This window comes from Glycine soja, chromosome 20 (genome assembly GCF_004193775.1).
Source record: "Glycine soja cultivar W05 chromosome 20, ASM419377v2, whole genome shotgun sequence".
Taxonomy (NCBI): domain Eukaryota; kingdom Viridiplantae; phylum Streptophyta; class Magnoliopsida; order Fabales; family Fabaceae; genus Glycine; species Glycine soja.
Window position 1 is genome coordinate 12,391,379 of NC_041021.1, and position 72,089 is coordinate 12,463,467.

Here is a 72,089-nt window from a genome sequence, read left to right on the forward strand (position 1 = left end):
TTTCCTCTCAAATCTATTTCCCCTTATTCCTTTCCTAAAATCATCTCTTTTCTCGCATACACTCAAACTTGTGTCAGTAAAACAATGATCCGGGACACATTAACCGTTGGATCGTCGTGAAATTTGAGTGTGTAGTTAGCAACTTATTTTCTCATACAACTACCATTGAGATTTTTGGGATAATGTCTATGGCTGAATAAATGTCCCTCGTACTGAGCTTTCTCTTTTCCAGTAGATACCCAAAACCTGTGCTAGTAAAACTATGATCCCAGACTCTTCAACCGTTGGATCGTCGTGAACTTTGAGCACATGGTTAGAAGCTTATTTTTTCACACAACCACCATTGTAATGGTCCGGATAATGTCTGCGGTTGAAGAAATACCCCTTGCATTAAGCTTTTTCTTTTCCCATAGACACCAAAAACCTGTGCCAGTAAAACTATGATCCCGGACTCGTCAACCGTTGGATTGTCGTGAAATTTGGACACCACCTTTGGAACCCATTTTCATGAATTGACACGGTTGGGATTTGTGAAATAATGTTTTTTCTGGGATAAATTAGTCTCTCACTTTGATAGTAAAATGGAGGCTACAATCTCTTCCTATTCTCTATAACGCTTGAAAATCCTAACAGAACAATCAAAGGAAAAACTTGAGGAGTCTCATGGAACTGATGGAGATGCCACTATCACTATCAAACTAAACCCGTAAGCCCGCTTAGAGGTAAGGGATGAGCTTATCGCAATTGGGGTTAGAATGAACATGTGTAGGGGTCATTTGAGGATCAAATTGGGGTTTATTTTGGGATGTTTATTGTATTATAATTCTTCCTGTATGATTATGTGGAATTGTTTAAGGGGTTTTACTCCCCATGTTGTGAGAAGAATTTTTGTATAATTTGTTTGTGTTTTCGATAAGACTAGCATGATAAATAGTTATATTGGGATCATGAAATTGTGATTGAAATTGGGTATAATTGAAAATTTGAATATGTGATGAATTATGAGATAACATGTTGCTTTGAGATTATAACATTTTTATTGAGATTGAGTATAAGTGAAAAGTTGAACATGTATTAATTTACGAGATACACATAAACATGTGATGATGGATTATGACATTGTGAGATGTTAAAATTGTGGACATGAGATTTGGTGTTGAATAAGTGAGTGGTTAACACTTGACACGACAATACTTGTGTTGTGAGCTGTGAATTATACAATAACTTGACTGATATTTATCTTGAGAAAAGTGTTTATGTGCAGTGTTAAAGAGAAGATGTAGGAACCTAAAGTGTTAAATTGTAGCACAATATGTTAAACATGTTTGAAACACGAGTGCGAGGTCGTGGTTATTGTATAATTCACAAGCAATGTCTGCATGCAAAAATTGTTTTGGGGGTTGGACCTGAATCAAGAAGGTGAAGCCCTAACGGAATCTTTAGAGTCTTGGCCTTGGGGGTAAAACACTCGATTTGAGTGCCCCTTTAATCCTTTATGCAATTCATGGCATACCATGCTAGCTCTAAAGCCAATCAAAACTCAATGCAAAAATAAGAAATTTTGGTTGGCAAGAGCTACTCCATGGAAAATTGTCAGTGGAAGCAAGAGTTACACCCTTACAATCAATATGAAAAAGAAAAACTTCTAATATGGATGATGTGTTTATGCAATTCATGGAATACCATGCTATCTCTAAAGCCAATCAAAACTTAATTCAAAATCTGGAGATTCAGGTTGGCAAGAGTTACTCCATGGAAAAATTGTCAATGGGAGCAAGAGTTACAACCCTACAATCAATATGAAGTAGAAAGAATTTCTAATCTTAATAATTTGTTGATGCAACTCAAGGAATCATCTGAATCTACTCAACAAGCGGTTAGAAATCTGGAAATTCAATTTGGTAAGCTAGAAAAATAAGTGACTAAATTTTTTGTCACAAGGGAAGAAAACTTTGTAGAGGTTGAAGCTCGTGAGGAAAGTCTTGTAGAAGAGCATGATTCAAGAGAAAAAGATGAAGAAAAAAGTGAGGAGAAAGCACAACAATGGGAGAAGTGCTCACAAGTAGAAATTCAACAAGAAAGTATTCTCCAAGTCAATACCCCTCCTCATTAACTGATTGTCAAGGAAGAAAGGAATGGACAACATGATAAATCATTAATTGCCATTCTCTCCTTGACCACCAGCACTTCCCTAGCAATGATATGGAAGGTGTTGGATCGAGTGGCCTCAGAATAATTAAGAAGGGGGGGGGGTTGAATTAATTATTCCTAAAACTTTACCAATTAAAATTTTACTCTTTTAAGGCTTTTACTAAATTGTTAAGAGAAAGAGGAGTAGAAGAGAATCTTAACAGAAAGTAAAAACGGAAATTAAATGCATAGCGGAAAGTAAAAGAGTAGGGAAGAAGGAAACAAACACACAAAGATTTTTATACTGGTTCAGCACAAACCCGTGCCTACCTCTAGTCCCCAAGCGACCTGCGGTCCTTGAGATTTCTTTCAACCTTGTAAAAATCCTTTTACAAGCAAAGATCCACAAGGGATGTACCCTCCCTTGTTCTCTTTGAACCTAGTGGATGTACCCTTCACTAGAACTGATCCACAAGAGATGTACCCTCTCTTGTTCTCAGTCAAACCCAAGTAGATGTACCCTCTACTTGTACCACAAAGGATGTACCCTCCAATGTGTTAAGACAAAGATCTCAGGTTGTTACACCTTTGATACTTTGTGAATGGGGATACAATAGAATTCTCAGGCGGTTAAACCTTTGAACGCTTTTGTATTAGGGAATGGGAAGAATCAAAAGAATTCTCAGACTGTGTCGTTTTGAATTCTTTGATAAGGGAGAAGGTAGACACAAAAGAATTCAGGCGGTTAGTCCTTCCTTCTTTTGGAAAAGAGAGAAGAGAGACACAAAAAGAATTCAGGCGGTTAGTCCTTGGCGAATTATTTTTGGCAAAGGGAGAAGAGAATGAAAAGGATGAATAGCACAAGTTTTCAAGGTTTAGAAAACCAGAAAACTTCAGAAAGCTTTTGGTACAAAGAAGAAGAAGAAGAAGTTCAAAGAGATTTCAAGAGATTCAAGGCTTGTAAAGGATTGTAAGAGATTGTTAGAAAGATTGGAAAATGATTGATTTAAAATTCAAAACAAAGCCTTGCTTTTATAGACTCTTCATGTCTGGTCAAGAAGACCATTCAGAAGAGTTATAACTTTTAGAAAAACTTAAAACCCATTTGAAAAAGTCAAAACTTTTTTGAAGAGTTACATCTTTAGATTTTTCAGAAACAAACACTGGTAATCGATTACCAAATAAGTGTAATCGATTACACAAAGCTTTTGAGTGAAAGGATGTGACTCTTCACATTTAAATTTGAATTTCAACGTTCAAGGGCACTGGTAATCGATTACCAAAAACATTGTAATCGATTACAGCCTTTTGAAAATAATTGGAACGTTGTAAATTCAGTTTGAAAACTTTTTCAAACTCATTTTGCTACTGGTAATCGATTACAGCAATATGGTAATCGATTACCAGAGAGTAAAAACTCTTTGGTAAAGATTTTGTCAAAAACTCATGTGCTATTCAAAGTTTTGAAAAAAAAATTAATACTTATTTTGATTGAGTCTTTTCTTCATTCTTGAATCTTGATCTTGATTCTTGAGATCTTGAATCTTGATTCTAGGCTTTCTTCTTGAGTCTTGAATTCTTCTTGATTCTTGAACTCTTGAATTGTTCTTTGATTCAGTTGAGTTGTTCTTTGATCTTTGAGCTTTTTGTTCATCACCTTTGTCATCATCTTTTGTTGTCATCATTGTTATCATCAAAACACCTTTGAATCACATTCATCATGAAGCCTTGCTTCTACAGAAGGTGTTTCTTGGATACATGAGTTTCATGGAGTCTCTAGCTAAGAGGCAAAAATGCAAGGAAGATGTGTTTTATGTGACTTTCATGCCACCTTGAAGGCATTGGACTCGTCAAGCTAATGACATTAAAGAAGCCCTTACATGGAGGAAACCCAAGATTTCTTACCTTATCTCTCTTTTAGTTAATTGCATTGTATGCTTTTTTTAGGATAGTTGTGTTATTTCTTTTCTTTATTTTTGATTTTGTGCAGTTTAATTTCAGTAGTTTAATTTTAGTCATTGAATAAAAATTGCATGATAGAGACATAGGAAATTAGTAAATGGCTACGACTTGTTCTGAATGTGATGAATGAGATATATTGTGTACTGATGAGATGATTGTGAAAATTTTGATTCTTGTGAGCAGGTGTTATTGTGAGTGATGAAGTATGAATAAAAAAAGCACAAGAGTGAAGAGGTTAGCACGTCTGAACAGAAATCATGGTATGGTAAGTCGAGCACTTCATAAATGTCAGGTGAGATGTGTGAACTTGTAACTATGAGAGAATGATTGTTCTTAATTTCCTGATTTTGCATGATTCTTAGATTGTTTGAGTATATACATAAGGTGGAAATGATCAAGGCCTTGTTTAATTTTCTTAGCCACTGAGCCAAATAGCCAACCAGTTACTAGAATTAATCCCTTTCACCCTAACTAGTAGCCAAACTAGGACATTGTTCTAGGATTCCTTGAATTAACCTTAACCCTTGTTAGAGATGACTCGAGTAAGTTTAAGCTTCCGATGAGATCCCTACAGGAAGTAAACCCTAAGTTCATAGAGAAGTCAATCACCGTAAACCGTTGAGTGTTATCTTAGAAGAGCAATCCTTGTAGGGGTAGTGAAGTACCCAGAGTAGGCTTTCAGTTTAGAGGAATGCTTATGTAAGAGGCAAAGTAGCGACCTATGTTTTCTCGACAGCTCAATACTCAGGAAAGAATTTATTGTACGCATGATCCAAATTTGGTAGCCATGATATTCGCTTTCACATTTTGGAGGCATTATCGTTAGTCTGGTACGTCGTGAGAATCTTAGGAATTAAATCTGAGGTAGAATAGATGGGTAGAATTCTTAAGAATCTTGCTGTGAGTTTATTTTCAATCGTTAGAGCTAGCTTAGTAATTGGAGCTTGAGTAGGAAACCCTTGATATGACCAATTTCCTAGTTTTAGAGTTGGACATCATAAACAACAATCGAACCATCAACTTCAAGTGCAAAGTTATATAGTGGCGTGAGTATAATTGTGTCAAGATTACCTTAAGTTTGAACAAGTTTACAAAAGTGAAGAGTGGTCTGTTTTGCTTATCCAGTTAGCACCCAATTAGTATCAGGTAGGGAACCTTATAGTGGAACCGTTACAATCTCTTGAACCTAAGTGAGAGTTATGAGTCAAGTATACCAAAGTGAGGAAGATCATGTTGAGGGAAGAGGCTTAGACCCGAGGGTAGGTAAATCATGTATTCTCGAGAGTCACATGTGGATTGGGATTGGTAGAGCGTGGGAATCTTGAAACTCATATCTCTTTTCTTGAATTGTCCCATGTTAAAAAAAAGTAGACCATGTGGTCAATCGTGTTTCCTTATGTCTGTTTGATCATTTTAGATTGTAATCAGTGTCTCATATGATATTACCCAACTCCAAATAGTATGTCATTCACATTCGATTATCGTTGAGATGTTACTTTTGTGAGAAAACTTAACTTATGAAATACCATCATTGATGAAACGAGGATCGTCATATTTAGTTGCTAAGTGCAGAGCAGCCTTGTGGTCAAAGTCACTGTAAGGAGCTTCAACTGGGCACACAGCTTGGTATTGGGAACCAGATGTGTAATATCTTTCTTCTCAGTCTTTCGGTAAAGTTTTGGGGATAAAACTTCTTTTAAGGGGGTGGAATTGTAACACCCCATTTTTCGTAAAATAAATTAAAAAAGATTTTTATTTAAAAATAAATAGTTTTAGAAAAATAATGAGGTTTTTATAATTAAATAAATAAGGAGAAATAACATTATTAATTAAAATAATGGTTTGAAGGAAAATAAAAAAATATTTATTTATTCATTTGATAGGAAATAAAATAGAGTTCATTTTTATAAAATAAATAAAGAAAAATAGAGTAAATAAAAAGCTTAGAGTAACCTAGCTATAAATAAAGACGCAATAGGTTGCTCTTTACATTTACGACATGTCTTTGTGCTTTCTTTTCCTCTCAAATCCATTTTTCATTCTTCCTTTCCCAAAACCCTCTCTTTTTCTCTTATACACTCATACCTATCTTAGTAAAATGATGATCCCGAACTTATTAACCGTTTGATCGTTGTGAAATTTGATGGTGTGGTTATTAACTTATTTTTTCACACAACCACCATTGGGATTTTGGGGTTAATGTCTATGGTGGAAGAAATATCCCTGGCACTGAGATTTCTCTTTTCCCGCAGACACCCAAAACCTATCCAAGTAAAACTACGATCCCAAACTCGTCAACCATTGGATCGTCGTGAATTTGGACACCGCCTTCAAAATCAATATTTGCACAATCTCAAAGTAGGGATTTGTGAAATAATTTTTTTACAGAGAGAAATTAGTCTCGCATGTTGATAGTAAAATGAAGGCTACAATCTCTTCCCCTTCACTGTAACGCATGTAAATCCTAGCAGAACAATCAGAGGAAAAACTTCAGGAGTCTTAAGGAACCGCTGGAGATGCTGCTATCACTATTGGACAACACTTATGAGCCTACTTAGTGGTAAGGGATGAGTTTATTGCAATTGAGGTTAGAATGAACATGTGTAGGGGTCCTTAGAGGATCAAATTGGGGTTTATTTTGGGATGTTTATTATATTGTAATTCTTCCTGTATGATTATGTGAAATTGTTTGAGGGGTTTTACTCCCCATGTTATGAGAAGCATTTTTGTATAATTTGTTTGTGTTTTGGATAAAATTAGCTTGATAAATAGTTATATTGAGATCATGTAATTGTGATTGAAATTGGGTATAAGTGATAAATTGAATATGTGATAAATTATGGGATAACATGTTGCTTTGAGATTATAACATTGTTATTGAGATTGAGTATAAGTACAAAGTTGAACATGTGTTAATTTATGAGATACACGTAAACATGTGATGGTGGATTGTGACATTGTGAGATGCTAAAATTGAGGACATGAAATTTGGTTGCGAATAAGTGAGTGGTTAACACTTGACGTGGCAATACTTGTGTTGTGAGCTGTGAATTATACAATAACCTGATTGATGTTTATCTTGAGAAAAGTGTTTATGCGCAGTGTTAAAGGCAAGATGTAAGATTCCTAGTTAGGAACCTAAAGTGTTAAATTGTAGCACAATATGTTAAACATGATTGAAACAAGAGTGTGAGGTTATGGGTATTGTATAATTCACGAGCAGTGTTTGCGTGCAAAAATTGTTTTGGGGGTTGGACCCGAATCAGGAAGGTAAGGCCCTAATGGATTATTCAGAGTTTAGGCCTTGGGGGTAAAAACACTCGGTTTGAGTGCTTCTTTAATCCTATGTTGATCCCATATGGTTAGAGCATTCTCGCAAAATAGAGTGACCCTTACTGGTCGGTCACCTTATGATTTTACTTAGTGAGAGTGACTTGACATACCCATTGTGTGGTGTATCTTGTTATGTACTCCTAAGTGCCCTGGTGTGGTTTTTCACTGACATGGTACCACATTGCATATAGGCTTGAGTCTTATTATAATTGTTGCATAATGTCTGTTAATTGTTTATTATGAAATTGATTAATGTTATTACGTCTTGACTCGAGTGTGTGATTCATGCGTAATGTGATTGATGATTGGAAAATAAATTTTAAATGATAAAGTGGTGAAGTGACGTAGATTGTATTAAGTTGAGCTATATTATAAATATTTCTATAATTTATTTTGATTGTGTCTTTGTTTATTTATACTTTTTTAGAAATGTGATAACTCACTCCCTGTGTGTTATTTGTTTTTGGATCCTGTGATGATCTCGAACCTTGTGTTCGTGGGAGTAAATGACTAGGTGGATGACTTTAATGAACCTCATGCTAGAGGACGTTGGGACACAATGCTCTAATAGGATGTGACATTGGGGATAAGTTTTTATTTTAATTGCATGATGTTATTTTATTTTACCTGACTAATTCAACAAAATTTCTTTTGTAAACTTTGATGGCCTTGTTCTAAGTCGATTATGCTTTTAATAAGTTCTATTTGGTAATAGTGAAGTGAATATGAATCTTTTACCCACATGAATTGTTTATCTATATTTTTATGTTTTATTTATTTATAAGTATGTCGAGGTAGAGAGTGTCACAGTGCACCCTCATTTCCACCATGAGCTGCTCCTTCAGTGCCATCCTCTGTCGCTCCTTTAGTGCCACCTTCAATTACATTGAGTGGTCCAGACTAAACTCCAGCAACTGCACCCTTAACTACACCTTCAGCAGCTCCTCTAGGTACCTCATTTTCTTCTTCAGGTACTACTAGAGGTGGCAATGTACACCTCCTTGTGTTATGACTTGTTGCCCAACATCTGCTGCATTTATATGGAGTTAGGTCCCTTCTTAGCCTGGTCTTGTTAGGGTCCTCATTAGGCTTTCTCCTTCTCAATTGGGGTTTATTCTACCATCACCTCACCTTTCTAATTTTTCAATTTGTCTCTAAAGGTTGCAAACCTATTCATGAGATACATTCTAATCCACTCGCACATGGTTATGATAGGCTTATCCCTAGTTACTAGTATTGTAATGTTAAAGGACTCACTAAGGTTGTTCATCAACATATCACACTATGGGTAATGCGAGAAAGCATACTTACACCATGCTTTCCTCTTAAGGTTATACAACCAATGATATGCAACTTCATTGATGTCCTTAATCTAGTGCATTTTGTGTTTCCACAACTGTTCATACGTAGCTTTAGTAGCCCCCATCATCAGATCTTTGAGCATTACCCACCATCAAATTTTTTTCTTAAAATCGTTGTAAAGATGTCGCAAGCAAAAATTGTGCTCTATTTGTGTTAGAAATTCCAAAAGAACTTGTTACAATCCCTATACATAAAGTAACTCATCAAAATAATCCAAAAAATATCATAAACATATTAATGTACAATCCAAAAATTAGTTTTTTACCTCTTGTTGATCACTAATGAACACCCATTTGTTGGTTTCAACATTAACAATATCCTTGAACAACAAATTCAGAAACCATCTCCATGTTTCCTTGGTCTTTATTTCTACAACATCAAAGGAATAGACATGTACTGGTCATTCAGATATCTGCCAATAGCAGTCAAGAGTTGTCCTCCAAACTTTATTTTCAGATGACATCTATCTACACCAATCAATGGTCTACATGTCTTTTTGAAAGAAGTGTTTGGACCTTCTAAGCACATGTATAAACTACCAAATCTTGGTAGCACTTCAATGGATGATCTCTTCACTCAAATCAAGCATGAATTGTTTGGGCATCTATCCTTTAGTTTAGTTGCATGTGACCAGAGTTGGGAATACTGTTAGACAAAATCACCATCAACAACCTATTTTGCTAGTTGTTTGGCCCTCCATGCCCTGGACAATGAAATTCCAGTTGAATAGTTAGCCCTTATGTCACCAATTATATTCTTTATAGACATGTTAGCATGTGCTGCCTTCATCTTCCTGACTAAGATTTTTGCCACCCAGGTAGACTTATCACTTGTATTATTGAAAACCCTCCCACATGTGTGTTTAGGATGTAAGGTATTAAGCCTATATGTATCAGTCTGACCTACCTTACTGACATATACTAGATAGTCAGTGCAGTGCTTGCACATTGCTCTTGCTCATCTCTTATCATTGAAACCAAACATCATTTCTCTCTCATATAACACATTGTATTCCAATATGGCTTCTTTGAACTCTTTTAGAGAAGTAAACTCCAATCCTAACTTCCATTTAAATTCCTTACAAAGCAACTCGCTGTTGAATCTTTCATAATTTTTCTTGAATACTTCTTCATTTGAATCATGACTGCGCAACTATTCACTAACATACCTATATTCAATATCATTTTTAGGAAAATTAGGTGCCACAAAAAAACTACCATTGACATTAAAAAAATTATGTTCAGCCCTATTACCCTTACCAACAGGCTTCTTACCTCCACCACTAGCCTTATTACCCTACCAATAGGCTTTTTTCCCCTACTAGTAGCCTTCTTACCTCCACCAATAGCCTTCTTACCATCAACAACCTTGTCCACCAGCCTAAAATGTGCATCACTCCGCACTTCACTTGGTAGGTTTAAGTTTTTCTCTTGGCTGAAGTAATCAATAGATACTTCATCTAATTCGACACGTACACGTTGCCTATTAGCTATGTCATCATCTTTATGAACAAAAGCATTGTCACAAGCATCATCACTTGAATTACACACCTTTTTTAAAGTCAGATTCTTTATTCGTTTATTTTTCATTCTTCCAAATTCTGGAATAGGTAAATCAAAACCATCATCCAATCCAATTTTCCTTTCCTCCTTAGAGTCATATAACTGTACATCCTTCAATGACTCATCACCACTTTCTTAAGAATCACTAGAACAATTGTCATCCATAACCCCCTCATTATCACCAACACATTCCACATACAACTCCACCTCATAACTGTTAGCAATGACATAACTAGACGACTCCAATGCATGACTGTCCATAGTCATCTCCTTATACTCACCATCACCTCCTTTCCATCATAGCCTCATTGGTTAATCACCATATCCAAAGTCTTCTTTTAAAATTCCAATTGCTTCAAAGAATGACTACTTGTCAACTTCTATATCAATGACACTTCCAAAATTACTAGTCCCAACATATTGCATCATAAGGTCTCTTTGAAAGAAACCCCAATGATGCAATTTTAATTTGAAACTCTTGCCTGTAACACATATAGAAACAATGTTATAACTTCAAATAGTTTAAGGGCAAAAGGAGAAGAACATTATAACTTTAAAATAAAATGAAAATCATACATTTGAACCCAATTAGTGGAAAGAAAAATATTTTACAACTTATTTAACCCATGGAAAACTTCTATCAAATAGCATATTTCCTCTATCACACATTGCTAGAGGCTAATTCAATCTCATATTTCCTCCATCACACGTAGCTAAAGGCTAATTCGATCCCACCCATCATGTTCTAAAATGGGTTCATAAGTTCTGGAATTTCCAGTGAACCTTCCAGCATCAAATTTTTTCTAAAACCACATTGGAAACCATTCTATTGGCTTTCAGCAAGTTTAGTAACAAGGTTTTTTCTCATTTCACAAATACATGATGAATTCTGTAAATTGTACCCACTTTTATCATTAACTACTCTCAATTTATTGTCCACCATTAATCAAGCCCTAATTGAACACTAATTAACCCTAATTGGACCCAATTAAACCATAATCCAACCCTAAACAAAACCAAAAATCATTCAATACTCGAACCTTCATAAAACCCAAAAAAACCCAAATAATAATTTAAAAATTTTCAACTTCACAAAATAAGGACCATTGCAACGTGGTAATAAGAGACAATGCATGGGACCACTAAGAAAGGGAAAGCAAATAAACAAAATGAAAAAATCATAGTACCTGCTACAATTTGAAGATGACTCCCCACTCATTTTTGAAGATAACAGGGACCACTAAGAAAGGGAATGCGACAACACGTAGACGTCAATGAAGAAAGCCACTACCTCAATAACACTCACAATCAACCATTGAAGAAAGCCACTACCATTGCCGAGAAGATGAAGTCACGTTTGCGAAGAATCAATGTTTTCCAAAGACAATTCAATCTTTTAAATTTTTTTAATTATTAATGTATATAATAATATGAATTTTTAAAAAGAAAATTAATAAATAATGACATGGTCACCTTTGTCTACGTGTTTAGTGATAAAGCGTGATGACATAACACTCCGTCTGTCACGTTATCACGTAACAAAAGGAGACAAACAACAGATAGTAAGTTAAGACATAAATTTTTTTCGAGTACTTAGTTGAAAAAAAATGAATATTAGGTAGTAATATGAAAACGATTTATTTCTCTGACATGAAAAACTTAATTAAACCTTTAAAAAATTAACAACTACGTCAATATCTACATCATCACTTAATTGAGAAATTCTAATGATAAGGATTACAAACAAAATTTTTAATATATTAAAAAATTAACACAATTTTTTTTATTAGAGTCCCAAAATAAAATTCGCTAATTTATCAAGTATCTTAAATATATTTAAACCAAAATTAAAATATTCAATGTATCACTATTTTTTTTTATCTAATTCACCATCTTCCAAAAGTTTTTTTTTTAATTTCTTGGTAATGCTTTTGATTTGCTTAGATTTTTTTTTTGTATGCTCTGTAAAGATTAATTTAATAAAAATATTTAATATCATGTAAATTTTCTCATATTTAAATAACCTGTGCAAAACACGAGTATGATTTTCTATTTTTCTTTTTACTGCGAGTATGATAACTATTGGTAGTTATAAAAGTGGGCTAGTCAACAAGGAGTTTAGTCAAATATTAGAAGTGCAAAATGAGAAAGAACTTTTTAAGGAAAAGCAAAAACCAAAACTAAAAGGTTTAGATATATTTGGTACGAAACACAGACTAGATGAGTACGGAGATGTACATATATATAAAAAAAATTAAAAATATTTTGATTGATCAGGGGCCCCACAAGCCACCTTTCTGTATGGAAATTTTTTCATAAATTGTCAATTTGTCGAAGATATATTGACCCTTATTATGTGCGAAACTTTTTTATCGTAAGGAATCTCCAAAGTCTAAACAAATTTGAAGATTATCTTTTAGAAATGCTTGAGTCTCAAGCAATGCTCATTTGTTTGAGTTAGGGCAAAAACATGAGTAGAAATTGAACGTTTTTTCATCAAATGGGACTAAAGAAAGATTAACACGGCCGGCAAGTCTCTCACATAGATATATTAATGCAATTAATACTGTGATTAGCACAAAGAACACGATAATGTTGTTGAAGAATTCACATGTTCATCAATCTTTAAGCGCTAAAGTGCATCTTTACCCCTATATATACATGGGGAAGATGCTCATAATTGCCATAATAATTTTTGGTTTTTGTGTGTTTCAGTGTAACAACCCACAAACTCAAGACACATAAGCTACGTTAATTTTCGTATGTGGTGCGTGCCTCAGTGCTTGAAACCTGGAATGGCAACAAGCAGTGGTAAAACCAACACAAAATCTCAGAATGTGAACGTGAATGTGAAAGCTATTGTGACTATTGAACAAAGTAATGGTGGACTTCTGCTGAATCTCATTAATTCAGCGGTTGATGGGATCAAAGAGTTGGCTGGAAAAACACTTGTTTTGGAGCTTGTGAGTGATGAGCTTGATCCAAGTAAGTTCAATTTCTTTAGGTTATTTTGTTATGTTTTTTAAAATGTCTTTAAATTTTTTCAAGAAGAAAGTATTTATTTTATTAAAAAAATATATTTTTTAATATTAATATGTTTAAAGTATTTCTTAACATATATCCTAAAAAAATGTTTATTTATTTATAATATGATTTTATCAAATATCGGCACGTATAATAATTTTCCCACAATAATGTGATGTGCTACTGTTGTCCCTCGACGGAACAACCACCAGTTTATCGGTCAGATAACGAATTAAATAATTTATTTATTTATTTTTTTAACAAAGAGACAGCCTAAAGCTTAGAGTAGAACTCATCATCCCAATTATGTTAACACCATGAGAACTAAAAACCAGCCTAAGTATGATTAAAGAAACAGAAAAAACAATCACAGAGGACATAAAGATAAAACAGTCAAGAAAAACATAAATTGGATAAATCAAAATTTATTATTATGATATAATATACATACAACAATTTATAAATAATTTTTGTGTGTATTTTTCTCTATATCATTATGACATGTAATAAATAATGTGTAGAAGAGAAGTAGACACAAAATAACTATTGTATGAATATTATTGAGCAAATAATATTTCTTTCAAAATTATATATATAAAAAAATGAGTGTTCATGTAGATAATTTAAATTGATCTACCATCCCAATCTATTTAAGACTATTATTTAAATAGTGTATTTTGACTTTTAAAGTAATTGGTCAAATTCTTGAAATAATGTGCCGAGATAGTTATATGATAATGTAATATTTTTTTAGTAATTAATTCTACAAAATCAGATAGTATATTTTTTTTATCAACAAATGAATTGTATATTTATCTTAGAAAAATAAACTTTACAATTCTCTATCACGTGCTTTTACTTTCCTTACCCTTTGTTTTCTATGAATGAAGAAACAAACTTAGAGAGAAAAACAATAAAAGGTAATGCACGCAAGACCGAGGAAAAAGAGAATGAGGTGCTTTATGAGGCCACATTTGAGTTAGCAGCAGAGTTCGGGAAAGTGGGTGCTGTTTTGGTTGAGAATGAACAACACAATGAGATATTTTTAAAAAGCATAGTCTTTGATGGCTTCCCTGATGGCCCTGTGCACCTCACCTGTGATTCATGGGTTCAGCCCATGCATGATAATCCTGTGAAGAGAGTCTTCTTCACCGATAAGGTTAGTATAATAAAATGTCATTTTAAGTTTTTTTTTAAAAAAATTAGTTTTATGGGAAAAATATTCACTTTTTGCTGATAAGGCTTGCTTGGTTTAAGTTTCTAGTAATTCTTTCGGTATCCCTATTGTCCTTGATAAATTTGGCAGTAGACAAGTTAGCCCCCTGAAAATTGCACAAACACTATCCTTGAAGGGGCAATGTTAGAATTTAAATTTTTTTAAAGAGGACTTAAGACTTGTTTTTATTCTCAATATTTTAATTTTTGACAAATTTTATCCCAGCAAATTAATTTGACATATTTTACTCTCAATTTTTAAGAAATTTGTGAATTTTATTCTATGTAATTATACTCCTAACATAATTACACTTTTTACTCAAATTTTCTATTTTTTGATAAATTTTACGCTCAATTTTTTTATTTTTTTTTTATAAATTTTACTCCCAACTTTTTATTTACTTTGGCAAATTTCACCTCCAATTTTGATGCTTATTAATGAAAAATGGCTAGAGTAATATTTACAAGTTTCTTTAAAAATTGGAGATAAAATGTGTCAAATTTTAAAAAGTTGAAATAAATTTACTAAAAATTAAAAAGTTGAAAATAAAAAAATGCATATAAAATATTTAATAAACGTTGACGCTATAGTGTTATTGTGGCTAACAAACCTATGCATATGGAATAGTCATACTTGTGTTCACAAACACCAAGTGGATTGAGAAGGTTGAGGGAAGAGGAATTGAAGCTACTAAGAGGGAATGGAGAAGGAGAACGCAAGAGCTCGGATAGAATATATGATTATGGTGTGTACAATGATCTTGGGGATCCTGGTTCTAACATTGACCTCAAAAGGCCTATTCTAGGTGGCTCCAAACAATATCCATATCCAAGACGATGTCGTACCGGTCGAGAACATTCTGATTCAGGTCATTTTTGCTCATGTGACTCCTTTCATTTGTTCATAAAACTCAATATTTTGAAAGTTTAATTTTTATGTATATTATGAGTTAAAAGTTAATAAATTTATTATGTATTTACGTTATTTATATTATTTATATATAATTGAATGAAAATGTAAAAAAACACTTTACATTCATATACTATTTTCTCATCTTTTTAATATAAAAAAAACACACTGGAGATGTTTTTGTGTTCAACTGTAGTTGGTGATGCTTCTAAGATGATAAGAATGTGCTAGTTGTAAGAGGTTTAGATAGTTTATAGAAAGTACTTGGAAGTTCAAATTTGGGAGTTGTGACTCGCTGTAAAAACAAAGGGAAATGAGATATTTCAATTCGTGAAGATAGGTGTGAAAAATATTGACGCGTTTATCAATTTGTTTGGAACAATAAAATTTTAAGAACAGCTGAATATAGGAGAGTAGATATCAGATAAAATAATATCGTATAGTTTACATTCTTTGATTTTTGTTTAATTATTTTGTACTTTACTCTGCAAGCTAATTAGTTATATTTCCCCAAGTTAATTAGTTTTTAACTAAGACTGGATTTAATCTGAATTTAACCAATTCATAGCTTTAATCAATTGATTGTTCATTTTTTTATACTACTTATTGTGGTGGAAAGACTGAAAGTTTTGAACATGCAAAGTTAACACGGTTTTTTTTTTTTTTTTAACTTTTGTCCATTTTTTGTTGTTTTACAGACCCATCATATGAGAAGAGAAGTTCAAGTTTCTATGTTCCTCGTGATGAGACATTTTCTGAAGTAAAACAGTCACAGTTTACTAAGACCACAATATCCTCAGGAGTGAGTGCAGTTTTAGAATCCTTGGATGCAATTCTCACTGACCAAAATCTTGGATTCAGAAGCTTCGAAGACATAGACACGATCTACAAAGAAGGATTTAAGTTATCACCTCTTAAAGAAAATGGCCTAAATTTCCTCCAAAGAGTCATTCCCAGGTTGATCAAGGCTGCTAATGATAGCCAAAACCTTTTGCGCTTTGATACACCAGAGACAGTTAAAAGTAAGTACATTTAGATCCTTTGTTTGGGTAAACATTTTCGGAAACACTTACAGAAAAAAATAAGAATTTAAAATGAAAAATATTTCTTTACAAGTTGAAATAAGTTTATTGGTGAGTTTGTTTAAATTTTTTAAAAAATAACTTTAAAATAAGCGTTCTTTATATAAACGCTTATATATAGAATTCACTTTTTTAAATAAACAAAAAAAATTATTTTCTTAAAAATAATTCAAATAAACACACTAAAAAACATAAAGCTACTTATTCTTTTAAAATAAACATTTATTTCGACAAATAAATTTAAATATATTGACTTATGTATAGTTTGCAGGACCTAAATACAAACTGGTCTATCACTTTTATTGGAAACTCTGGTTAATATAGTGAGCTAAAGCTCAAATGGTTGAAATAATTTACCTAACACTACAAGATACCACAAAATGTAAACTAATTTTTCTAGCTCTGCATGATTTTGAGTTTTCGAAATGCAGGGGACAGATTCTTTTGGTTTTCAGATGAGGAATTTGCTAGGGAGACTTTAGCAGGGGTAAACCCATATAGTATCCAATTAGTCAAGGCAAGATTATCTATCATAAATAATTTGTTTAATATTTTAATCATGTTATCTATGCTCAACTCAAGGATCTCGATGATGTTTTCTTCTTGGTATATTCATGATGTAGGAATGGCCTCTAAGAAGTAAACTTGAATCCCAAATCTATGGTCCACCAGAATCAGCTATCACCAGAGAAGTCATCCAACCACATATAATTGGTTATGGCACCATTGAAGAGGTATCAAACAAAATATATATATATATATATATATATATAGATATATATATATATATATATATATATCACTTTGTTAAATTTAGAATATGTTATGCTTAAAAGTTGTATACCTTGAACACTTGTAGGCCATTAAAGAGAAGAAGTTGTACATGTTAGACTATCATGATCTATTGCTACCATATGTAAGCAAAGTGAGAGAGATTAAAGACACCACACTATATGGATCACGGACACTATTCTTCCTTACTGAACAAGGAACATTGAAGCCACTAGCTATTGAGCTCACTAGGCCACCTATGGATGGCAAGCCACAATGGAAGCAAGTCTTCACTCCTGCTTCTCATTCAACCAATCTTTGGCTTTGGAGGCTTGCCAAAGCTCATGTTCTTGCCCATGATGCTGGTGTTCATGAACTTATAAATCATTGGTGAGTATCATCATAGAGAAAAATGATTATGCATTGATATTGTAAAAAGTTTTTACACAATCATCTAATCATAATTCATATCATCAATGGTAAGTTTGTCAACTTTTAAAATAATTATTTTAAAGTAATTCAAACAATAATTTGTGATTGAATGACGGTGTAAAATTATTTTACATTGTTAGTGCATAGACACTAAACTCATCACCATATCATTTTCTTCTATCTTGTAGCTTGAGATATGTTGACTCTATCAATTGGAGTGAAAAGTTCAGAGTCTTAAGTGATGCTAACTTGCTATGTGTAAATTATCAATTTTCGTAGGTTAAGAACTCATGCTGTGATGGAACCCTTTGTCGTTGCAACAAATAGGCAACTTAGTTCCATGCATCCAATCTACAAATTACTGCATCCACATTTGAGATACACTTTGGCTATCAATTCACTTGCCCGTGAAATTCTTATCAATGCAAATGGGATCATTGAAAAATCATTCTCACCTAATAAATATTCAATGGAGTTAAGCTCCGTGGCATATGATCAACTTTGGCAATTTGATTTGCAAGCTCTTCCCAATGATCTTATTTATAGGTACATTATGTTATCTCTGCTTATTAGATTTTTCCCAATTCTCTCTTCTATCTTAGAACTGAACCATGAATTTTGACAAGGTACCGGAGCGAATACCTCCCAACTTAAGGAGAGAATTTTATTGCTGCTTCATTTTCTTTTTATTAATGTATTGATAATGAGAATGGTAATTTCAATGTGACCACTCTAACTTTATATATAGGCTCCAATTAACTATATCTCCAATAATTTTCTTGTGTTTGTCATTTTAGAACCACATCTAGCATTCATTTACTTGTATTAATTGCTATTGTTTCAGAGGAATGGCTGTGGTAGATCCAAATGCACCACATGGCCTAAAGCTAACAATTGAAGACTACCCTTTTGCCAATGATGGTCTTCTCATATGGGATAGCATCAAACAGTGGGTGACTGACTATGTCAACCATTACTATCCAACCCCAAGCATCATAGAATCTGACCAAGAGCTCCAAGCATGGTGGACAGAAATCAGAACAGTAGGTCATGGAGACAAATCTGAAGAACCATGGTGGCCAAATCTCAAAACACCAAAAGACCTAATTGACACCATCACCACTATAGCTTGGACGGCGTCAGCTCATCATGCAGCTGTTAACTTTACCCAATATACTTATGGAGGCTATTTTCCTAATCGACCGAACATTGTTAGAACCAAAATACCCACAGAAGACCCTTCTAAGGAAGAGTGGGAAACTTTTCTAAACAACCCTGAGCAAACTCTTTTGGAGTGTTTCCCATCACAAATCCAAGCAACTACAATGATGGTAGTTTTTAACATACTATCATATCATTCCCCAGATGAAGAGTATATTGGGCAATACTTGAAGCCATCATGGACTGAGGATCCAACTGTAAAGGCAGCCTATGAAAAGTTCAATGGGAGACTGAAGGAAATTGAAGGCATTATAGACTCAAGGAATGCAGATTGTAATATGAAAAATAGACATGGTGTTGGCGTGGTGCCTTATGAGCAGATGAAGCCATTTTCAGGACCTGGAATCACTGGAAAAGGAATTCCATATAGTGTATCCATTTAAAGACTAGTACTTTTTAAGTGTTTTCATATGTATTTTACTCTTTTGCAATATTTGGTACGTTCTTCAATAAAAGCCACTTTGATATTAGTTTTTATTTGCCACATTTTTTAGTGAGCAAGAATCGTATTGTTTGTATTATAGTTTGGAATAAAAATTTTATATATTATCACTTAGGTTGCTTCTATGGAACATGCATGTTCTCACTAGGGGGTTCATGACCCCCCCCCCCCCATCGGGATCAATAATGTTATGCCATTTCATCTTGTATAATTTCTCCTCATCAATCTCTTTGACCTAGAGCATGTAACACCCTAATTTTGAGTCTACAAATAATCAATATTTACGGTATCTTTAAATTTCTTGTATTTTTTTAAATCTTACTTTTATTTAATTGCTTAAATATTATAAATTAAGAAAACATAGCTTGGAATTTTACAGTATTTTTAAATCTTTTTATTAATTAATTGTGAAAGTTGGTATCACATAGGAAATAAAACATACATAGGTGAAGAAACAAAAGGCAAAGTAATGGTGTGATGTTGAAGATGATGGCGAGTTAGATGCTAATCAATTTTAATATGCTTATGCACTTATGAGAGACTAAAATATGACAAATCACACTAGAAGGGGAGTTGAATAATGTGTTAGTCAAAATTTAAAACCTATTCAAAATGGAAGATGTTATAATAAACAAGTTTATAAAAACCTTCATCCAATGACAAAAGGTGGATTGTCGTCCAGTGAGTTGGAAGACTTCTCTTTCAGGGAAAACCCTTGTGTGTAAAATGTGACAACAATGGACAATGAAATACTATAGTAAGCTAATGAAGAATAGTAAAAATCCTTCATTTTATACTGGTTCACTTAACCTAAGCTACGTCCAGTTCTCCTTTACCAACCAGTAAAGGGTTCCACTAATCAACCTTGATTATAACAAGTATTCTTCTTTGCCACTTCTAGCTTACAAGTATTCTCAAGGCCACTCCTGGCACACCTGATGCAATCCTATCCCCCAAGGGCATTGTATAAAAGACTCCAAGAAGATTGGGCCAGAGATGCAGGAGATAGGGTTCTCATGGGCCTTAGGGTAGATTTTGGACCCATGGATTAAGTATAAGCCCACTTATCTTTGTAAATATTAGAATAGGTTTTCCTTCTTTTGGATCTTTATTTTGGCCATTTTAGGTTTGTACGGTACCCTACAAATTAACGGTACAAGTTAAGGGTACCCTAGTAGTATAGGGTTTTAGCCTTGTATTTCAGGACATTTTGAGTAGTCTTCGTAGTAGGGATTTTTTTTTTTTGTATTTTCATGTATTTTGGCATGGAGGTGAGCATAGCTAATGGAGGGGTGTGAGTAGCCCCCCCTCTAGCTTCTCAAGGAAGCTTTCTTCCTCTAGCTTCCCAAGGAAGTTACCTTCCTTGCTTCTCAAGGAAGCTTTCCATTGTATTTTCATATATTTTGTCATGGGGGTGAGTTTAGCTATTGAAGGGGTGTGAGTAGCCCCCCTCTAGCTTCTCAAGGAAGCTTTCTTCCTCTAACTTTCCAAGGAAGCTACCTTCCTAGCTTCTCAAGGAAGCTTCCCATGTGATAGGCTATAAATAGAAACAAGTGTAACACTTGTCATAACTTTGATGAATGAGAAACTTGTGAGACTCACATCAAAATTCAACTTTTCTCCCCTAATCTCATTTAATTCCTAGCCCCCCCTCTCTCTCATTCTCTTTCTCCATTGAATCTTCCTCTCTAAGCTTCTTATCCAAGGTAATCTCTTGGTGGTGAAGCTTCTCCTTCCATGGCTTATTCTCTAGTGGATGACACCTCCTCTCACCTCTTCTCCTTTATCTTCCACTACAACTCCATGGCTGAAAATCACCATTGAAGGACCTTATTGAAGCTCAAAGATCCAACCTCCATAGAAGCTTCTCAAGCAAGCTTCCATCAAGTGGTATCAGATCACAAGAGCTTCAAGTAGGTGCTCCTTAAACCTCCATTAGTTTTCAGCTTTACCTTTTCTTCCATTGTTGTTTCTTCATTTTTTTCTCCATGTATCTCCTCACATTTGTTGTGCTAAATGTTGTTAACATGATTTTTTAGAATTTACACCGATTAAACTTGCTATAGAAGCTAGATTTGATTTTCTATGGTTCAAATTCCTTGTTCTTGTTCTTGAATCATGAATTGTGTTGAGTTTAGATTCCTTTGAGTTTTGTATTGCCATTTTTTTTTGCTGAAACCTAAACCATAAAATACTTACAAAAACATTAAAGTAGAAGAAAACCTCAAAAATCTAGAGTGACATGTTCACCTATTATAGTTTTGTCATAGAAGTCATGCCTAGTCATGAAACTTGTCACATAAGACTCCTTATGTTTTGTTGAATTTTATTTTTCTTGATTCTTTATCTAACTCATTTGTTCATAAGTGTATGAAATTTTTTTAGCCTATTATTTGATTCGAGTCAAATCTTGCATGTTAATTAGTCCTTAACATGTCCATGCATAATTCTTAGAGACTCTTTGATTGTGAACCTTTTCTTGAACTTTTAGGTTTCCTTATGATTGTGTCTATTGTAAATTTGAGTTTTGGTGATTGAATTGCTGGCTGAAATTTTGAGCCTAAGTGAATGTTAAACTCCTAAAACTGTGGTAAACAGGCCTAGTGAGTTTAACATACATAGGAAAGTTGAAAGTAAACCTAAGGCAATCAATATACCATGCTTAAAAATTCAAAGTCTAAAATCACTGGTGTTGACAACTTGAACATACAAACTAGTAAAAATTACTGGGAATTGGTTACTGCGAATTTTGAGCTGAAATTCTTACTGAATTTTTTAGACATCTGGACAAAAATTAGAAAAAACTAACCAAGTGATTTAGATAAATGGAAAAAATAAGAAAAATCATACAAGTTGAAAGGAAAATCAGTGTTGAGGAAAAATAAAAATAAAAAGTGAAAGGGAAGTGTGCTTGTTGTTTTGGCTCAAAATTTGTTTTATAATTAGTGCATATTTTAGAACAATCTTAGTTCTGAAATTTCAATTGAAAAAGTAGTGTGAAAACAAATGTCAAAACTAGAGGTTTCTCGAGACTTTTTTGTTTTTGTTTTTTTACTCTACTCTAGAGCCCTTCTAGGTTTCTCTTTGAGTCCTAGCTTGCTCTTATGTGCTTTTCATTACTTTAATTGTTGAAAATCCTTGAAAATTTTTCTTGTTAAAAACTCTATTGGTTTAGCTTTCATTTCATTTTTTGGTCTTTGGTTATTGCTTGTCTCTTTGTTTCTTTGTTTGTGAGTTGTGATATAGGAAATTGGAAAGGAGGATTGGTGCCATCAATTGAAGAATTTGAGTCAAGAAGCAAGGGGCCAACCATCTTAAGAGCTATTGGACTAAGAAGCACTCCAAATTGAGTGAAACACCAAAGAGAGAACAACCACCAAAATTAAGGACTTTTTTGTAATTTTGTAATTGACAATTTACTTGTAATTGGACACTTGTACGTTTACCTTCATTGCTTTCAATTTTTGTAACAAAAAGGCCGAAAAGTGTGTTGGGAGTCTCCAATAGGTTACCCTACTTCCATTTATGTGTAATAACTTTAGGCAATTTTCCCTTAGGATAGTGTTTTGTTGGGATTCCACAAGTTTGGAGAATTTGCGGATGGTTACAGCAAGATGCAAACATACAAAGGTATGCTCCTTGGCCCAGCAAGGAATATGAGAAACAACCTAGGAGTTAGTGGTTTAACAATCATGCACAAAGGTCCAACAATCATGCACAAGTAACTGATGACGACTTACAAATTGTATATGGGCTGAAATCAGGTATTTAAATGAATTGGATACTTCTAAGTGAAGATATTATGTTAAAGAGTCGTCGATTCGTGGATTATAAGTTTCCAACGATATTATGTTGTCTTAGCCTTTAGATTCTTTGATTACTTCTATATCGATGTTTCCAACGAGATAATAGATTTCACCAAAGCCTTTAATGAGATAACCTAAAGTCATCTCAAGAAGCTTGGGATGAGATTTTTTTATCATGAATAGATTATAGCCGGAGAGCCACCACCACCAGCAAACATGGACCAGATGGAAGAAGAAGCAGAAGAAGAAGCTCAACAAGAGCCTACACACCAATGGAACCCTTTTGAGTCTCTTATGATTCAGAAGATGAATGCTATTCTTCACCTCCATCAAGAGCGTCAAGTCGAAGTTCACAGTTCCTTAGAAACATTACCACTATGCTTGAGAACATAGAAACTAGGCTATCCCTTAGTAACCTTCTCAGCCCAGATGAGGATGAAGCGTAGTTATGTTCTTGTGCTTGGTTTTGCCGTTTGTTGATCTGCTTGCTATTACATGTTCTATCTATCTCTGTTTTTAATATGATAGTTAAGTTTTTTTCATATGATTAATGCTTATGTAATGCTCTATGATTAATGAAATGTAGTTTTATTTCTCTTCTACTTATGTGATTTGTTTTGTGTATAATTAAACTTTTTGGCCTTGTTAATGCCAAAATGGGGAGAATATACACTATTGCATATTTGCATATTGATTGCATTGCATAAGCATTGAACATTGCATTAATATCAATAATATATATATGTATGATATATGACGATGATGATGAATAAATCTCTTCTTAAGTATTAATAATTTTTTTCAGGATTGACTAAGAATCAAGTCTCCAATCTCAAGACTTAGACCCTCCAAATGCACTCAATGTGATATTTAAGTTTGGCATCACCAAAGCCAAAAAGGGGGAGATTATTAGAGATAGGGGGAGCAACATAAGCAACATGGTGAACAACATAAATGCCAAAGCTTGAAGCTCAAGGAAAAGCTTGAAGATGTGTTGACTTTTACATGCCTAACTCCCTTAAGTGGCATTTGTATTGGTTGTTATCTTATATGTTGCATCTTAGTACATATGATATATGTATTGCATCATTCATCATCATGGTTAGTGTGAAGAAAAGTTTCTAGGTTAGAAAATTTTCTTCAAGAGGCAAAAATTCTCTGTTTTAATCGATTATAGCCTTATCGTAATCGATTACACAAGTTGTCTAAAGCTTGTAGAATTATGTATCATGTCACTATAATCGATTACAACCTTCTCGCAATTGAATACACAGTTGTTTTTGAGATAATGACTAATTTATTTAGGAGTCTCTACTTTAATCTATTACCATGTGATATAATCAATTACTTTTCTTTCTATAAGTAGTTCAGAAGTGAACAAGAGCACTTTAATCGATTACTTTGAGTATCTAATCGATTACATTGTTCTTGAGTTATTTCCAAATGTTGGGAATAACACTTTAATCGATTACTTAGTTAATCTAATCAATTACTTCATTGAATTAATCAATTACTTTGTAGATTTAATCGATTACAGGCGGTTATAACTGTTTTTTCTATAAATAGCCAGCATGTGTTCCCCTCCATATACATTAAGGGAGTACTCAATATCTCAAAAATAATACATTAGCCTCTGAATGAGTAAGATCTCGAGCTATCATTAGTGAAAAGAGAAGAGAAGAAAAGAGCTTTATAATGACTCAAAACTTCTTAGTTGTTTGATTATGAAGACTTTTCTTAGAAGTGAGTTGTGTCTTGTCTATTGAGTTGAAGAAGAACACCTCCTCAATCCAGCAAGGGTTTTTGTAGAAAAGATTGATTGTATCTCTCTTTGCTCATTTTTCTGTGTATGGTTTTACACATCTTTTCGTTATGCATGAAATGCTTAGAGCATGCTAGAATAGGGTTTTCTAGTTTGGGCTAAGAGTAGGGTTCTCTTAGGCTTATGTTCACAAAGGACCCTAGTGCTGGATGCCTAGATCTCTTTTTCCATGGTGGGAATTGTAGATTGGTTGTGATTGCTTGTAAGGATTCTTGATGCATAATGAAAATCTAATTCTGGTTTTGGATTAGATAACTGGATTAGCTTCTCTAGTAATAGAGAGTGAACCAGTGTAAAAGGACCGTGTCTTTCTTCTCTTGATCTAATCCTTCAATCTCATTCAAGTACTAATCAAGTTTTTCAAAAAGATTCAGGATTTATATTTCTGAAAGAAAGAATGTTAATGAAGGATCTTGTTTAAGAAAGGATTGATTAAGTATTGATTACGTTCAATTCATATATGTGTTTGTGATAAGATCCATACAATTTTTTTGTATCTCTGTTTTTCTAAAAGGTATGTTTTGTTTTGAAAGCCAATTCATCCCCCTCTTGGTTTATTAAGCTCCATCATTTTTTTTCATTATCAACCACAATTGGACATCCAAGTCAAAATTTATTACCATTTCACTATGCCAAGGGATTCCTTATGCAATTCCGAGTGTCTTGATATATTATGGGCCTCCAACGTACATCCTAGTAAAACATTATGGTCATTTGAATTTTCGATGTGCTTCACTGTCGAATTTCAAGTGCCTCGATATATTATGGGCCTCAATCAAAATGTTGAGTCAAATGTCATGGCTGATTGAATTTGCCAGAGGCTTGCTTGTTCAATTTCGACTGTCTCGATAAATTATGGGCCTCCATTGGACATCCGAGTCAAAAGTTATGGCTGGTTGGATATGCTCGAGGATTCCTTGAGCAAGTATGAGTGTCTCGATATATTATGGGCCTCCATCGGACATCTGACACAAATGTTATGGATATTCGAATTTTCCACGTGCTTCATTGTTGAATTTCGAGCACTTTGATATATTGCAGGCCTTAATCAGAATGTCGAGTCAAATTTTATGGTTGTTTGAATTTTCTAGGGGCTTTCCTTTACAAATTTGAGTGTCTCGATATATTATGGGCCTTAATCAAACATCCGAGTCAAAAGTTATGATCATTTGAATATGCCCGAGGCTTCCTTATGCAATTATGAGTGTCTCGATATATTATGGGCCTTCATTGGATATCTAAGTCAAAAGTTATGGTCGTTTGAATTTTCCAAAGGCTTCCATGTCGAGTTTCGAGTGTCTTGATATACTATGGGTTTTAATCGGATATTCGAGTAAAATGTTATGGTCGTTTGATTTTTGCAGGGGCTTTTTTTTCAATTTCCAGTGTGTCTATATATTATGGGCCCCAATCGGATATCCGAGTCAAAAGTTATGGTTGTTTGATTATGCCCAGGGATTCCTTGTGCAATTCTGAGTGTCTCGATATATCATGGGCCTCCATTGGACATTCGAGTCAAAAGTTATGGGTGATTGAATTTGCTACATGCTTCATTGTCGAATTTCAAGTGCCTCAATATGTTACAGGCCTCAATCGGAATGTCAAGTCAAATGTTTATGGATGTGTGAATTTTCCTGGGGATTCTTTCTTCAATTTCGAGTGTTTGGATACATTATGGGTCTCAATCGGACATCCGAGTCAAAAGTTATGGCTGATTGAATATGCCCAAGGCTTCCTTGTTTTGTTTTAAGTTTCTTGACATATTACGGGCCTCAATCAGAATTTTTAGTCAAAAGTTATGGCCATTTGAATTTTATAGAGGCTTCTTTGTTGAATTTTGAGCGTTTCAATATATTATAGGCCTCAATCAGATATCCAAATCAAATGTTATGTCTGTTTGAATTGCTAGGGGCTTCCTTGTTGAATTTAGAGTGTCTCGATACATTATGGGCCTCAATTGGATATTTGAGTCAAATGTTATGTCCATTTGAGTTTGTCGGGGCTTCCTTGTTCAATTTAGAGAGTCTCGATACATTGAAGGCCTCAACTAGACATCCGAGTCAAAAGTTATGGCCGTTTGAATTTGCCAGGTGCTTTGTTGTCGAATTTCAAGCATCTCGATATATTATGAGCTTCAATCGGACATTCGAGTCAAATGTTATAGCCATTTGAATTTATTAGGGCTTCCTTGTTCAATTTTGAGTGTCTCGATATATTATGGGTCTCGATCAAACATCTGAGTCAAAAGTTATGGTCGTTTGAATATGCTCAAAGCTTCCTTGTGCAATTCTGAGTGTCGCGATATATTATGGGCTTCCATTTCACATCCAAGTCAAAAGTTATGGCTGTTTGAATTTTCCAGAAGCTACTATATCAAATTTCAAGCATCTCGATATACTATGGGTCTCCATCGGACATTCAAGTAAAATGTTATGGTTGTTTGATTATTCAAAGGGCTTGCCTTTTCAATTTTGGGTGTCTCTATATATTGTGGGCCTCAATTGGATATCAGAGTCAAAAGTTATGGTCGTTTGATTATGCATGGGTTTGCTTGTGGAATTCCGAGTCTCTTGATATATCACAGGCCTCCATTGGACATTCGAGTCAATAGTTATGGACGTTTTAATTTGTTGTGTGCTTCATTGTCAAATTTTAAGGGCCTCAATATGTTATGGGCCTCAATTGAAATGCCCAATCAAATTTTATGGCCATTTGAAATTTCAAGGGGCTTCCTTGTTCAATTTCGAGTCTCGATATACTATGGACCATAATCGGACATCGAAGTCAAAAGTTATGGCTGTTAGATCAAGTGGCCTCAGAATAATTAAGAAGCGGGGTGGTTGAATTAATTATTACTAGACCTTTACTAATTAAAAATTACTGTTCTTAGGCTTTTACTATGTTGTTAAGTAAAAGAAGAATAGAAAAGAAACTTAACCAAAAGTAAAAGCGGGAATTAAAGTGCACAGCGGAAATTAAAAGAGTAGGGAAGAAGAAGACAAACACACAAGAGTTTTATACTGGTTCGGCAACAACCCGTGCCTACATCCAGTCCCCAAGCGACCTGCGGTCCTTGAGATTTCTTTTCAACCTTGTAAAATTCTTTTACAAGCAAAGATCCACAAGGGATGTACCATCCCTTGTTCTCTTTGAACAACCTAGTGGATGTACCCTCCACTAGAACTGATCCACAAGAGATGTACCCTCTCTTGTTCATGATAATCGATTACCAGAGAATAAAAACTCTTTGGTAAAAGGTTTTGTGAAAATTCATGTGCTATTCAAAGTTTTGAAAAACTTTTTAGTACTTATCTGGATTGAGTCTTTTCTTGATTCTTGAATCTTCAACTTGTCTATTCTTGATTCTTGATTCTTTAAACTTGATTCTTGATTCTTGAAATCAAATTTCCTCTTGATTCTTGAAGTGTTCTTGACTCAATCTTGAACTCATTCTTGAATGTCATCATCTTTGTTATCATGAAGTGATCTTGACTTTTGAGCTTTTTGTCACCCTCTGTTATCATCAAAACTCCTTGAATCAATCTTGATTCATCATGAAGCTTGCTTCTACAATGGCCGGTTGAGTATGCCTATGGATTCCTTATTCAGTTTCGATTTTCTTGTCATATTACAGGCATCAATCAGAATGCCAAGTCAAAAGTTATGTCCATTTGAATTTTCTAGAGGCTTCCTTGTTGAATTTAAAGTGTGTTGATATATTATAGGCCTCAATCAGATATTCAAGTCAAATGTTATGTCCGTTTGAATTTTTAGGGGCTTCCTTATTGAATTTCGAGTGTCTCGATACATTATAGGCCTCAATTGGATATCTGAGTCAAATGTTATGTCCATTTGAGTTTGTAGGGGCTTCCTTGTTCAATTTAGAGTGTCTCGATACATTGAAGGCCTCAATTAGACATCTGAGTAAAAAGTTATGGCCGTTTGGATTTGCCAAGTGCGTTGTTGTCAAATTTTGAGCATCTCGATATACTATGAGTTTTAATCGGACATTCGAGTCAAAAGTTATGGTCGCTTGAATTTGCAAGGGGCTTCCTTGTTTAATTTCAAGTGTCTTGATATATTATGGGCCTTAATCGAACATCTGAGTCAAAAGTTATGGCTGTTTGAATATGCCTGGGGCTTCCTTGTGCAATTCTAAGTGTCTCAATATATTATGAGCGTCCATCGGACATCCGAGTCAAAAGTTATGGCTATTTTAATATGCCCAGGGATTTCTTGTTTAATTTTTAGTGTATGTATCTATTATGGGCCTCAATCGAACATTCGAGTCAAAACTTAAGGCCAATTGAATTTTCTAGTGGCTTCCTTGTCAAATTTTGAGCGTTTCGATATATTATAGGCCTTAATCAGATATCCTAGACAAATGTTATGTCCGTATGAATTTCCAGTGGATTTCTTGTTGAATTTCAAGTGTCTTATTATATTATGGGCCTCAATCGGACATCCGAGTTAAAAGTTATGCCCGTTTGAATTTTCTAAGTGCTTCCTTGTCGAATTTTGAGCATCTCAAAATTTTATGAGCCTCAATCGGACATTTGAGTCAAATGTTATGGCTATTTGAATTTGCCTAGGGCTTTATTGTTGAGTTTCGAGTTTCTTGACATATTACAAGCGTCAATCGGAATGTCGAGTCAAAAGTGATGGCCATTTGAATTTTCCAAAGGCTTCCTTGTTGAATTTCAAGCGTCTCGATACATTATAGGCCTCAACTAGGTATCCGAGTCAAATGTTATGTCCGTTTCAATTTCTAGGGGCTTCCTTGTTGAATTTCGAGTGTCTAGACACATTATGAGCTCAATCAAATATACAAGTCAAATGTTATGTAATTTGAGTTTGCAGAGGCTTTCTTGTTCAATTTAGAGTGTCTCAATACATTATGGACCTCCATTGGACATCTGAGTCAAAAGTTATGGCTGTTTGAATTTTCCAGGTGCTTCTTTGTTGAATTTTGAGTGTCTCAATACATTATGGGCCCCAATCGTACATTTGAGTCAAATGTTATGGCTGTTTGAATTTGACAGGGGCTTGTATGTTTAATTTTGAGTGTCTCGATATATTATGGGTCTCAATTGGACATCCGTGTCAAATGTTATGATGGTTAGAATTTGCCCAGGGCTTCCTTGTGCAATTCTGAGTGTCTCGATACATTATGGGCCTCCATCGGACATCTGAGTCAAAAGTTATGCTTGTTTTAATATGCCCAGGAATTTATTGTTCAATTTTTAGTGTCTCTATATATTATGGGCCTCAATTGAACATCTAAGTCAAAAGTTATGGCTAGTTGAATTTTCCAGAGGCTTCTTTGTTGAATTTTGAGCATCTCGATATATTATAGGCCTCAATTGAACATTTGAGTCAAATGTTATGGCTGTTTGAAGTGGCCAGGGGCTTCCTTGTTCAATTTTGAGTGTGTCGCTATATTATGGGCCTTCATCGGACATCTGAGTCAAAAGTTATGGTCACTTGAATTCGCCACCTGCTTCAGTGTTGAATTTTGAGCGCCTCGATATTTTATTGGCCTTAAACATAATGTCGAGTCAAAGGTTATAGCCGATTGAATTTGTTAGGGGCTTGCTTGTTCAATTTTGAGTGTCTTGATATATTATGCACCTCCATTGGACATCCTAGTCAAAAGTTATGGTCATTTGAATATGCACTGGGCTTCCTTGTTCAATTTTGAGTGTCACGATATATTACGAGCCTCAATCAAACATCTGAGTCAAAAGTTATGGTCGTTTAAATTTTCTAAAGGCTTCTTGTCGAATTTTGAGCGTCTCGATATGTTATATGAAAAGATGATGTACTCAACAAACCAAGAGAGGGGGAAGGGGTTGAATTGGTTTTCAAAACACAAAGAATTTTTAAAACCAGAGTTACAAAAAAAACATTTTGTACGGATCATATCACAAAACTTTTCATAAATTGAACTCAATCAATACTTAATCAATCCATCCTTTGCACAAGATCCTTTATTAGAGTTCTTTATTTCACAAAGATATATCTTGAACCTTTTAGAAAACTGATTAGTACTTGACCGAGAGAAAAAGATTAGATCAAGAGAAGAAATACACAACCTTTTTATACTAGTTCACTCTTTATCACTAGAGAAACTAATTCAATTATCTAATCCAAAACCAGAATTAGATTTTCATTATCCATAAAGAATCCTTACAAGCATTCACAACCAACCAATAGTTCCTACTCTGGAAAAAGAGACTTAGGCATCCAACACTAGGGTTCTTTGTGAATATAAGTCGAAGAGAACCCTACTCTTAGCCCAAACTAGAAACACCTATTCTGGTATGCCTTAAATGATTCATGCACAAACATAAGGATGTGTAAAACCATACACGAAAACCAAGATTAAAGATAGACATAACCTGATCAATCCTTGCCGCAAAACCTTGCTTAACTGAAGAGGTGTTCTTCTTGAACTCAAGAAAGTGACACAACTCACTTATTGATTTAGAACATGTTATGAACTAAATAACATGCATGAATTAGACTCAAAATTCAAAAGATAGGCTAAGAAAGACAAGAATACACGAACAAATGTATGTAGAATTCAATCAAAAAAATCAAAATTCAACACAAACTTAGAACATAATGTGACAATTATTATGTCTAAACATGACTCTAAGACAACATGGATTAAGTGATTTACACTTAGATTTTTGTATTTTTTTTCTAATCAATATTTTGGAAGAAAATTTAGATCTAAAGCTTCAGCACAAGAAGATTATGAATGAAAAATGATAGAACCTAAAATCAACACAAAAACATGATTCAAGAGTAGATCTATAAAATTTGAACCACATAAATGCAAGAACAAGTGTAGATCTAAGATTTAATCGGATTATTTTTTTGAATCTACTCTAAACAGCACCAAGACACAAGACAATGGGGAATATACATGGAGAATAAAATGAAGAACAAGGAATTAAAGTGAATTGACCAAACAAAAAGATAGAGGAAGAAAAAGAACATCACCTAGACAAAGATGCTCTTGATACCACATGATGTAGCTCCATGTGGAACTTGTGTTGGACAAGTGGCCTCAATAACTTAAGAGGGGGGTGAATTAAGTTTCAAAATTTCCCACTAACAAACTTTTAACTCCTTTTTAAATTATAGGCTCAGAATGCAAAAGAAGAAGCAGCAATCAATTTAATAATGTTCATTAAACATGCAAGACAAAATTGATTGCAATAACATAAATGAGATAAGGGAAGAGAGAAATGCAAACTCGATTTATACTGGTTCGGCCATGTCTCGTGCCTACATCCAATCCTCAAGCAACCCACTTGAGATTTTCCACTATCTCTGTAAATCCTTTACAGACTTTGAATACACCTTAGGATCCTTGACCCTTGTGTTCAAAGATTCTCCAAGAGATAACCTGTCTCTTGATTACAATTCTCACAATTCAAGAGACAACTAGTCTCTTGATTACAACTGACTTTCTGAGATGAACAGAAAGATTTCTCTCCTTCAGAGTGGATGATACAAATTGAAGTTCCTAGAGGAATTTCTCTCTTTTATAGATGATAATACAATTTGAAGTTCCTAGATGAATTCTTAATAGATTTGCAAGTGTTTGCCCAAGAGTTGTTGAAAGAGTATTTGGCAATTAAGTTCTCTTAGAATATATCTCTCTCTTGCTTTTCGAAGTCAGACACACATATATATAGGTCCTTCTTGCCTTTTCAAAATGGTTTGAAGAGATGTGTCTTTTCAAAAAGCTTTTTCTGAAATTCTTCATTGGTAATTGATTACAGGTTTCTAGTAATTGATTACATAGTTATATTTTGAAGGGTCATGACTTTTCAAAGTGTTTTCTGAAGTGTCGTTGCTGGTAATGGATTACAAACATCTAGTAATCGATTACATGATTCAAAATTCAAATTCACAACCCTTTTTAAAAGCTGTTTTTCAAAATTGTCTTCTGGTAATCAATTACACTGCCTGGTAATCGATTACCAGAGCCTTGATCTCTTGGAAACACTTGTTTTGAGGCAAAAGCTTGATCTTGAATTAATCTTGAAGTAATGCTTTGTTTGTTGAAGCAACCTTGTATTAATCTTGAAGCAATGCTTAACCTTTGAATGTTTGTTGAAGTAATCTTGAAAGCAACCTTATTTGATTATTCTTTGGCATCATCAAAACCATGTATTCATACATTCATATTCTCCCCCTTTTTTATGATGACAATCATTATCAAGTGAATTCTTTCTAGCATCATCAAAACCTAAAACCTACAACCTACATGATTCACAGCTTGTAGGCCTTTGATCTTCTTCATCAATGGAGTTCTTTGCTTCTTGAAGATGAATGGCAGTGGAATGGAGAAGGAAGAAAGATGATTGGAGACACCACTTTAAGGAGAAGATCAGTCAAGAAGAAGTTCACCACCATCGGAAGCCATGGATAAGAGCTTGAAGGTAGGAAAAGAAGAGTGGAGGGAGAGGGAGAGAAGGAGCACGACATTTTGTGCCTCAAATGAGTTCTAAAATTTGAAGTGTAGCTCTCAAATGATCAAATTTGAAAAAATGCAGACACATGGCATCTATTTATAGCCTAAGTGTCACACAAAATTGGAGGGAAATTTGAATTTCTATTCAAATTTCACTTGAATTTGAAATTGAATTTGTGGAGCCAAAATTTTACTAATTATTATTAGTGAATTTTAGCTATGGTTCAGCCTACTAATCCAAGATCAAGTCCAAGATTCTCCACTAAGTGTGCTTAGGTGTCATGAGGCATGTAAATCATGAAGGACATGCACAAAGTGTGACTATAAGATGTGGCAATAGGGTGTAGCAAGAAAATGCTCACCTCCCCCTCTAAAATTAATTGGATTGAGCTTCTCCTAATTCAATTAAATTTATTTCCCAACACACACATCAAATATTCACTTAATGCATGTGAAATTACAAAACTACCCTTAATACATAAACTAGTCTAGGTGCCCTAAAATACAAGGACTGAAAAATCCTATATTTCTAGGGTACCCTACCTACATTATAGAGCCTTAAATACAAGGTCCAAAAATAATGAAATCCTAATCTAATATGTACAAAGATAAGTGGGCTCATACTTAGCTCATGGGCCCAAAATCTACCCTAAGGCCCATGAGAACCCTAGGGCCTTCTCCTGCATGTTTGGCCTAATCTTCTTGGAGTCTTCTATATAATGCCCTTAGGGGGTAGGATTGCATCAAAAAGCTTTTACAATGTCTCTTTTTTGAGGGTTTTTCATAGGAAGTGTAAAAACATCCTATTATGGTACCCAAAACACAAGAGCTACTAAGAAAAGCTCAAACTAACTAGGAGAAAGACATAGAAGTCAAGGTTACCTCAGACAAACTACGAAAGAAATGATTGAGAGCTTATTTCTCTACCAAATCCTTGATGTGGATTTTAAGGATTCTACTTCAATTAAAATGTTTCTCTCTATGCAGTGGTCTAATGGCAAGCAACGATGACTTGGGGTGGCCACCAATGGTCCTAGGTGGTGGAAACAAAGGTGTTAGGGTTTGGGTAGGCGTTTGGAGAGAAAAAGAGTGAAAAATCATGTTTTTCACGCTGAAGAACGTATTTATAATCTACAAATCTCACTTAACGAGCTCATCTCGCTAAGCGAAATGCAACTTTTGGTGTTGAGTATGACATTTCACGCCGAGTACAATTTCTCTACTAGCTGAAATTACTCTTAGCGATCTCGTTGAGCGAATTATCTCCTTGAGTTGGAATTACGCTTAGTGCGCTTGTCTCACTAAGCCAAATGTCTAAAAGTTTTATTTTGCAAATCCTAATGGGCAAAATCTGAAATCGTGAGTTGCGAACCTATACTCCAAATTTGAAGGCAATCCAACGGTTAATGAGTCTGGGGTTGCAGTTTTATCGGAATAGGTTTGGGTAAAACTTGAAATCTCATAATTTCAACATAGGTCAATCAAACTCTACATAACCTAACATTCACATCAAGCAATCACACATAGATGATTCACTCAACACCTCAACTCATCCAAATTAATCAATAATCAAATAACACAAGAAATACATTAAACATCAATTTTCAGTTAGCGAAATTTTAGGGTGTTACATTCGTGACCATCACCAAATTTGCCTAGTTTGTCTTTGAGGGTTTCTATCTCTTGGTAGATTTTTACAATCTCAGGAGGTAGTTCCCTCAAGACCTCATGTCCCTTAAGCTTAGAGTTTTGATCAAAAGACATCTTTTTATAATGTTGACATTCCATCTAGAGATCTAAGTTTTTCTTTTTCAGTGTATCAAGTTCATTATTAGCAAGGGTGCATTCTCTTTGAAGTAAGAGTTTTTTGTTTAAGCATTTCCTTTCCTCCTTCTTTTCAATCTTCAAGAGTTATGGCTAAGGATTTTACCCTTTCTTCCAAGTCTTCAAAATCCTTAAGAAGAGTTTTTCATCCACTGGATACCTTTTTGTCCAGTAGTGCTTTGACTTCCTCACAAACAGAGGCATCTTGTACACTACTAAGCGAGGTGGTTTCTAGGACAAAATCAACTAAGTGAACTTGATCAGCTTTCTTGAGATCCTTGTGCTCTCTTTCAATATGTTGAAAATGTTTATTTAATTTTCTCTAAGCTTCAGAGACATGAGCAAAAGAAAATAAGAGTTGATTGTATCCTTTAATTAAGTCTTCTCTGGATTTGAATATTACCTCTTCACCATCTGAGTTTACAGTGTCCTTGGGGAAGAGTCCTCATCGTCCAAACTTGCATCGAATGCTAGTTCTGCCTTACTGGTGGACGCATCAACCATTACACATAGGTTGGCTTCTTCCTTATTGTCCTCGTTAGATGAAGAATCTTCTTAGTCCTCCCAAGAGCCCATGAGGCTCTTCTTTTTGGACTTAAAGAATTTCTTCTTCTTATCCTTTGGCTTTTCAAGGTTGGGACATTTTGATTTTAAGTGCCCTGGTTTCTTGCACTCATAGCAGATGATTGGACTATTCTTTTTCTTATGGAAGGATATTTTGGATGATTCATTGAACCTAGAGGATTTCTTGTTTCTCCACATATTTTTTATCTCTCTTGTGATCAAACTTAGTTCAACATCTTCTTCATCACAATCATCATTGGATTCTTCTTCTGAAGCATCATTCACGGAAATGGCTTTGGACGATGACTTTTTGGGCATAGAGTTGCATTTTAGTCATTGAACCATAAGGGCTAGTGATTTCCCTTTCTTTATTCCTTCATCTTAAGCAAGCTCTTGCTTATTGAATCAAGATCCTTAATGGCTTTTAAAGTTGTAACATGTGGTCTCCACTTTCCAGATAAACTTCATAAGATTTTATCAATGTGATCATATTTATCATAATGTCCACCTAGAGAGTGAAGCTCGTTTAGAATGGTTTGGAAGCATCCAAAGATGGTTTGGATATCTTCTCCCCCTTTCGTACTAAAGAGTTCATACTTACATGTCAGAAGGCTCAACATGTTGTGTTTTACCTTAGAGGACCCTTTGTAGGTATTGGCTAAGGTGTCCCACATTTGTTTGGCACTTCTGAAGGCATGAACTTATGAAGGAACAATAGAACATTTCTTGCTCAAGAGTTGAGAACAGATTTGGACTTATGTTCATCCGTCCATCTGTCCCTACAGATCTTGTTTCTCTGAGTGTCTAAAGGAATGTGATCGCCTTTTTCTACAACGTCCCACATATCAATGTGAGTAGATTCAAAGAAGGCAATCATTCTTTCCTTCCAATAGTCGTAGTTCTCTCCCTTTAACAATGGGGGCTTGTTCACAACATATCCTTCTTCCATCATTTCAGGAGTTTTCTTTCCTATACTCTGTTAAGAGCTCAACCTAAAGGCCAAGCTCTGATACCAACTGAAGTACCTAAAACATACTATAAGGGGGGTTGAATAGTGTGATGGATAAAACTTTAGATTATTGAAAACTATAAAAAGATTTTCTCAAAACAGATATGAATGGATGAATGGTTTCATCCAATAGTTTGAAATAACTTTGTGCTTAGAGAACTAGTTTACAAAACTTGGATATGATAGTGTAAAAGTGACTTAAAGAAAAAAAAAATAGTTATATAGAAGTAATAATGAAAACACAGGTTTTATACTAGTTAACCCTAACTCTTAGGCTACGTCCAGTTCTTCTTTAAACCTTGAAGGGTTACAATAATCAAATCTTTGATTACAACTAAGTATTTTCTATGCCACTTATAGCTATAATGAGTTCTCTAGGCCATTCCTAGAACTACACTTAATCTCCCCCTGAGATTAAGAAACAAGTATTCTTTGTCACTAAACCACTGTTCGCTTTCACAAATAATATATGTTTGATAGAAAATGTATTCTAATAACTCAATGAGTGTTTACATAGTAATCTCAAATGCAATGAAACTCGCTAACTTAGCAAAGCTAAGATTCACTCAATTTGCTCAAGTTTCCTTTGTTTAGTGGACTGATAGCACTACAACACTTGTTTGTTTTGTCTCTGAATATTCTCTTATTTTTTGACAACCTTAACACAAACATCTTCAAGCTTTATATAGACTTTAGAGCTTTGATCCATTGAGAGATCCCAGCTAGCCATATTCTAATAGCTTTCACGCTAGACACGAGATCGCTACTGTGCAAAGATTAAGAGTGGGGACCACAAATGCTTTTTGTAGCATATCTTCAAAGAAGTATAGTGATGGAACCTTTCTTGAGAAGCTTCTATGGAGGTTGGATCTTTGAGCTTCAATAAGATCCTTCAATGGTTATTTTCAGCCATGGAGTCGCAACGGATGATAAAGGAGAAGAGGTGAGAGGAGGCGCTATCCACTAGAGAATAAGCCATGGAAGGAGAAGCTTCACCACTAAGAGAGTGCCTTGGATAAGAAGCTTAAAGAGGAAGCTTCAATGGAGGAAGAGAATGAGAGAGAGAGAGAGAGAGTGGCGTGGAAATTGAAGGAGAATAGGGAGAAAAGTTGAACTTTGAAGTGTATCTCATAAGTTTCTCATTCATCAAATTTATGACAAGTGTTACAGATGTTTCTATTTATAGCCTAGGTCACTAACTAAATGAAATTCAAATTTGTGAATTTCATTTTTATTTCATGTGAACCTAAAAGGAATATTCCAAGAATATTCCAAAGGCATCTTAGTATATTCCCTTTAGATGCCACAAGCATGGAAGGTGTGACTCTAGCACATAGGAAGCTTCCTTGAGAAGCTAGAGTTAGCTACACACACCTCTCCAATAGCTAAGCTAACCCATGCTAAAATACATGAAAATACAAAAAAGACCTTACTACAATGACTACTCAAAATGCCCTGAAATACAAGGTTAAAACCCTATACTACTAGGGTACCCTTAACTTGTAGGGTATGGTATTTGTTAGTCGTCTTATAAGACTAACTTTTGTATAGAAAAGATTTTCCAAAACTTGTATACTTCCCCAATTTATGGCTATTTTGTAGTGAATTTTGTAAATAAATCTTGTTTTATGGTTAAAGTTGTCTCTAGAATATGTCCATTGGATTTAATGATGAAATATGTGCAATTTCAGGTGAAAATGAGGGTAAGTCATGAAGTGCTAAAAGTGATAGTTGAGCTTAGCTCATCAGTGGGCTAAGTGTGCATCCATCGCTAAGCACAACTTCAGTGCACTTAGCGCGACAGAAGAATCTGGCAGGGCATCATCATCAAGGCTGTGTGCTAAGCGCGAGATCAGTGCGCTGAGCACAGCAGTTGTCTTCAGCCTGGCTCAGTGCACGACTGGCGCTAAGCTCAAATCCACTTACTCGCACTAAGCATGAAGGTGGCACTAAGCGCAACATCGCGAATTCAGAGCCTATTTAAATCCTGTTTTGTGCAGAATTAGGGTACAATGCCCAGGGCACAGAATTCCAGAGCACACCACAGTGCCTATTTCGGGAAAAGAGCTCTGGAGGCAGCAAGAGGAGCAGCTTTTGAAGAAATACCTAGGTTTTGTAAGCTCATTATTGTTAGGGTTTCTTCTATAATGGTTGGCTAAGCACCCTTGTTGGAGATTTCTAGAGAAAAACTGACGTAATTACTTTGATATCTAATTGATTGTGTTTCTTGTGTTCAATGCTTCTAGAGAAAATGTATTGTTGCTTGAGAACTTGAATGATGCAGAATTGAAACTTAGTCTTACAAGAAGGATCTACGGATTAAGTTTTGGTTTTAAGTATGCTGTTACAATAATGTTGTTTGGTCTAAGTCTAGTCCAACAAGAGGGATCTAAGGAAAAAGCTTAGTCTAAACTTTTGTAAGCTATTTAAGCTAAGTCTAGTCCAAGAAGAGGGATCTGAGGATGAAGCTTAGTTTAAGTTAGTCTAAACCTAGGAGGGCTGTCTAAATTGAGCCTAGTCCAACAAGAGGGATCTGAGGATGAAGCTTGGATTGATTCAGTCCAACTAGGGATCGAGGTTTAGTAATTTAGGCTACAGCATAGAACACAAAAGCATGATTGATTAGAGAAACATCTTTATATGCATCAGCTGGTCTGTTAGAAAGACCCAACATTTCTACCTACTGCTGTCAATTTTACTTGCATTTATAATGTTTTTATCCTAGACTTAGTTTAATTCTATTTTAAACCATCAATTATCAATATTTCTTTCAACAATGCCTTATTTCTGAATTTAACTTGGTCTTAGACTAGTTCCCTGAGTTCGATACTCGGATTCATCCGTTTTAATTTTAAATACTTAATGATCTGGTGCGCTTTCCGGCAAACGGAATTTCCCTTGAACATATTTGTATAAAGAAAAAGTGGACCAAAAAGTAACTGCAGGAGAAATCCAACATAGTATTTATGGCGCCGTTGCTGGGGAACTAGATTTGAGATGAGTTTAGTTCAATTTTACGACATTGCTTTATATTTTTTTCTTTTTGATTCATTGATTGTTTTTGTTCATATTTTAGTTACCATACATTCATTGTTCTTTTGGACTGGATAATTGCTATTTTGTTTTCTTGTATGCAAAGAAGATTTACTGTAGGTGATTTGATTCCCATTGATTTGGAGATTAACGCCACCTGTAGAAGGCGTAATTCAGAGAGAATCATAAAATTTTTGCAAGATTTAGAAGCAGCAACAACTCCAAAAGAAGAACCTCGATCTTCCAAGGCATCTTCTAGTTTTCCTATTGCAAGGCATTCTCATATAGAATCTGTTGAAGATACAATCATGGCTGAAGAGCCAAGAAGAGTAAAGAAGAAAAAGAAAAAGGTTGTGAAGTTTGTATTGAAATTTCCTGTTGTGAAGTTTGTGAAGAATAAAGAAGAAAAAGAAGAAGAGAATAAAGAAGAAGGAAGAAAAAGAAAGAGAAAAAAAAAGAAATAAAAGAAAAAGAAAAAAAAGTTGAAAAATGAAAAACAAAAAGAGAAGGTTGTTGAGATTGAAAAGAAGAAGGGCAAGAGTGAGGCTAACTCAAAAAAGAAGAAAAAGGCTACTCCTCTTGAATGCAAGGAGGTACCTTATCCATTGGTACCCTCCCGGAAAGATAAAAAGCGACATTTGGCCAAATTTCTTGATATCTTCAAGAAACTGGAAATTACTTTGCCATTTGGAGAAGTACTTCAGCAAATGCCCCTCTATCCCAAATTTTTGAAGGATATGCTAACTAAGAAGAGTCGGTACATCTATAGTGACAGAATTGTTGTGGAAGGTAACTGTAGTACTGTGATTCAATGCATTCTTCCACCCAAGCACAAAGATCCTGGAGTTGTCACGATACCGTGTTCTATTGGTGAGGTTGTTGTAGGCAAAACTCTCATAGACTTGGGAGCTAGTATCAATTTAATGCCTCCAGTTAGCTGACCACTCCATTAAAAGGCCATATGGAGTCATTGAAGATGTTCTGGTGAAGGTTAAACACCTTATATTCCTAGCTGATTTCATTGTCATAGACATAGAAGAGGATGCTGGCATTCCTTTCATTCTTGGCCGCCCATTCATGTCTACTACAAGTTGCATGGCGGACATGGGGAAGAAGATACTGCAGATGGGCATAGAAGATCAGAAGATCAGCTTTGATTTGTTTCAGGAGGACAAGCATCCTCCTAGCCAAAATGTCTGCTTTAAAGTGCATGTGATGGAGGAAAAGAGACCTGAGAAGAAGGTCCTTGAAGTAGGAACTCTCTTGGATCCTGGATAACAGGATGATGCGTTAAGCTAATAACGTTAAAAGAGCACTTACTGGGAGGCAACCCAGCTTTTCTTTCCCTTTTCTATTTTCATTCTTACCTCTTTCATGTAGTTAGGATATCTTGCTTGTGATTGTGATTAATTTAAGCTTGTTTAGTAATGAACAAGGGGTTTTAAGCTTGTGTGAAGAGATAGACAGAAAAAGACTTTAGAAATTTTTTTGCAATTGTCTATCCGCTAAGCGTAGACCTTGTGCTAAGTGCTCAGTCTTCACACGCTAAGCCGAGCTTGCTCGCGCTAAGCACACAGACCCCTGATTAGTTGTCTGGATAGTTCAGCTAAGCGTACATCACTGCACTAAGCCCCATATCTTTGTGGTGATTTAACTTTAACCTGTGGGCTTAGCATGGATGATGTGTTAAGTGCCACTTCTTCTCTGAAAACATTTCATTGTAGCAGCGCTAAGCGCGCTATCTTGCGCTAAGCCCCAGATCCATTCTGTAACTTGAGCTTTTAAGCTGGGCTTAGCTGGCCAGGAGGCGCTAAGCGCCAATCTCTTACGATTTTTGAATTCTTGGAAGTGCGCTAAGTGTGCCTGTGGCGCTAAGCCTGAACTACTCTCTATAAGTTGAAGCTTGATGGTATGTTAAGCCTCACATCTCAAGCTAAGCGCATGTTGCAGAAAATCTAGTGTTGCAGAAAGCGCTAAGCGCAGCCTGCTCACTGGACCTTACAACTTCGAGTTGGGTTTAGCACAAGGCTAGGCTAAGCGCTAGTGTTGTAAACTCAAACGTCATGTTGGCACGCTAAGCGCTATTGTGCGCTAAGCGCACCATACAAATTTCAGTTTTTAAAAATCAAAGGCAGAGGCACTTGGGTTGCTACCTTTGCACCCAAACCTCTGCACCCTCTTAACCTTGAGCAAATTCTTTTACTTTCTGCTACGTGTGTACTGCTTCTCTACATCATCTTTACTTCATCTCAAGAACAATCCAAGTAAGTTAGCACATTTCCATTTTTATTTTTCATTCTTCAAACCTTAGGATAGATGACTTCTTGTTTTTCTTAGTTAGTTGTTGTTAGGTTAAGGTTATTAGTTTTAGGGTTAGTCAATGTAGGTATTTAGGTAACCTAGAAGCCCATTAGGGGCAATGTGGCGGAAAAGGGGTGAAGACCCCTGAAGTTCTATCTGGAAATCGCGATGAACGCGCTAAGCGCGCCTGTGCGCTTAGCCTGTTCATCGCAACTGTTAAAATTTTGGATTTCCAGATGAATGCGCTAAGCGGACCATGTTGCGCTAAGCGCATTCATCCCTGCGATGAACTTATGTGATAAGCCCGCTAAGCATATATGTGTGCTAAGCGGGACTAGTGTTTTGACATTTAGGGATTTGAGAATTTTTGTTCAGCGCTAAGCCGGACCTGTACAGCTAAGTGCCACTTTGCTTCTGTAAGTTTTCCTTTGTAATAAGGCTAAGCGTGTCTATGCGCTAAGCCCTTGTTGTGTGTTGAGCTAAGCGCCCTGCTGCGCTAAGCTCAACTCCCTCACTGTCTTTTAAGTTTTTGAAGTCAGGCTAAGCGCGCCCTGTGCGCTAAGCCTGAGTGTCTTTTTGTTGAGGCTGTGCTAAGTGCCAGCATGTTGCGCTAAGCTCCAACCCTTTTCGGTTTTGAAAATTGTAGACTTAGGCTAAGCTCAGCTATGCGCTAAGCCTATTTTGCAGAAAAAAAAATGTTTTATGTGTCTTCGAGCTAAGCACCAGCTTGCTGCGCTTAGCGCTTGAGTAAAATTTCATAAGGCACACTAAGCTCAGCATGTTGCGCTAAGCGCCCAGTCAAAATTTCAATTTTATTTTTCTATTTTTGTGAAAATAACTTGTACTAATCTCTTGTGTTTGTCTTATATTTTGTAGATGGCATCTAAGAAGAGGAAAGCACCCTCTACACCTACCCAACCAGATTTGATAGATCGAGATTCACATCCCAAGAGGCTTGGGAGAGATACACTGACATTGTAGTGCTGACTTATTTTTCTGACAGCAGTATAGACATCGCTATTGTGGAGGAGTTTTATGCGAACCTCTATGACCCTGAGGACAAATCACCTAAGCAAGTGAGGATGGGAGGCCATTTAGTGAAGTTTGATGAGGATACCTTGAACACATTTTTGAAGACCCCTGTAGTGTTGGAAGAGGGGGCGAGCTTGTGCACTTATTCTCGATTTGCACTCCTGAGGCCTGATCCTCAGGAGTTGGATCCTATGCTTTGTATCCTAGGGAGGGGATTCAAGCTTAATGCTGATGGGCAACCTTTGAAGATTCTAAGGAAGAACATGACCACACTCGCTTAGACATGGAGCGTTCTTTCTTTTTCTAACCTCATTCCTACCCCCCACATATTTGATCTGACTTTGGAAAAATCCAAGTTTGATTTATGGTATTATTATGAAGATGGACATGAACCTGGGGTACCTCATCTCCCACCAGATCTCTCTGATTGCACAACATGACACATCCAGACTTGGATTCCCTGCCTTGATCACAACTCTATGCAAGGCCACAGGAGTTCATTCAGACTCTAGATCCCTGGAGAGCTTGAGCCCTACCATTAATTTGGCATATATTAAGAAGAATTATAGGAATCTTAATGATCCAAAAGTGACATTTAGAGGGGAAGGCCAGGGATAAGAGATCAGAGGTCCCCACTACTTTAGCACCACTTGAGGCACCAACTCCAGTACCTTCCTCAGCTCCAGTTATTCCTCCTACATCTACTCAGAGACCACTTCTAGTTCCTATATCTACAGGACCATCAAATTTTATTTTTACACCACAGATGCTGCACTCCATGCTCCAGAGCATCCACAGGGGGTAGTCCATTATCATGAAGAGCCTTTAGGGCTTGTCATCCATCATGAGCATGGAGGAGTTTGATGCATAGGTGGCCTGGCCAGGAGCCCAGCCTTCTCCTTCTGTAGGGGGTGGGGCCTCCGCAGCCCAGGAGCCTACTTCTGAGGAGCCAGCAGCAGCAGCAGCAGAGGGGGAGGATGAGCTCACCCCTCCTGAGCCCTTTTATTTTGATGCAGGTATACACATGGCTCAGGAGAAGGATGCTTCTACAGACCAGATCCCAGAGCCATCCCCAGCACCCATACCTGATGATGCCACACCATCTGCACCAGCACCTGAGTTAGAGCAACCTATCTCTCAATATTCACCAACTTCTCAGGTGTTGGACCTTAATGAGCATGCACAAGGGCAACCACAGGAGCAGGACATTTAAATTTGTGCATCTTGAACATTTTAGTTTATTTTCAGTTATTTTATGATTTATGTTCAGTCATTTTAATTTCAGTTTTATATTTCAGTTCTTTTAAATTTCAGTTATTTAGATTTCAGCACTTTGAGTTGTTTGCTTGTACCAAAAGCGTGTTTGAACAATGAATTGATTAAAAATGATATGCAGTGGATTGTTTTGCATGAAATGAGTGTTTCAGAATGATTCGAATGAGAAATTGTATGATTTGAATGGATTGGAATGGTTAGATAATTGTTTTGATCAAGCTTGTAGCCATTAGAAGAGAATGAGCATGTGATTAGAAGTATGACTGAAAATGTTAGTCAGTTTGTCAGATTGATTATGAAGGAATGCATTAACCGTATCCAGGTGAGAGTGTGATCCTTAAATTTTGAGAGAAACGACTATCATTTAGTACTGATTTTTGCATGAATCTCTGAAGTATGGACTAAATGTATGAAATTGAAGATGATGAAGCCCATGTTTGATTGTGATAGCCACTTATCCAAAAAGCTGACCATGAGCTTGAATGAAAGCTTCTAGAGCAAGCATGCCAAGGTCCTATTACAAAAGTGGCTCCAATGGTCACTGATAATGGCTCTAGGGACACTAAACCTGTGAAAAATGTTAGATCTCACAAAATCAACAACAACTTTAGAATCATTAGTTCTGGTGGCCTTAGCTTCAACCCATCTAGAAACATCATCAACAACAAGAAGGATATATGAAAAACCATGAGAAACGGTAAATTGACCCATAAAATCAATACCCCAAACATAAAAAATCTCACATAAAATAATGGGTTGTTGAGGAATCTCATGCATGTGTAATATTCCTTACCACTCTCTGGCACTACTCACAAGTGGTGGAAAAAAACAAGCATCTCTAAAAATAGTGAGCCCATAGAACCCACAATCTAACACCCTCCTAGTGGTCCGCTGAGGACGAAAATGACCACCTGTAGGTGTGTCATGACAAAATTGAAAAATAGACTAAATCTCATGGTCTAACACACACCTACGGATCACTTGGTCACTACCTAATCTCCACAAGTTAGGATCATCCCACACATAATATTTAGCATTACTCTTAAGTTTATATATTTGAGACCTAGATGCATGAGATGGGACAACAGATGCAACAATGAAATTCACAATGTCAACAAACTAAGGTGTAACATGTAATGAATGCAAATGTATCAAATTCTCATCAGGGAAATTATCACTAATAGGAAAGGGATTAATGTGTCCCTCAATCTTGCTCAAATGATCAACAACCAAGTTCTCTGCACCACTTTTGTCTTTAATCACAATATCAAACTCCTGAAGAAAAAGCATCCACCTGATTAATCTAGGTTCAGCATTAGGCTTCTTCAACAAGTATCTCAAAGTTGCATGGCTAGTAAAGACAGTGATATGGGAGCAAAGCAAATAAGATTTGAATTTATTGAAAGCAAAAAAAAATAGCTAAAAGCTCCTTCTTAGTGGTGGTGCAGTTAACTTGGGTTGCATCTAAAGTGCATAAAGAATAAGCAATTACATCAAAAAGTCTACCAATTCTTTGTGAAAAAATAGCCCAAGTGCATATAGTTAGAGGCATCACACATGAGCTCAAAGGGGAGCTCCCAATCTGGTCGCTAGATGATAGGAGAAGTGGTAAGCCTCTTCCTCAACTCCTCAAATGCCTCTTTGCAAGGCTAGTCAAACATAAAGTCTACGTCCTTTTGGAAAAGTTTGGACAATGGTAGTGCAATCTTGTTGAAGTCCTGGATGAATCTCCTATAGAAACCTACATGTCCAAGAAAAGAATACGCTTCCTGCACAGAAGCAGGGTAAGGCAGAGAAGCAATAACATCAATCTTGGCCTTATCTACCTTAATACCTCTACTAGAGACTAAATGCCCTAAGATTATACCTTCATGTATCATAAAATGACATTTCTCAAAGTTAAGAACAAGGTTAGTCTCAATGCATCGGTCAAGAACTCTAGAGAGGCTATCCAAACATACATGAAAAGAGGAACCATAAATAGTGAAGTCATCCATAAACACCTTCATGCAACTCTCAAATAAATCAAAAAAGATACTCACTGTCGCAACCTACCCTTCGGCGGGAGGGCGACGCGTGACTCGCGGGATGCGTGTTCCACGAAAGGAATACGCGCGGAGTCGCCACCAACGTTTATTTGAGGAAAACGTCGGAAAAACCGGAAAAGACGCGATCTACGAACTTTTAAGTTGAAAGGTTCGGGAGTTGTATTTACGCACGGGGAAGGTATTAGCACCCCACACGCCCGTCCCAAGGGACGGCAGCCTTTAATCGAATGTGCAAACATGACTTTGATTTTTTGTTCCCTTTTATGTTCTTATATCCTTTATACCCTTTTTATATTTTTTCCTTTTTTGTGGTCGACAAGGGTGTTTCCCTTTGCTCCTACGTATTCCTCAATTTGGGATGAGAAAATCAGACCTACGTAGTTCTTTCGGAACAAAGTGTTTGGTTAAGTTGTTTTTGTCTTTTTTGCAAAATATGTTTTTATTGAACAAAAGGTCATTTAAGGTGTTGAACCATTAAACGGTCTTTTGATTTTGAAAGGGGAGAAACGTTAAGGCGTTGGACCATTAACGATTTCTTGTTTTTGAAAGGAGAGAAACGTTAAGGCATTGGACCATTAACGATCTCTTGGGGTGGTCGACAAAAGCGGGGCTTTTGCTCCTACGTATCCTCAATGAGGAACTCAGACCTACGTAGTTCTTTCTTATCAAGTGATTCTTTTTTGCTCAAGTGGTGATCATTTTAAGGCGTTGGACCTTAAAAATGATCCATTTTACTTAGTGAGAAAATGAAATGACGAACTTCAAAAGCCTATTTTTGTGGACGAGCTTGACTAGGCGAGTTGATTTTAGCCTTAGTTTCACTTTAGTTATTAATCAATTCGATTAAGAATGAGAAATCCCAAAGAGAAAACGTCCGATTGATTTTCCGCTTTATTCTACTAAAAGATGTCTTTTTGATTATTATATTATTTTTTACCTCTTTTTGATTTCCAACGTGGTTACGGCACGACCGAACGGTCGGAATTTATTTTAACCAAAGTTAATGGATAATACAATTCAAATGTTCGGTGGAAATTTATTTTATTTTTAAGTTTAAGCGAGAAATGACTTAAGTAAAATGGCTTAAGCACGTCAACAGGGGGTATAAAAAGTAAACAAAACGAGAATCAAAATGCACGAAACACAATGTGGACCACTACGGGTACATAGAATGAATCGAAAAGCTTGGTTCGAGGTACTTACCCGTTGAAGATCGAAGAACGATGAAGAACGAATGAAGAACGTCGAAGAACGGTTCAAACCTTTGCGAGATTCCTCACGGAAAACGTTACGGAAACGTTTCGGAAGCGCCTCGGCTTAGATTTTCTTCACGGAAACAATTTTTCCAAGCAAATTCCAAAGAGAGAGAAGTGCCTAAAGGGCTGGGATCCTTTTCTTCTTCATTTTCTCCCCTATTTATAGCAAAATAGGGGAGATGCTTGCCGCCCAGCTCGCCCAGGCGAGCTCAGCTCGCCCAGGCGAGCAGGGTTGCTTCCTCCAGAAGCAACCGCCTTCTGGAGGAATCTTCTGGAGGGCCCAAATGGGCCTGGTTGCTATTTGCACCCCCATTTTTACCAAGTTCACCCCCTCTGCTGTTTTTTTGGTGATTCTTTTTTCGTAAAGTTACGGAAACTTACGAATTTCGTAACGATACTTGTTTTCTTTCCGTAATTGTTACGGAACCTTGCGGATTACATAATCATCCCCTTTTTGACTTACGGAATGTTACGGAACCTCACTTAATTATGCAACGACGCTTCCTTTCGATTTCCGGTGTGTCACGGAAACTTACGGATTGTGCACCAATATTTTTTGGTTTTCCGGCATGTCCTGAAATTTCACAAATTGCCTAATGATGGGTGCCAAGCACCTCACGAGGACCAAAGAATGGTCGCACGTCATCGAGCAAAGGTTCCCGGACGAAATTAGGGTATGACAGTTGCCCCTCTTTACTTGTCTTTTATTGGAGATAAAAGAAAAGTAAAGATAAGACACTAATTTCGCTCCTCTCGACTTGGCGAGAGTCGCGGGTGACCATAAAAATCTCCACATGCCAATGACTTGTTGTCCCCCAAAATTTCACAAATTGCCTAATGACGGGCGCCAAGCACCTCACAAGGACCAAAGAATGGTCGCATGTCATCAAGCAAAGGTACCCGAAAATCAGTGTATGACACTAATTTCGCTCCTCTCGGTTGACGAGAGTCGCGGGTGACCGTGACTTGTCGTTCCTAGGATTTCACAAATTGCCTGATGATGGATGCCAAGCACCTCACAAGGACCAAAGAATGGTCGCATGTCATCAAGCAAAGGTCCCCGAAAATCAGTGTATGACACTAATTTCGCTCCTCTCGGCTGACGAGAGTCGCGGGTGACCATGAAATTTCCACATGTAAATGACTTTGTTGTCCCCGGAGGAACAAAAGGTGCAGAAGACTGTGTCAGCCTCTGCATGCTATCAAGCGTTCTGTCTTACAGATAGCAAAAGAATGGGTGCGAATAACCATAAGGTATCTCCGCGTATCTTGGGTGCAGAATGACCAAACTTGGTCTCTGCTTGTCATCGGGCCCGCCGCCTCTGGATGACAAAAGGGTGCGGATAACCGTAAGGTATCTCCGCGTATCTTGGGTGCAGAATGACCAAACTTGGTCTCTGCTTGCCATCGGACACAACTGTGTCTGCCTAGCAAAGGGGTGCAGATAACCGTAAGGTATCTCCGCGTATCTTGGGTGCAGAATGACCAAACTTGGTCTCTGCTTGCCATCGGACACAACTGTGTCTGCCTAGCAAAGGGGTGCAGATAACCGTAAGGTATCTCCGCGTATCTTGGGTGCAGAATGACCAAACTTAGTCTCTGCGTGCCATCGGACAACAACTGTGTCTGCCTAGCAAAGGGGTGCGGATAACCGTAAGGTATCTCCGCGTATCTTGGGTGCAGAATGACCAAACTTAGTCTCTGCGTGCCATCGGACAACAACTGTGTCTAAATAGCAAAGGGGTGCGGATAACCGTAAGGTATCTCCGCGTATCTTGGGTGCAGAATGACCAAACTTAGTCTCTGCGTGCCATCGGACAACAACTGTGTCTAAATAGCAAAGGGGTGCGGATAACCGTAAGGTATCTCCGCGTATCTTGGGTGCAGAATGACCAAACTTAGTCTCTGCGTGCCATCGGACAACAACTGTGTCTAAATAGCAAAGGGGTGCGGATAACCGTAAGGTATCTCCGCGTATCTTTGGTGCAGAATGACCAAACTTAGTCTCTGCGTGCCATCGGACAACAACTGTGTCTAAATAGCAAAGGGGTGCGGATAACCGTAAGGTATCTCCGCGTATCTGTGTGCAGAATGACCAAACTTGGTCTCTGCGTGCCATCGGACAACAACTGTGTCTAAATAGCAAAGGGGTGCGGATAACCGTAAGGTATCTCCGCGTATCATGTGTGCAGAATGACCAAACTTGGTCTCTGCGTGCCATCGGACAACAACTGTGTCTAAATAGCAAAGGGGTGCGGATAACCGTAAGGTATCTCCGCGGGCTACCAGCTCTTGAGTCATGGCAACAAAAGGCGGTGTGGTCGACAAAAGCGAAGCTCTTGCTCCTACGTATCCTCCAATGAGGAATTCAGACCTACGTAGTTCTGGATAACTTGTGAGACTTGAAAAAGTCTCGGTGTTTTCTCCACTAAAAATGCAAACATGCTTTAGCAAAGAGACAAATATTCCAACTGATTTAGAGAAGCATATGCTTTTTTGAGTGAAAAACAATGCGTCTACCGGGGAAGGAGAGTCTGCTGATGAAATCTCCCATAACCATAAATGAGATCTTGGATGTTAGCATTTCGTTTCTAAATGATCATTTAGAGGAAACACTGGGTCCGACAAAAATAGAAGAAATCCACTCAAAGTGTATCAATCTCGCACAGGTAAGTGTTTCATCCTAATTCCGAACCGTAGATATGTCATGACTTGACTTTGCAAATTATTTCCTATCAAATCAAAAATTACACGCGTGATCATGGATCAATAGGGCTTCCCTTGGGAATGGGTTCTTTTGGTGGTTTCTTCTTTCGGCTTTTGTGTGTTTTTGGCTTTTGATTTTCCTGGCTTTTTCTTTTTCTGTTTTTTTTTTTTTTTTTTTGTTTAGTGCGGGGCGAGAAAAAAGGGTCGCTAGCGCACGGGATTTTGGTTGGTAATTAAAGGGAGAAGACCATTTTAGGTCGTGGTTTCCTTTCCTTCCTTTTTTGTTCATTTGGTGACAATTCTGTATTGTTCAGATATTGTCCGGTCCAAAGACCTTTCTGCACATCTCTTCTAGTTTCTTTGATCAAGAACTTTCTTTCCTTCCTTTTTTTTTTTTTTTTTTACTTTCTCCCATTCTTTGGTTGGGAATTTTCTTTCTTTTCTTTTTGCTTTCTCCCACTCTTTGATTGGGAATTTCCTTTCTTTTCTTTTTGCTTTCTCTTTGATTGGAAATTTTCCTTCTCTTTTTTGCTTCCGAGGGTAAGGATTGGCATTCTCACCCTGGGTCAAGGTTTATGGTGAGTCAGGATTTTGGCTCAAAGCTTGTAGAATGGCTAGACATGATACATGTCAGGGTTTGGTTTGGTTCAAGGATAAAAGGGATGCCCCGCATTATTTCCATGACACAAATGCAAAAATGATGATTTGGAAACTTTATGCAAAACTGGTCATGCATGCACCTATGCGGACACTCAAGTGTCAAATTTTTATGGTTATGTGATGCTAGGTCTCAGGATTTATTTCCACTATTTTAATCAACCCAATGTTTCCAAAATATGTTCTTTTATCAATTTGTGCATTCATCCGAGTCCATTTCGGGCGTCTGGGAAAATCTTCACAGCATTCACCCTTCAGGTGTAGACACATTTTCCAAAAATTGGTTATGATCAATGAATTTTTTTAAAGAAAAGTTGGAAATCGTCTCTTTTCAAAAGCATGTTGGTTTTTCAGCTTGACAACTTATTTTTTTCTTTTTTCTACCTTCTTTTTTTTTTTTTTTTTTTTTTTTTTTTTTTTTATCATTATCATTTGTTTATTTCTTTTTCTTGTTTGTTTTTTTTCCCTTTTTTTTTTTTCATGAGGTATTTTGCTACCTAAACATGTGTATATTTTTTTGCGAGGTATTTTTGCTATATACATGCATATCCAAGGTATCTTGCTACCTAAACATACATATATATGTTTTGTAAGGTATTTTTGCTGTATACATGCATATCCAAGGTATCTTTCTACCTAAACATACATATATATATTTTGTGAAGTATTTTTTGTTTACATACATGCATATCTAAGGTATCTTTCTACCTAAACATACATATATATATTTTGTGAGGTATGACTACCTTCCGAGCTTGAGCTTGTTTTATTTAAATTCCCAGGATCATGAGCAACTAGGTGCGTCCTACTATAAAAAGTGATCAAATAACAAGCATAGATTCAAAAGGTACTAGGTTGCCTCCTAGTAGCGCTTCTTTAACGTCTTTAGCTGGACGCCTTATGACTTGTCAGCCACTGACCTAGTACTTTGCTTACCTTTGGCTTTGGACTTGGTCGCCTATTGCTCGACCATGTGTCGTAGGCAACGCTCTAACCTTTTTATGGATGAGCTGAGGTGAACTTTAGAGGTGGTAGCGGTGTGTCTATTGCCTGCTACCGGCCATCCCAATGCTGCTGTGGTGTTTCGCCTTGCGCCTGCCTGGGGGCGCAGTACTTCTTGATGAAAGCTCGATCAGTAGGGGGCCTGATGCCCTTGCTGGAGGTGACAGGTACTCCGTAGAACTGACAGAGACCCGTAATTAGAGCTTGACAACTCCAAGACCCTGTTGGACTTCTTCGGGTCCACTGGGTGTCTTGCAGGCGCGATCCCTGCAAACAATAGATGAAATCAGAAATCAGTTGAGTGATGTGCATACTTACCTATGATGACATAACCTTGCCGGGGGGTACGGGCACCCTGTAGGACTGATAGAGGCCCGTAACCAGAGCTGGAAACCCCAGGGCCCTGTTGGACTTTTCCGGGTCCACTGGGTGTCTTGTGGGTGCGATCCCTGCAAACAATAGATGAAATCAGAATTCAGTTGAACTATATGCATACTTACCCATATCGGGACGACACAGACCAACTGATACTTTTGCAGGGGGAGATTGGCGTTGCGGTCGCTGGGCAGAATGTTGCTAAGTAGCAATGTCCTCTATATCTGTGTAAGAGTGGTCATGTTGGTGCGCATGATCCGCACTCGTCTCTTTACAGCGGCACGGGTGAAATCTTGCCCCGGTATGCATAGTAGCTGTGTAATAGCCTTCCTCTCTGGTTGTGCTCGCACAGTTGGCCCTCCTCCAATATCAGGGGGTGGCCCGGGAACCGTTAAAAGGAAACTACTGGCCCCTTAACCAGAAGTGCAAGTCTCGGTTAAGCATTTAAGGGCAGAGGACCTTAAATTCTTTTAAGGTGTGGATGTCGAGCACACTGAAAATGAGGACACGTAGCCCTCTAAAGGTGAAGGCGTGCAGCCCTCTCAAGGCGAGGATGTGTAGTCCTCTGATGGTGAGGGCGTGCAGCCCTCTGATGGTGAGGACGCGTAGTCCTCTCAAGGCGAGGACGTGTAGTCCTCTCAGCGGTGAGGGTAACTAGTACCCAAGGTGAGGGTGTGTAGCCCTCTCAAGGCGAGGACATGTAGTCCTCTAGAGGTGAGGGCATGCAGCCCTCTGATGGTGAGGACGTGTAGTCCTCTCAAGGCGAGGACGTGTAGTCCTCTCAACGGTGAGGGTAACTAGTACCCAAGGTGAGGGCGTGTAGCCCTCTCAAGGCGAGGACATGTAGTCCTCTAGAGGTGAGGGCGTGCAGCCCTCTGATGGTGAGGACGTGTAATCCTCTCAAGGCGAGGACGTGTAGTCCTCTCAACGGTGAGGGTAACTAGTACCCAAGATGAGGGCGTGTAGCCCTCTCAAGGCGAGGACGTGTAGTCCTCTAGAGGTGAGGGCGTGCAGCCCTCTGATGGTGAGGACGCGTAGTCCTCTCAAGGCGAGGACGTGTAGTCCTCTCAACGGTGAGGGTAACTAGTACCCAAGATGAGGGCGTGTAGCCCTCTCAAGGCGAGGACGTGTAGTCCTCTAGAGGTGAGGGCGTGCAGCCCTCTGATGGTGAGGACGTGTAGCCCTCTCAAGGCGAGGACGTGTAGTCCTCTCAACGGTGAGGGTAACTAGTACCCAAGGTGAGGGCGTGTAGCCCTCTCAAGGCGAGGACATGTAGTCCTCTAGAGGTGAGGGCGTGCAGCCCTCTGATGGTGAGGACGTGTAGTCCTCTCAAGGCGAGGACGTGTAGTCCTCTCAACGGTGAGGGTAACTAGTACCCAAGATGAGGGCGTGTAGCCCTCTCAAGGCGAGGACGTGTAGTCCTCTAGAGGTGAGGGCGTGCAGCCCTCTGATGGTGAGGACGCGTAGTCCTCTCAAGGCGAGGACGTGTAGTCCTCTCAACGGTGAGGGTAACTAGTACCCAAGATGAGGGCGTGTAGCCCTCTCAAGGCGAGGACGTGTAGTCCTCTGATGGTGAGGGCGTGCAGCCCTCTCAAGGCGAGGACATGTAGTCCTCTGGAGGTGAGGGCGTGCAGCCCTCTGATGGCGAGGACATGTAGTCCTCTGGAGGTGAGGGCGTGCAGCCCTCTGATGGTGAGGATGTGTAGTCCTCTCAAGGCGAGGACGTGTAGTCCTCTCAACGGTGAGGGTAACTAGTACCCAAGGTGAGGGCGCGTAGCCCTCTCAAGGCGAGGACATGTAGTCCTCTGAAAGGGAGGGCGTGCAGCCCTCTGTTGGCGAGGACGTGTAGTCCTCTCAACGGTGAGGGTAACTAGTACCCAAGGTGAGGGCGTGTAGCCCTCTCAAGGCGAGGACATGTAGTCCTCTGGAGGTGAGGGCATGCAGCCCTCTGATGGTGAGGACGTGTAGTCCTCTCAAGGCGAGGGTAACTAGTACCCAAGGTGAGGGCGTGTAGCCCTCTCAAGGCGAGGACATGTAGTCCTCCGGAGGTAAGGGCATGCAGCCCTCCGATGGTGAGGATGTGTAGTCCTCTCAAGGCGAGGACGTGTAGTCCTCTCAACGGTGAGGGTAACTAGTACCCAAGGTGAGGGCGTGTAGCCCTCTCAAGGCGAGGACATGTAGTCCTCTGGAGGTGAGGGCGTGCAGCCCTCTGATGGTGAGGACGTGTAGTCCTCTTAAGGTGAGGGCGTGCAGCCCTCTGTTGGCGAGGACGTGTAGTCCTCTGAAGACCAGGGTACTAGTACCCGAGGGTCCATCCTTATGAGAAAGCAAGAGATCGACTCATCGAGAGAGCCGGTCATCCCAAATTCAAAAGATTTGGACATTAGATGTAGGAAATCTATGCAGTTAACATGATTTTTAGGGATGCAGATGCATGCAACCTTTGTCGTGAAATGCGGTAAATGCAGACTTCATATGAAACAATGCAATGTGATGGAAAGTTTGTACAATGTTCATGACATTCTTTCCCTATTTTGTGATTTTGATTTTGATTTGATTTTTTTTGGAAAACACAGATTGACTGCCCTTTTGAAAAAGGTGATAATTCATGCAACCTCATCCTATCTTTTTGCAAATCTCTCCGGGAACTCCCTCAGAGTGTATGTTCTTTTTGATTTAGTCACTTGACCATTTTGGAGTGACGGCAATGGAGTCGTTTGATGTTTGATCAATCCATTGAAATCCTAGGGTTTGTCCCCCCCTTTTTTGTTAAAAACATCGATGGGTGAGAACTTTTGATCGGCCCCTATGTTCACTTGAGGCTCATGCACGGTGCCCCTCCTTGCCCCAGTGTAAGGCTTTGAGGTATCAATCGTTGCCTTTCGTCATGACCCTGTAGGGGGGAACCTATTGGGTGAGAACTTCTAATCTGCCCCTAGGTTCGCTTGAAGTTTTTGCATGGTGCCTTTCGTTGCCCCAGTGTAGGGCTTTAGAGGTACCAATTGTTGACTTGTTTTCACGACCTCGTAGTGAGGAAGAATGAAAGAAGCAGTTGATTCTTGCAAAAAAGAATTTTCCAAGGACGAGAAATAATTGAAGGATCTTTCAGCTGATGGATTTAAGCAAGATGTTTTGATGTCTTGATGATGCCAAAGGATCAAGTGCTTCCAAGTTTTATTCAATACAAGAATCCAAGAAAGTCAAGATATATGATCAAGTTGATTTCTAGAATCTTTTGGAAGAAGTTTCCAAATTTGAAGAAGCAAAAGGTTTGACCAAAGAATTCTATCATTTCAAATTGAGATTTGCTCTCTGGTAATTGATTACCAGTAGTTGAAAATGTTTTAATACAAATTTTTAAAACCTGTAATTGATTACATAAGTCTTGTAATTTGATTACCAGAGGGGATTTTCAGAAAATAATTTCCAAGAGACATATCTATTCAAATGTTTTATGAATGGTCATTCAAATGTTTTAAAGAGAGTTTTCATTGCCCAAACAGTTTTATCCTCTCGAAAGATCAAGAGTTTTTTTTTTCTGAGCTGAAATGTCTTATCCTCTCAAAAAGATTCCTTGGTCAACCACTTGCTTATTCAATAAGGAATTTTTGATTGATCTTCATTTTACAATCTACCTCTTTTACGAGAGACCTCTTCTTCTCTTCTTCTTATTTCTGAAAAGGGATTAAGAGACCGTGGGTCTCTTGTTGTAGAGGATTCCTGAACACAAGGGAAGGGTTATCCCTGTGTGCATTGTTAATCCAAAAAGAAAGAGTGATAGTTCAATTGGGGAATAGTCTTTGCATCTTAATTCAACCCCCCTTTTTCTTAAGGTAATTGAGGCCATTTGTCCAACATCCTATTCTTGGTAACTCACTTCTCTCTAAAAAGACAAAAATGAGGTCACATGAACGTCTATATTTTTACTTGCAAACACAGTCAATCAAATGCCTTTTTATTTTTTTATTTTGAAACTTATTTGTTTTGAACTTTACTCGTTGTTTTACGGCACCCCCACCAACGTGCAAGACGAGTAATCTCTGATTGAACAGTCTTGGAAGTCAACACTCAGGAGCGCAGGTTGCTTGAGCAAACAGACCAATGGCTTACACCCACCTTCTGGTGAAAGCTGAATAAGCAAACATGCGTTTGTGAGAGGATGAGGGACAAAGATATCAACTTTATCCATTTCATTTAACATTGTAGCTGTGGTTTACAATAATGGCATAAACTTGGAAACCCTGATGAGTCATTAGGGACACCTAACAACAGCTTTCAAAATTGCCCCATGTGTGGCATCTCTTGTCAATGTCAGGATTTACACGCAATTCTCCTCAAATTTCAGCCAGCCCGTATCAATTAGACTTCACACTTTATGCTTCGGGGTCATACAATGCTCAATGGAATGCCCCAGGGCTCCTCCACGATAAGCACACGTTGCGTTCGAGTCGTATCCTCAGAAAAGTGGAGGTTGATGAACCTTGGCTAGGGTTATGGCTACCATTGAATTATCAAGTAGATATGGGAGCAAGTCAGCATAGGACACTGGAATTGGGGTGAATTCTACAGGCTTTCTCGCTGCAAAATTCACTTCTTGGTTGGTGTTTTTGGTTTGTGCTAAAGGTGGTGTTCGTCATTGGAAGTGCGGTAGACAGACTTTGTGGTAGATTTAGGGATGGCCTTTGTGGATAACTGGGTGGTGGGTAAGGAGAAAGTTTGTTATTGGCTGAGTAAAGATATTGTTGGGTTGGTGGGAAATTTGGCCGTACAGGAATGGCAGTCACAGCATGGGTTTCTCCCTCATCCTCACCCTCTTTATTTGCCCCAGTTTTCTCAGTCGTCCTAGTAGGATGATCAAATTTACCTCTTTTTGGACCCACGTTGATCCTTTCACTGGCGAAGACCAAATCTGCAAAGCTTTGAGGGTGCGCAGCCCACCATCTTTTCATAGTAGAGTACCGATAATGTGTCTACCATCACGATTATCGTCTCCCTTTCCATTATTGGGGGTACCACCTGGGCCGCCAGATCCCTCCACCTTTTGGGCGTGTTCTTTGAAAGATCCGTCCCCCCCTTTTGCAAATGTTCTGTAGTTGCATCCTATCCAGAACCATATCAAAATTGTACTAATACTGCCTAACAAAGGCAACCATTAGGTCCTTCCAAGAATGTACTCGGGAAGGTTCCAAGTTAGTGTACCATGTAACAGCTACCCCAGTAAGACTTTCTTGGAAAGAATGTATCAGCAATTCCTCATCTTTGGCGTATTCCCCCATCTTCTGACAATACATCTTTAGATGGTTCTTGGGACAAGTAGTCCCCTTGTACTTGTCAAAGTCCAGCGCCTTGAACTTGGGAGGGGTGATGATATTGGGTTCTAGGAACGACTCTTTTAGGTTAGCAAAGACATAATCTTCACCTCCTTCAACGGCCCTGAGCCTTTCCTCTAAATGATCTAACTTTTTCCATTTTTTCCATAGCACGAGGGGCTCTTCCCACCGCAAAATGCAATGGTTGTGGTTGTGGGCGAAACTGAGGGCCCTCCAAAGTGTTTTCAAAGGGTATACCACCAACTGCTTGCCCTACAGTGGCATATCCGAGCCAAGGCTCGAAGTCAGCTAGATTGTGGTGGGGAATTTCTTGTGTCTCCCCCATGGTTTGAGAGATATGTGCCTGATCAGTTTGGGGTTGTTGGCTCTCAATGAGTATCGGAGTGGAGTCATTGAGATTTTCATTGAGAGTGTACGCCACGTTGGGTGGTGTATAGTTGAGAGGCAAGCCATATGGCGGGAAGGCGTGCTCGTTTTGAATTTGTACATTATGGGGGTTGCCCGTACTTCCCAAATCTTTGCCTACCATATCTGAGGTTGGATGATTCATTTGGTTGATGCCGGAATATGATAACGGACAAATGCAGGATATGTCCATTATGATGTTATGAAGAGATGCTTATGCGATGCATGATATGAATGCATTTTACGGACACGAGAGCCCGGAAAATTATCTCTTCTTACTTGCGCATTTGGGGGTGCAGTGCCCCATGAGTACAATTAAGAAGGTGATATGGACCTTCCGGCTTCCTGTGACAAAGGACGAGACCAACATACAATGCATGCTAGAGAAAAAAAATGCGGGAGTGATTTGATTTGCACAAGTTTTTTTTTGGAGTAAAACATGGGATCAACTCATTTTATTTCAAAAAGGAAGTCGTATCTAGTCAAGGTCTGAGAGACCATACAAGTTTCCTAACGATTTCTAATTATGTGGGCCATTAAGTTTATCATATGCTGACAATAGCCGAGAAGCCCATGAATCTCTTCGGGGGCGGAGTAGGTGTCTGCCATTGCCTTGGCCTTGGCTAACAATCGGGGAAGTTCTTGACTCCCGTTCAAGGTAAGAGCAAACCGATCCATCCACATGGTTGCCTCTTGGTGTAAAGAGTCGATCACCCTTCCTCTAGCCTTTTCGCGTATACTTGGGTATATTCGTCCGCAATCCTATGCTCGTGGGCCGCGGCTAGACCTAACTCTTCTTGGTACTTGGCAATGATAGCTAGCATGTTGGTCTCCGTCTCGCATAAACGCTGAGACAAGCTTCTTTTGGACCTCGAAGAGGCAACTAACTCCTCTTTCAAAACCATGCTATGTGCTCGCGACTGGTCCCTTTCTTCCTTTCGCAACTTGAGTTCACTATTGCTACCCCATAGAGCTCCGCGAAATTTGTTCCGGCCATACTCTTCCTTGCGAGCCCTCTTGGTCTCTTGTTCAAGGGCTCTTGCGGTAATTGCATTCTCTTCCCGTAACCCGGCACACTCCTTCCGAACGTGTGTAGCGGCCAACTTGAACTTCTCCTTGGCAAGTTTTGCCTTTCCTAACTCGCTTTTGAGAGCTTGGACTTCTTTGTCTTCTTCCGGTGCTTCAAAATTCTCTTCGCTGACGACTTTTAACTTGGCGAGCCAATCTAAACCTCGTATATGAACTTTCAGCCATTCGTGGTACCCACCAATGATGCCATTACGAATGCCTCTAAGCTCTTGATCTTTCCCTAACGGGGTTTCCCATGCCTTATGGATTCTTTGTATAGTCTTGGAATTTTGTGCGCCGAAATCCCTCACAAGGAAAGGAGACATGCTTTCTTCCGTCGGTGCTCCCCTCATGGGGTACCCTAGTTGTCTTATAGCGAGCGCGGGATTGTAGTTAATACAACCCCTCGTTCCTACCAACGGAATGTTTGGGTATCTTCCACATGAGAAAAGGACTCCTTCTTTTCTTTCCTTCCATCGGGGGAACCAACTGATTGTTCTACCTCCTATCCCGGCCAAGAGCTGGTCCCAATCTATTCTCCTCTTTTCAGTACACGAGCGATGGCTCAAGAGCGGACATGGATGTCTTGTGTCTTGTTGGAACAAGTGTGAAACCAACCAAACACAGAGGGCGGGTAAGCAACAGATGATCCGTGCGCTACTCTTTTCGCACCTTCGGTCAAATGTGTCAAATAGATCTGCCAAGACAGCTACCACTGGACTTTCCTTGCTATGGTGGTAGGCAAGGAAAGCGTCGATTGCTACTAGGTCTATCAAACCATCCACGTTTGGAAAGAGGACGACCCCAAAAATTAGCAAAGCTAACACATCCATAAACGGGACCCAGTCTCCTTGATTGGCCATACCCCTCGCCTTGTCTTCTAGGTACTTCTGTGGTAGGCCCGCTATGCCGTTCCGAGTCTGTTTTATGCGGTCCAAACCTCTGGCTGAATCCTTGACCACAGTTGCAATTCTGCTCAAAGAGGGGAGACATCCGGAGGAAAGATATGGTTTCCTTCCCCCGAGAGGACATCCTAGAATTTCCTCAAATTCTTCAATGGTTGGTACTAATTGGAAGTCCCCGAATGTGAAGCATCTCAAGGGCTGGTCGTAGTATTGGGTAAGTGATGTAATGGCTTCTATGGACACCTCTGCTATGGTCAATTATAAGATTTTTCCGTAAGTCTTGCGGAAGGCTTGCATTTGGAGGGGTTCCATCAACCGCCCTAATTCCTTGATGCTGGTGGTATCTGGGCTTTTGACCTTGACTTGGTAGAACCTCTTGCCGGTTTGATTTGTTCCCATGCTTACTAAAGTGAGATAAAAGCTGGTGCAAATCAAAACTCCGATGTCTCATGGGTGGGATGGATGAATGCATGATGGGATGCATATGGCACAGATGCAATCTAGGAATGCGGGGGTCCGGGGAATTTGTCCCCTTCTTAGATACGACGTCTAGGGGTAGCAAAAATGCCCCAACGCACGTTTTTAAGAAGGCGACACGGACCCTCCGTTGGTTTGTTTACAGTAGGGATCAAGAAGAACCCATATGCAATGCCTATGCAAAAGATACACTGCGGGAATGTACACAGTATGACAATATTTACCGAACATAAGCAAAAAGGGTATATGATACTCATGCATGGCAGTGTAAAAAATGGCACGCAACGTGTTTGCTCCGTGCCCCTGTTTAAGGGACCTATAAGGGAGAGAACTAACTAGGCTTTTAGCAATAAACCCCAAGGTAGTTATATCTCTCTTGATGGTTTCTAGAGGTATCATCCCCTTTGAAGAACATATTGCAGCAGTAGGGACTACTAGCAACAATAAGTTTTCAAAGAGAAAAGCTCTAGATGAGGGTTCACCGTAATCAAGCAAGTCGGAGACCTAGCATGATCACAGATTCACCTCCACTCCTTATGTTCCCATGAACCCGGGTATAGGGCCCTTTTTCACTCACAGTGTGTGCAAATAGTGTTAGTGTTTGTGTGCATCAAATGAATAAATATTTACCTCATGCATACATTCTAAAACACACTAAAAGCAACAAATAGTTTATATACACAAGAACATAAGACAAATAAAGGGAAACCAACAAAGGAGAAAGTCATGATAAAACATCGCACAAGATTAAATGGCCTAACTCTCTAAAAAAAGTCCCCAGTGGAGTCGCCAACTGTCGCAACCTACCCTTCGGCGGGAGGGCGACGCGTGACTCGCGGGATGCGTGTTCCACGAAAGGAATACGCGCGGAGTCGCCACCAACGTTTATTTGAGGAAAACGTCGGAAAAACCGGAAAAGACGCGATCTACGAACTTTTAAGTTGAAAGGTTCGGGAGTTGTATTTACGCACGGGGAAGGTATTAGCACCCCACACGCCCGTCCCAAGGGACGGCAGCCTTTAATTGAATGTGCAAACATGACTTTGATTTTTTGTTCCCTTTTATGTTCTTATATCCTTTATACCCTTTTTATATTTTTTCCTTTTTTGTGGTCGACAAGGGTGTTTCCCTTTGCTCCTACGTATTCCTCAATTTGGGATGAGAAAATCAGACCTACGTAGTTCTTTCGGAACAAAGTGTTTGGTTAAGTTGTTTTTGTCTTTTTTGCAAAATATGTTTTTATTGAACAAAAGGTCATTTAAGGTGTTGAACCATTAAACGGTCTTTTGATTTTGAAAGGGGAGAAACGTTAAGGCGTTGGACCATTAACGATTTCTTGTTTTTGAAAGGAGAGAAACGTTAAGGCATTGGACCATTAACGATCTCTTGGGGTGGTCGACAAAAGCGGGGCTTTTGCTCCTACGTATCCTCAATGAGGAACTCAGACCTACGTAGTTCTTTCTTATCAAGTGATTCTTTTTTGCTCAAGTGGTGATCATTTTAAGGCGTTGGACCTTAAAAATGATCCATTTTACTTAGTGAGAAAATGAAATGACGAACTTCAAAAGCCTATTTTTGTGGACGAGCTTGACTAGGCGAGTTGATTTTAGCCTTAGTTTCACTTTAGTTATTAATCAATTCGATTAAGAATGAGAAATCCCAAAGAGAAAACGTCCGATTGATTTTCCGCTTTATTCTACTAAAAGATGTCTTTTTGATTATTATATTATTTTTTACCTCTTTTTGATTTCCAACGTGGTTACGGCACGACCGAACGGTCGGAATTTATTTTAACCAAAGTTAATGGATAATACAATTCAAATGTTCGGTGGAAATTTATTTTATTTTTAAGTTTAAGCGAGAAATGACTTAAGTAAAATGGCTTAAGCACGTCAACAGGGGGTATAAAAAGTAAACAAAACGAGAATCAAAATGCACGAAACACAATGTGGACCACTACGGGTACATAGAATGAATCGAAAAGCTTGGTTCGAGGTACTTACCCGTTGAAGATCGAAGAACGATGAAGAACGAATGAAGAACGTCGAAGAACGGTTCAAACCTTTGCGAGATTCCTCACGGAAAACGTTACGGAAACGTTTCGGAAGCGCCTCGGCTTAGATTTTCTTCACGGAAACAATTTTTCCAAGCAAATTCCAAAGAGAGAGAAGTGCCTAAAGGGCTGGGATCCTTTTCTTCTTCATTTTCTCCCCTATTTATAGCAAAATAGGGGAGATGCTTGCCGCCCAGCTCGCCCAGGCGAGCTCAGCTCGCCCAGGCGAGCAGGGTTGCTTCCTCCAGAAGCAACCGCCTTCTGGAGGAATCTTCTGGAGGGCCCAAATGGGCCTGGTTGCTATTTGCACCCCCATTTTTACCAAGTTCACCCCCTCTGCTGTTTTTTTGGTGATTCTTTTTTCGTAAAGTTACGGAAACTTACGAATTTCGTAACGATACTTGTTTTCTTTCCGTAATTGTTACGGAACCTTGCGGATTACATAATCATCCCCTTTTTGACTTACGGAATGTTACGGAACCTCACTTAATTATGCAACGACGCTTCCTTTCGATTTCCGGTGTGTCACGGAAACTTACGGATTGTGCACCAATATTTTTTGGTTTTCCGGCATGTCCTGAAATTTCACAAATTGCCTAATGATGGGTGCCAAGCACCTCACGAGGACCAAAGAATGGTCGCACGTCATCGAGCAAAGGTTCCCGGACGAAATTAGGGTATGACACTCACCATGCACCTTTGGAAGGTGCCAGGGGCGTTGCATAGGCCAAATGGCATCGTAGTATAGGCAAATGTGCCAAATGGACAGGTGAATATGGTGTTATGCCAGTCCTCTGGTGCAATGTGAATCTGCATGTAACTTGAAAAACCCTAAAGAAAGCAATAATGTGATTTACCTGCCAACCTCTCTAGAACTTGGTCAATGAATGAGAAAGGGAAGTGGTCCTTGCAAGTTGCCTGGTTAATTCTCCTATAGTCAATACAAACACATCAGTTGTAGGTCACTCTAGTTGGAATCAACTCATTGTCTTGGTTCCTCACAATAGTGATGTCAGACTTCTTAAGGACCACTTGGACAGGTGAAACCCAAGTGCTATTTGGAATGGGATGAATGATCCCTACAACTAGAAGCTTCATCACCTCCTTCTTCACCATATCAAGGATGGTGGGATTCAGCCTCCTTTGTGGCTACCTTACAGGCCTGGAATCATCCTCCAAAAGTATTTGATTCATGCATATGGACATATTAATTCCAAGAAGGTCAACAAGTGTCCACCCAATGGCCTTTTTGTGGCCTCTTAACATATGCAATAGCTTCTCCTCATGCTCAAGTGAAAGGTTGCTGGATATGATGACTAGGAGCTTTTAAGCATCATCTAAATAGGCATATTTAAGGTGCTCAAGTAGTGGCTTCAGCTCCAAGGATGGTGGTTGAATGGTGTGTTAGAGATAGGGGGAGCAACATGGAATAACCTAAGGCTAAAACTTGAAGCTCATGGAAATGCTTGAAGAAGTTTTGGCTTTTACATGCCCAACTCCCTTGAGTGCCATTTGTATTGGTTGTTATCTTAGTTGTTGCATCTTAGTACATTTGATATCTATTTTGCATTCATCATGGTTTGTGTAAAGAAAATTTTCTAAGTTAGAAAAACTTCTTCAGAGGAAAAAACTCTTTGTTTTAATCGATTACAACCTTATTGTAATTGATTACAACAAGTTTTCTAAAGCTTAAAGAGTCAAGTCTCATATTGGTTTAATCGATTACAATAGTATTTTAATTGATTACACTATTGTTTGAGACAATGACTGTTTTTTCAAGAGTCTTTGATTTAATTGATTACCAAGTGGATTAATCAATTACTTCTTTCTCGTTCATGTGTTCAGAGATGAACAAGAACACTTTAATCAATTACATTGTTTTTGAGTAGCTTTCCAGGTGTTGGATGAACACTTTAATCAATTACATAGATAATTTAATCGATTACTTTGTTAATATAATTGATTATCTTATAGATTTAATCAATTACAGATGGTTATAATTGTTTTCTCTATAAATAACCAGCTTGTGTTCACATCTACACATCATGAGATCATTAGAGAATACTCAATACATCTTGAAAATAATTTCTTAGTCTCCGAATGAGTAAGATTTCGTGCTTTCATTAGTGAATAAGAGAAGAGAAGAAAAAAGCTATATAGTAACTCTCAACTTCTTAATCGTTTGGTTATGAAGATCTTTTCTTGAAATTGAGTTATGTCTTTTGAGTAGAAGAAGATCACCATCTCAATCCAGCAAGGTTTATGTGGAAAGATTGGTCAGGTTGTATCTCTCCTACTTGGTTTTTCTTGTGTATGGTTTTTACATGGTCTTTGTTTTTATATGTGAATTGCTTATAACATGCTAGAATAGGGTTTTCTAGTTTAGGCTAAGAGTAGGGTTCTCTTAGGCTTATATTCACAAAGGACCCTAGTGTTGGGTGCCTTAGTCTCTTTTTCTAGGGTGGGAATTGTAGATTGGTTGTGATTGCTTGTAAGGAAATTGATGCATAGTGGAAATCTAATTCAGGTTGTGGATTAGATAACTGGATTAGCTTCTCTAGAAATAGAGAGTGAACCAGTATAAAAGATTGTGTCTTGCTTCTCTTGTTCTAATCTTTTTCACTTATTCAAGGTTTAATCAACTCAATCAAGTATCAAACAAGTTTTTCACAAAGATTCAAGTTTTATGATTGTGAAAGAAAGAATGTTAATGAAGGATCATGTTTAAGGAAGGATTGATTAAGTATTGATTGCGTTTGATTCATATTTGTTTTGTGATACGATCCATACAAAAAAAATTAACTCTGTTTTTAAAAAAGGTATATTTTGTTTTGAAAATCAATTCACCCTCCTCTTGGTTTATTGAGTTCCATCATCTTTTTCATGGTAGAAGGCAAAGGAAGGTTGGTGGTTGGTGGAAGGGAAATAGCAGACCTAGGACCTATACCTACAACACAATCAGAGTGAATTATAGAGGCAATCTCTGCACAAATACTACATACAGTAGCAAAGTCATTAAAGTCATCATCAGCATAGTTGAAAGAACCAAGATCAAAATCAGAAAAGTCTGAAAGTAAATTTGTACAAGTATCTACATTATCTACTGCAACATCAATGATATCTACAAGGAAGACAGAATGCTCTTTTGTAGGATGTTTCGTAGCTTCAAAAATGTTGAAATGCACAATGTCATCACCAAACTCTATGGAAAGAGTTCCTGCATGCACATCAATCTTGGTCTTAGCAGTCATCAAGAATGGTCTCCCTAGGATCAATGTGAACCCTTGGTTGGAAGACTCATTCTCCATATCCAAGATGAGAAATCTGCTTGAAAAATCATATCATTAACTTGCACCAGCACATCTTCAAGGACTCCAAGTGAAAGTGCAACACTTTTGTTTGCTAGCTAAATGACAAGACTAGTTTGTTTCAAATCACCAAGATGTAGTGATCTGTAAACTAATGTAGGCATGACACTAATTGAGACTCCAAGGTCAAGCATAGCGTCTGTAAAAGTCCAATCTCCAATGGTGCAAGGGATAGTGAAAGTGCTAGAATCTTTGCACTTTTGTGGCAAGGTAGATAGTGCAATGGCAGAAATAATCTTGCTTTGTATGAATGCAGAAACATTTATGCATATCTTCTCTTGCTCATTCCCCTTCAGCTTCCTCTATGGTTGCACAAATCCTTCAAGAACTTTGCATATTTTGGAATTTGTTTGATGGCATCCAAGAGGGGAATGTTGACTTCCACCCTCCTAAAAGTCTTAAGAAAATCATAATCAAGCTCCATTTTCTTTGCAAAAATGGATCTAGAAGAAAAGGGCAGAGGAATCTGTTTTGGTGAAGAATCTGCTACTCCTCAAGGTAATAGCACCCATCATCAATTTTGGCACCAACATTTATTGTCTTTGGAAGCTCTTTGCCACTCCTCAAGGTAATAGCACCCATATTCCTCTTTTTATTAATGATCGTTTGTGCGAGAATGTTGTCAGAACCTTGTTGCTGCATATGGTTGATAGTTGTAGCTAACTGTCCAATCTGAATTTAAAAGCTCTTGGATGGTGGCATTCACATTCTATTGAAATTGAATGTTCCTGGCTTCCATTTGCTTCATCAAATCCTCCAAAGAATATTCAAAGTTGTTCTGCACAAGTTGTGCACATGTAGATGTAGGTTGTTGAAACTGTTGTTGTTGTCTAAATGAAGGAGCTTGGTATTTGTTGGTGGAGGATTGGTATTGTTGTTTTTTGAATGGTTGTTGTTGTTGTGCTTGCTACTATTGTGGACTAGGACCATACCTTAGATTCGGATGATCTCTCCAACCAAGATAGTAAGTGTTGGAGTAAGAATTATATTGTTGTTGTTAAGGTCTAAATGGTTGTCCATACTGCATAGCAGAAACATGAGCAGCATGTTCTGTTTCTTAGAGAATGGGACATGCGTCTGTTGGATGATCAAGTGCACAACAAATCCCATAAAGTCTTAGTTGATTACCTGCCATCATATTATGTTGTTGACCAATGGCTAGTTGTCTAACAAGGGATGTCAATTTTGTAAGTTTATTCTCTAGCCTTTGGTTATCAGCAACCATAGAAATAGAAACTTCATTTGCAACATCCTTGGATGTTGCAACCCCTCTAGTACCAAATTGTTGATAGTTGGCTGCCATGTTAGAAATCAATTGTCTTGCAGCCATAGGATTCTTGTCCATTAAAGCACCTCCACTGGCTGCATCAATCATGCTCTTACATTAACATCAATCCTTCATAAAAAATACTAGATAAATAGTTTCTTGTTGATTTGAGGGTGAGGGTAGGTGGCACATAACTTGTTGAATCTCTCTCGTACTCATATAAGGTCTCTCCAGGTTGTTGCCTTATAACATAAATCTCTTTCCAGATGGATGTTGTTCTGGATGCAGGGAAGAATTTCTCTAAAAATATTCTCTTCATATCTCCCCAAGTGTTGATAAGGTCTGGTTAAAGGCACAATCGGTCCTTAGCCATACCATCCAATGAGAATGGAAATGCTTTCATCTTCACATAATCCTCATGAATGTCTTGTGGTCACATGATGGAATACACTACATGAAACTCCTCCAATCCAACCACCATCATCCCCCACTCAAGGTCCGCAATGATGTTCTTCATCCCTTCTTTTTGTAATGCCCTGAAAGTTCGACAACTAAAAATTGATATTTAATGTATTTCTTGTGTTATTTGATTATTTGCTTGATTTGAATGAGTTGAGGTGTTGCGTGAATTAGCTATGTGTGACTGCTTAATGTGGATGTTAGGTTATATGGAGTTTGATTGACCTATGTTGAAATCCTGAGATTTTAAGTTTTACCTAAACATGTTCCAGTAAAATCGCGATCCCAGACCCATTAAATGTTGGATCGCCTTCAAACTTGAACTATAGGTTTGTGACTCACATCTGCATGTTTTGACTGTGGGTTTTAGAAATAACATTTTTGGACAACTCGAGATGGGTGCGCTAAGCACAATTCCTAACCCGATAAAAAATTTGTTTAATGTGAAAGGCCACGCTTAGCGCCAAAAATGGATTTCCACATAGCAAAAAGAGCTCGTTAAGTGAGATCTGCATATTATAAATACATCCAACAACATAAAAATATGCATTTCAGCTCTCTTTTTCTCTCTCTCTCTCTAAACTTACGCACAAAAACCCTAACCCCTCCTCCTCCACCACCCACGACCACTCGTAATGCAATCCTACCCCCCCAAGGGCATTGGATAGAAGACTCCAAGAAGATTAAGTTAGGGATGCAAGAGAAGGCCCTAGGGTTCTCATGCGCCTTAGGGTAGATTTTGGATCCATGGGCTAAGTATGAGCACATTTTTTTCTTAATATTAGAATAGGTTTTCCTTCTTTTGGGCCTAATCTATGAGTTAAGGGTACCCTAGTAGTATAGGGTTTTAGCCTTGTATTTCAGGGCATTTTGAGCAATCATTGTAGTAGTGACTTTTTTGTATTTTCATGTATTTTGACATGGGGGTGAGCTTAGCTATTGGAGGGGTGTGTGTAGTTTCCCCACTCTAGTTTCTCAAGGAATATGCTAAGAAGTTTTTGACATATTCTTAGAATATTCCTTTGACATATTCTTTTCCCATATGCTAGAGTCACACCTTCCATTCTTGTGGCATCTAAAAGGAATATGCTAAGATGTCTTTGGCATATTCTTGGAATATGCTAAAATTCCTTTGGCATATTCTTAGAATATGCTAATATGCCTTTGGCATATCCTTGGAATATTTCTCTTAGATTCACATGAAATTACTGACCTAGGCTATAAATAGAAACATGTGTAACACTTGTCACAACTTTGATGAATGAGAGTCTTGTGAAACACACTTCAAAGTTCAACTTCTCTCCCTTTCTTCCTTCAATTTTCCATGCCACTTTCTCCCTCTCTCTCTCATTCTCTTCCTCCATTGAAGATTCCTCTCTAAGCTTCTTATCCAAGACACTCTCTTGGTGGTGAAGTTTCTTCTTCCAAGGCTTATTCTCTAGTGGATGACGCCTCCTCTCCCCTCTTCTCCTTTATCTTCCGCTACAACTCCATGGTTGAAAATCACCATTGAAGGACCTTAGTGAAGCTCAAAGATCCAGCCTCCATAGAAGCTTCTCAAGCAAGCTTCCATCAAGTGGTATCAGAGCACAAGAGCTTCAAGTAGGTGCTCCTTAAACCTCCATTAACCTCCATTGTTGTTTCTTCATTTTTCTCCATGTATTTCCTCACATTTCTTGTGTTGAATGTGGTTAACATGATTCTTTAGAATTTCCACCGATTAAACTTTCTATAGAAGCTAGATTTGATTTCCTATGGTTCAAATTTCTTGTTCTTGTTCTTGCTCTTGAACCATAAATTGTGTTGACTTTAGGTTCCTTTGAGTTTTGTCTTGCTATTTTTTTCATGGCTGAAACATAAACCATAAAATTTTTACAAAAACATTAAATTATAAGAAAACCTCAAAAATCTAGAGTGACATGTTCACCTATTGTAGTTTTGTCATAGAAGTCATGCTAGTCATGAAACTTGTCACATAAGATTCCTTATGTTGTGCTGAATTTAATTTTTCTTGTTTCTTTGTCTAACTCATTTGTTCATGAGTTTATGAAATTTTTTAGCCTATTATTTGATTTGAGTCAAATCTTGCATGTTAATTATTCCTTGACATGTTCATGCATAATTCTTATAGAGTCTTTGATTGTGAACCTTTTTTCTTGAACTTTTTAGGTTTCCCTATGATTATGTCTATTGTGAATTTGAGTTTTAGTGATTGAATTTCTGGCTGAAATTTTGATCCTAAGTGTATATTAAACTCCTAAAATTGTGGTAAACAAGCCTAGTGAGTTTAACATACATAAGAAAGTTGAAAGTAAGCCTAAGGCAATCAATATACTATGTTTAACAAATTCGAAGCCTGAAATCACTGGTGTTGGCAGGTTGAACATACAAACTTGTAAAACTTAATGTGAATTGGTCACTACGAATTTTGAGCTGAAAGTTTTTACTGAATTTTCTAGACATTTGAAAAAAAAACTATAAAAAAAGAACCAAGTGATTTGGATAAAAGGAAAAAATAAGAAAAAACATACAAGTTGGCAGAAAAATCAGTGTCCAGGAAAAATAAATAAAAAAGTTAAAGGGAATTGTGCTTGATGTTTTGGCTCAAAATTTGTTCTATAATTAGTGCCTATTTTAGACCAATCTTAGTTCTAAAATTTCAATTGAAAAGTAGTGTGAAAACAAGTGTCAAAACTAGAGGTTTCTTGAGTCTTTTTTTTTAGTTTTTTTTACTCGACTCTAGAGCCATTCTAGGTTTCTCTTTGAGTCCTAGCTTGCTTTTATGTGCTTTTCATTGCTTTAATTGTTGAATAATCCTTTAAAGATTTTCTTGTTAAAACTCTATTGGTTTAGCTTTCATTTCATTTTCTGGTCTTTGGTTATTGTTTGTCTCTTTGTTTCCTTGTTTGTGAGTTGCCATATACAGAATTGGAAAGGAGGATCGGTGCCATCCCTTGAAGAATTTGAGTCAAGAAGCAAGGGGCCAACCACCGTAAGAGCTATTGGACTAAGAAGCACTCCAAATTGAGTGAATCACCAAAGAGAGAACAACCACCAAAATTGAGGACTTTTTTTGTAATTTTGTAATTGGCAATTTACTTACCTTCATTGCTTTCAAATTTTGTAACAAAAAGGCCTTCCATTGGAAGTGTGTTAAGGAGGCTCCAATAGGTTACCAAAATTCCATTTGTGTGTAATAACTTTAGGTAATTTTTCCCTTAGGATAGTGAGTGTTTTGTTGGAAACCTTAAATGTGGTCATCCAAACACTCTTAGGATCCGCCTAGTTTACATTTCTTGAACTTTAATTTCTTGCTTACTTTCATAGCTTATTTTCTTTACTAGTCACACTTAGTTTATCTTGCTATTGCATAATACTTCCTTCTTGCTTATCACGCTTATCTTGAGTTCTTTTGAACCCAGCTTTTACGCTTTTGCAAACCCCAAACAAGAAAGAACAACAACTTAGGAACCAACATAAGTCATCATTCATCTAGTGTTAATAGTAAGGGTACTAGTCATAAGGACCCTCTATCTAGAATATTAGATGAGTTGAGTTCCCTCAAGTTATGGAAAGAAAAACTAGAAAGAAAAGAAAAAGGAAAAGAGAGGGTAAAAATAAGTCAAGATGAGAGGGAACAAATAAGGGAAGAAGAAATAAGGAAAATACTAAAAGAGTTAAGAAAAAAGAAACATGCCTCCTATAGTAGTCATGACTCCTGCAAGAGCCGAAGTGAAGAACTTAATGACTATTATAAAAAGAAGGCATAGGTCGCATCCTAGACCTCACTCCTATAGGAAAGAAAAGGAAAGAAAGCCTCAAGAGGCTAACATTAACCTCTCATACTTCCATCGGAAGGACAATGTAGAGGCTTATTTAGATTGGGAATTAAAGGTTAAGCAACTCTTTGCTTGCCATCATACAAGTGAGGAAAAGAAGGTTCCTTTGGCTACCCTTAGCTTCCAAGGGTATGTCTTCTATTTCCTTGTTAGGGAAAGTATGATTCATAGGGATCTTCCAGTAGAGTATTGGAATGACTTGAAAAGTGCCCTTAGGAAGAGGCACATCCCCTCCTATTATGAAAGGAAGCTCATGGACAAGCTCCAA

At 37.7% G+C, this 72,089-nt stretch overlaps 1 protein-coding gene across 1 annotated transcript; it reads left to right on the plus strand.

The window, feature by feature from the left end:
• The first annotated feature begins 13,061 nt into the window (after positions 1 to 13,061).
• On the plus strand, positions 13,062 to 19,556 carry LOC114402775 (linoleate 13S-lipoxygenase 2-1, chloroplastic-like). The gene is made up of 9 exons (XM_028365440.1): positions 13,062 to 13,334; positions 14,264 to 14,532; positions 15,217 to 15,457; positions 16,197 to 16,520; positions 17,012 to 17,097; positions 17,204 to 17,314; positions 17,440 to 17,741; positions 18,063 to 18,329; positions 18,628 to 19,556. The coding sequence occupies exons 1-9, from the start codon at positions 13,112 to 13,114 to the stop codon at positions 19,385 to 19,387; spliced, it is 2,583 nt and encodes an 860-aa protein (XP_028221241.1). The 5' UTR covers positions 13,062 to 13,111; the 3' UTR covers positions 19,388 to 19,556.
• Positions 19,557 to 72,089: the final 52,533 nt, after the last annotated feature.

What these genes read in the sequence shown, in the direction of transcription:
- LOC114402775 (XM_028365440.1), top strand. Translation starts at nt 13,112, where the DNA reads ATGTGGTGCGTGCCTCAGTGCTTGAAACCTGGAATGGCAACAAGCAGT. An exon ending in GAGTCTTCTTCACCGATAAG is followed by an intron (nt 14,533 to 15,216) that starts GTTAGTATAATA and finishes CATATGGAATAG; the next exon opens with TCATACTTGTGTTCACAAAC. An exon ending in GTTATGGCACCATTGAAGAG is followed by an intron (nt 17,315 to 17,439) that starts GTATCAAACAAA and finishes GAACACTTGTAG; the next exon opens with GCCATTAAAGAGAAGAAGTT.